This window comes from Nerophis ophidion, linkage group LG19, assembly GCF_033978795.1.
Source record: "Nerophis ophidion isolate RoL-2023_Sa linkage group LG19, RoL_Noph_v1.0, whole genome shotgun sequence".
NCBI lineage: Eukaryota > Metazoa > Chordata > Actinopteri > Syngnathiformes > Syngnathidae > Nerophis > Nerophis ophidion.
Genome location: NC_084629.1, coordinates 36,965,500 through 37,037,588, shown reverse-complemented (window position 1 = coordinate 37,037,588; position 72,089 = coordinate 36,965,500).

Below are 72,089 nucleotides of genomic sequence, written 5' to 3'. Positions count from 1 at the left end.
AGTTCAAGTACCTCAGAGTCTTTTTCACGAGTGAGGGAAGAGTGGATCGTGAGATCGACAGGCGGATCGGTGCGGCGTCTTCAGTAATGCGGACGCTGTATCGATCCGTTGTGGTGAAGAAGGAGCTGAGCCGGAGGGAAAAGCTCTCAGTTTATTGGTCAATCTACATTCCCATCCTCACCTATGGTCATGAGCTTTGGGTTATGACCGAAAGGACAAGATCACGGGTACAAGCGGCTGGAATGAGTTTCCTCCACCGGGCGGCGGTTCTCTCCCTTAGAGATAGGGTAAGAAGCTTTGCCATACGCGGGGAACTCAAAGTAAAGCCGCTGCTCCTCCACATGGAGAGGAGCCAGATGAGGTGGTTTTTGCATCTGGTCAGGATGCCACCTGAACGCCTCCCTAGAGAGGTGTTTAGGGCAAGTCCAAACGGTAGGAGGCCACGGAGAAGACCCAGGACACGATGGGTAGACTGTGTCTCCCGGCTGGCCTGGGAACGCCTCGGGATCCCCCGGGTAGAGCTGGATGAAGTGGCTGGTGAGAGGAAAGTCTGGGCTTCCCTGCTTAGGCTGCTGCCCCCCACGACCCGACCTCGGATAAGCAGAAGAAGATTGATGGATGGATGGCACTTCAACAGCGTCTGCTCCCCGTCATCTTTTGTTATAGCGGTGTAGCGTGCCAACAACCATGCCGGAAACGGATTCACCAAAGTTTCTTGGGTGAATAATTTAAACTCACTACACAGGTATGTTTTAGCACTTTCATCGTAAACTTACCGACAGATATAAGTAAGAACTTTATACTACTTTATATTAGAAATGGCAACAGCGGAGGATGAATGTCCCATAACAAAAAGATAGAGAAAAATCAGAAGCTTGTCGACTACTTATCCACGGACTACCAAGGCGGACGCGGGCTATTTTTCAGGATTAATGCAGATCCCAAATACAGATCAGCAGGTACCAAAAGTTAAGAAAACACCAGATAATATGTCTTACACCATAATAAACAGTACGATCCATCAAGCGGTGTGGCTTCATAGCTTACCAAAGTCCTACTAAAACATGGCCACAAATACCCCTACAGGAGAGAGTTAGATCGGCTGGCGTCCTGGTGCAGCCTCAACAACCTGGAGCTGAACGCCCAGAAAACAGTGGAGATGATCATGGACTTCAAGAAAGTCAAAGCCCCACCATCCCCCCTTTCCCTGATTGACTCTCCCACCCCCGTCTCAATTGTGGACTCCACCCGTTTCTTGGGCACCACCATCACCCAGGACCTCAAGTGGGTGATGGTGAAGGCCCAGCAGAGGATGCCGATGAGTCCGCCTACAGGAGAGAGGTGGACCGGCTGGCGTTCTGGTGCAGTCTCAACAACCTGGAGCTGAATGCCCAGAAAACAGTGGAGATGATCATGGATTTCAGGAAAGTCAAAGCCCCACCATCCCCCCCTCACCCTGATTGACTCTCCCACCCCCGTCTCAACTGTGGACTCCATCCGTTTCTTGGGCACCAACATCACCCAGGACCTCAAGTGGGAGCCGACCATAGGCTCCCTCATCAAGAAGGCCCAGCAGAGGATGGCGATGAGTCCGCCTACAGGAGAGAGGTGGACTGGCTGGCGTCCTGGTGGAGTCTCAACAACCTGGAGCTGAACGCCCAGAAAACAGTGGAGATGATCATGGACTTCAGGAAAGTCAAAGCCCCACCATCCCCCCCTCACCCTGATTGACTCTCCCACCCCCGTCTCCATTGTGGACTCCATCCGTTTCTTGGGCACCTTCATCACCCAGGACCTTAAGTGGGAGCCGACCACTGGCTCTCTCATCAAGAAGGCCCAGCAGAGGATGGCGATGAGTCCGCCTACAGGAGAGAGGTGGACTGGCTGGCGTCCTGGTGCAGTCTCAACAACCTGGAGCTGAACGCCCAGAAAACAGTGGAGATGATCATGGACTTCAGGAAAGTCAAAGCCCCACCATCCCACCCTCACCCTGATTGACTCTCCCACCCCCGTCTCCATTGTGGACTCCATCCGTTTCTTGGGCACCACCATCACCCAGGACCTTAAGTGGGAGCCGACTATCAGCTCCCTCATGAAGAAGGCCCAGCAGAGGATGGCGATGAGTCCGCCTACAGGAGAGAGGTGGACTGGCTGGCGTCCTGGTGCAGTCTCAACAACCTGGAGCTGAACGCCCAGAAAACAGTGGAGATGATCATGGACTTCAGGAAAGTCAAAGCCCCACCATCCCACCCTCACCCTGATTGACTCTCCCACCCCCGTCTCAATTGTGGACTCCATCCGTTTCTTGGGCACCACCATCACCCAGGACCTTAAGTGGGAGCCGACCATCAGCTCCCTCATCAAGAAGGTCCAGCAAAGGATGTACTTCACTGCGGCAGCTGAGTAAACTTAAGGTGCCGACCGAGATGCTGGTGCAGTTCTCCACAGCCATCATCGAGTCCATCCTCACCTCCTCCATCACCGTGTGGTTCCCCGCCGCCACAGTCCGGGGCAAGCATGGACTGCAGCGCATGGTACATGCTGCTGAGACGGCGATTGGCTGCAAACTCCCACCCCTCCAGGACCTGTTCTCCTTCAGGACCAGGAGGCGTGTGGGTCGGATCACAGCCGACTATTCTCCCCTCTCAGGCAGGAGACTACGGTCCATCCAGACCCACACCTCCCGCCACCTGAACAGTTTCTTCCCCTCGGCCATGAGAAACATGAACAATAACAAGATCTGATAGCGATTGCACTAAGTACAATTCCTAGTTTGTGAACCCGTTCTCAAACAATGGCCATAAAAACTCTTCTGATTCTGATTCTTTTGAGCGCCATGTGTAATGTTCTATATTCTCGATGGAACATATAAAATGTTGGTGTTGTTTACTTGAGTCATACTGCAGTCTACACATATCTCTTATGTGTGACTGCCATCTACTGCTCACACTTATCATTACACCATGCACCAAAAAAAAATAGCTCGGAGGTCGGTAAGCACAACCAGAATTATTCCATACATTAGGCAATCCGGGTTATAAGGCGCATTGTCGGGTTTTGAGAAAATTCCGGGAAATACGGTACATGGACACTCTGCTGGCTTCCTGATGGACTGGACTCTCACATTATTAATGAACATAATTCAATCATGACACCCACTACCCGCCCCAAGGTTTCTTTTCTGCTACCAGGTAGGGCTTTTGGAGTTTTTCCCCTTGCCCAGATGTGGGTTCAGATCCGCAGGTGTTGTGTTTTTTTGCGAAGCCCTTTGAAGCACATTTGATCAAGGACTACATCGATTAATGTTCAGGTACCCGCACACGGAGTATACCAGGTGTGTGATCAAAAGGTCACAAAAAGTCAAGTTCCAGACCAAAGGACAATTTCCTTTGAAGTCCTCCCTCTGGAGTCTCCACTGGCCTTCTCTGCCACACTGAATCTGATCAAAGCATCCTCAGAAACCTTGGGGTTGTGTTCTATCAGTCAAAGTCTTTGGAAGGGTCACGGTCATCGACTGACCAAAAACGGTTTGTAATCACCTCAGAAATATTTCTCGAGCGAGAAATGTTGCTGTCAATATTTGGATCTAGAAATGATCATTCACACGTTCATTTAATCTAGTATTGACTATAGCAAGTCTCAGTCAATGCTAAAGAGACTTCAGACTAGTGTATATTTTGGCACCGGTACCAAAATGTGTTCAGATACTTTTCGGTACTTTTCGAAATAAAGGGGACCACAAAAATTTTTCGTTATTGTCTTTATTTGAACAAACAATCTTAGGGTACATGAAACATATGTTTATTATTGTCATTTAGTCCTTAAATGAAGTAGTGAACATACTAAACAACTTGTCTTTTAGTAGTAAGTACACAAACAAAGACTCCTAATTAGTCTGCAGTAACATATTGTGTCATTTATACACCTAATATTTTGTACACATTATGAGGGACAAACTGTAAAAAAAAATTTAAATTAATCCACTTGTTCATTTACTGTTAATATACACATTTAGGTATCGATCTGATACCAAGTAGTTGCAGGATCATACAATAAAATATAATACCCAATAAAACAATAATATGGTTAAAAAATACTGATGTAAAGGGTAGGTGTCGCGCTGTTTTCTGTTTTAACATGTTCTATCTACACTTCTGTTCAAATGTAATAATCCCTTATTCTTCTCTTCTTTGATATTTTACATTAGTTTTGGATGATACCTCAAACATTTAGGTATCGATCCGATACCTACTAGTTGCAGGATCATACAATAAAATATAATACCTAATAAAAAAAAAAAAATATGGTTAAAAAATACTGATATAAAGGGTAGGTGTTGCGCTGTTTTCTGTTTTAACATGTTCTATCTACACTTCTGTTCAAATGTAATAATGTGAATTGTGAATTATATTTATATAGCGCTTTTCTCTAGTGACTCAAAGCGCTTTACATAGTGAAACCCAATATCTAAGTTGCATTTAAACCAGTGTGGGTGGCACCGGGAGCAGGTGGGTAAAGTGTCTTGCCCAAGGACACAACGGCAGTGACTAGGATGGCGGAAGAGGGAATCGAACCTGCAACCCTCTAGTTACTGGCACGGTCACTCTACCAACCGAGCTATGCCGCCCCGTAGCATAATCACTTATTCCTCTCTTCTTTCATACTTTAAATTAGTTTTGGATGATACTTCACACATTTAGGTATCGATCCGATACCAAGTATTTGCAGGATCATACAATAAAATATAATACCTAATAAAACAATAATATGGTTAAAAAATACTGATGTAAAGGGTAGGTGTCGCGCTGTTTTCTGTTTTAACATGTTCTATCTACACTTCTGTTCAAATGTAATAATCCCTTATTCTTCTCTTCTTTGATATTTTACATTAGTTTTGGATGATACCTCAAACATTTAGGTATCGATCCGATACCTAGTAGTTGCAGGATCATACAATAAAATATAATACCTAATAAAACAATAATAATATGGTTAAAAAATACTGATGTAAAGGGTAGGTGTCGCGCTGTTTTCTGTTTTAACATGTTCTATCTATACTTCTGTTCAAATGTAATAATCCCTTATTCTTCTCTTCTTTGATACTTTACATTAGTTTTGGATGATACTTCACACATTCAGGTATCGATCCGATACCAAGTAGTTGCAGGATCATACAATAAAATATAATACCTAATAAAACAATAATATGGTTAAAAAATACTGATGTAAAGGGTAGGTGTCGTGCTGTTTTCTGTTTTAACATGTTCTATCTACACTTCTGTTCAAATGTAATAATCCCTTATTCTTCTCTTCTTTGATATTTTACATTAGTTTTGGATGATACCTCAAACATTTAGGTATCGATCCGATACTTAGTAGTTGCAGGATCATACAATAAAATATAATACCTAATAAAAAAATAATAATATGGTTAAAAAATACTGATATAAAGGGTAGGTGTTGCGCTCTTTTCTGTTTTAACATGTTCTATCTACACTTCTGTTCAAATGTAATAATGTGAATTGTGAATTATATTTATATAGCGCTTTTCTCTAGTGACTCAAAGCACTTTACATAGTGAAACCCAATATCTAAGTTGCATTTAAACCAGTGTGGGTGGCACTGGGAGCAGGTGGGTAAAGTGTCTTGCCCAAGGACACAACGGCAGTGACTAGGATGGCGGAAGAGGGAATCGAACCTGCAACCCTCTAGTTACTGGCACGGTCACTCTACCAACCGAGCTATGCCGCCCCATAGCATAATCACTTATTCCTCTCTTCTTTCATACTTTAAATCAGTTTTGGATGATACTTCACACATTTAGGTATCGATCTGATACCAAGTAGTTGCAGGATCATAAAATAAAATATAATACCTAATAAAACAATAATAATATGGTTAAAAAATACTGATGTAAAGGGTAGGTGTCGCGCTGTTTTGTGTTTTAACAATGTTTATCTACACTTCTGTTCAAATGTAATAATCACTTATTCTTCTCTTCTTTCATACTTTACATTAGTTTTGGATGATACTTCACACATTTAGGTATCGATCCAATACTAAGTAGTTGCAGGATCATACAATAAAATATAATACCTAATAAAACAATAATAATATGGTTAAAAAATACTGATGTAAAGGGTAGGTGTCGCGCTGTTTTCTGTTTTAACATGTTCTATCTATACTTCTGTTCAAATGTAATAATCCCCTATTCTTCACTTCTTTTATACTTTACATTAGTTTTGATTGATACTTCACACATTTACGTATCGATCCGATACCAAGTAGTTGCAGGATCATACAATAAAATATAATACCTAATAAAACAATAATATGGTTAAAAAATACCGATGTAAAGGGTAGGTGTCACGCTGTTTTCTGTTTTAACATGTTCTATCTATACTTCTGTTCAAATGTAATAATCCCTTATTCTTCACTTCTTTGATACTTTACATTAGTTTTGGATGATACTTCACACATTTAGGTATCGATCCGATACCAAGTAGTTGCAGGATCATACAATAAAATATAATACCCATTAAACAATAATATGGTTAAAAAATACTGATGTAAAGGGTAGGTGTCGCGCTGTTTTCTGTTTTAACATGTTCTATCTACACTTCTGTTCAAATGTAATAGTCACTTATTCTTCTCTTCTTTGATATTTTACATTAGTTTTGATTGATACTTCACACATTTAGGTATCGATCCGATACCAAGTAGTTGCAGGATCATACAATAAAATATAATACCTAATAAAACAATAATATGGTTAAAAAATACTGATGTAAAGGGTAGGTGTCGTGCTGTTTTCTGTTTTAACATGTTCTATCTACACTTCTGTTCAAATGTAATAATCCCTTATTCTTCTCTTCTTTGATATTTTACATTAGTTTTGGATGATACCTCAAACATTTAGGTATCGATCCGATACCTAGTAGTTGCAGGATCATACAATAAAATATAATACCTAATAAAAAAATAATAATATGGTTAAAAAATACTGATATAAAGGGTAGGTGTTGCGCTCTTTTCTGTTTTAACATGTTCTATCTACACTTCTGTTCAAATGTAATAATGTGAATTGTGAATTATATTTATATAGCGCTTTTCTCTAGTGACTCAAAGCACTTTACATAGTGAAACCCAAAATCTAAGTTGCATTTAAACCAGTGTGGGTGGCATTGGGAGCAGGTGGGTAAAGTGTCTTGCCCAAGGACACAACGGCAGTGACTAGGATGGCGGAAGAGGGAATCGAACCTGCAACCCTCTAGTTACTGGCACGGTCACTCTACCAACCGAGCTATGCCGCCCCATAGCATAATCACTTATTCCTCTCTTCTTTCATACTTTAAATCAGTTTTGGATGATACTTCACACATTTAGGTATCGATCTGATACCAAGTAGTTGCAGGATCATACAATAAAATATAATACCTAATAAAACAATAATAATATGGTTAAAAAATACTGATGTAAAGGGTAGGTGTCGCGCTGTTTTGTGTTTTAACATGTTCTATCTACACTTCTGTTCAAATGTAATAATCACTTATTCTTCTCTTCTTTCATACTTTACATTAGTTTTGGATTATACTTCACACATTTAGGTATCGATCCAATACTAAGTAGTTGCAGGATCATACAATAAAATATAATACCCATTAAACAATAATATGGTTAAAAAATACTGATGTAAAGGGTAGGTGTCGCGGTGTTTTCTGTTTTAACATGTTCTATCTACACTTCTGTTCAAATGTAATAATCCCCTATTCTTCACTTCTTTTATACTTTACATTAGTTTTAATTGATACTTCACACATTTACGTATCGATCCGATACCAAGTAGTTGCAGGATCATACAATAAAATATAATACCTAATAAAACAATAATATGGTTAAAAAATACCGATGTAAAGGGTAGGTGTCACGCTGTTTTCTGTTTTAACATGTTCTATCTATACTTCTGTTCAAATGTAATAATCCCTTATTCTTCACTTCTTTGATACTTTACATTAGTTTTGGATGATATTATGAAGGCGAACAGAAGCTGTAGGAGCACTTGCATTCAGAGGAGGGGAGCTATGCGCCGATTTTTGGATATAGCGAAACAGATTAGCATGCTAATGTAAGCGAGTAAACGTTAACATGCTAAAAAAGGAGAAATGCTAGCACATTTTGTAAGATGGTCGACAGTAACATCCGGCTGTAGTCCGCCAATGTTGTTTTAGTTGTCAAGTAACATGTAATACAAGGATGTGACCGACTTTATGCCACTGGTTTTCAAACACTACAGTCTGCTGTGTCTTGGGAGATTATGTAGTTTGGGTTAAAAATATTTTTTTGCAAAACCAGTAATCATAAAGGTGTCAGCCGGAAGCTAATTGCTTTTATGGTTTTCGGAAACAGCGGGAGGCATAGTGCAGGTAAAATTGGGTCTAATGCTTAAACCAAAAGTAAACAAAAAGTGAGAGCCCCAAGAAAAGGCATCGAAGCTTAGGGAAGGCCTTGCAGAACTAAAATAAAACTGAACTGGTTACAAAGTAAAGAAAAACAGAATGCTGGACGACAGCAAAGACTTACTGTGGAGCGAAGACGGCGTCCACAGTGTACATCCCAACATGACATGACGATCAAAAATGTCTACACAAAGAAGGATACACAAAGCAGATGCGGGGAAATATCGCTCAAAGGAAGACATGAAACTGCTACAGGAAAACACCAAAAAAAGAGAAAAAAAACAAGACAAGAAGTAAAAGACTACACACAGGAAAACAGCAAAAAAAGTGAAAATGAGTCAGGGTGTGACGTGACAGGTGGTGACATTACACCTACTTTGAGACAAGAGCTGTATTGATGCATGCTTGCTTATGCTTTAAAGTCATATCCAACAATTGTGAGGACCAGATTATTCTGTCAATATCCACTTACATCTTTTAAAGACCTCTGCTGCTGCTGCTGTGACTCCGCATTTTTTCAATGAAAAAAAATGTGCCTTGGCTCAAAAAAAGGTTGAAAAACACTGCTTTACACGACGTACCCAACACAACACCACACTACACAACGCGGCATACTTTACGCAACACTTTACACAACATGACGTACTTTATGCGACATACCTTACGCAACACTTTACACAACGTGACGTACTTTATGCAACATACTTTACGCAACACTTTACGCAACGTGACGTACTTTAGGCAACATGACATACTTTACGCAACGCATTTTACGCATCGCAATTTACGCGACACACTTTACACCACGTACATTACGTTATGTACTTTACGCAACGTACTTTACGCAACATGACATATTTTACACAACACACTTTATGCAACGTACTTTACGCAACATGACATATTTTACGCAACGCACTTTATGCAACGTACTTTACGCAACATGACATATTTTACGCAACGCACTTTATGCAACGTACTTTACGCAACATGACATATTTTACACAACACACTTTATGCAACGTACTTTACGCAACATGACATATTTTACGCAACGCACTTTATGCAACGTACTTTACGCAACGCACTTTACGCAACGTGACGCAACATACTTTACACACAGTGACATACTTTACGCAATGTACTTTACGCGACACACATTACGCAACATACTTTACGCAACATGACATACTTTACGCAACATGACATACTTTAGGCAACACACTTTATGCAACGCACTTTACGCAACGTGACATACTTCACGCAACATACTTTACGCAACGCACTTTACGCAACGTGACGCAACATACTTTACACAGTGACATACTTTACGCAACGTACTTCAAGCGACACACATTACACAACGTACTTTACGCAACATGACATACTTTAGGCAACGCACTTAATGCAACGCACTTTACGCAACGCACTTTACGCAACGTACTTTACGCAACACACTTTACGCAACGTGACATACTTTACGCAACGTACTTTACGCAACGCACTTTACGCAACGTGACGCAACATACTTTACGCACAGTGACATACTTTGCGCAACGTACTTCACGCGACATACTTTACGCAACGTACTTTACGCAACATGACATACTTTGCGCAACATGACATACTTTAGGCAACGCACTTTATGCTACGCACTTTACGCATCGCGACATACTTTACGCAACATACTTTACGCAACGCACTTTACGCAACGTGACGCAACATACTTTACGCACAGTGACATACTTTACGCAACGTACTTCACACGACACACATTACGCAACGTACTTTACGCAACATGACACACTTTACGCAATGTACTTTACGCGACACACATTACGCGACGTACTTTACACATTGTGACATACTTTACGCAACGCAGCATGAGTTACTTTAGGCAAGGCACTGTACGCGACGCACTTTACACAACGTACATTACGTTACGTACTTTACGCAACACGACATACTTTACGCAACGTATGGTGACGTACTTCACTTTTACGCGGGGTAATTTACGCAACGCAACGTGACATACTTTACGTAAAGTACTTTACGCAACGTGACATAATTTTATGCAACATGGCGTACTTTTACTTCACCTGTTTTGTGCAGCGCTTTGAGATTTTATCTGTGAAAAGCTTAATCAATAAAATGGACTCACTTACCTTCACGCCGTCTTGTTAGTACTCCTGTCCCGAAGTCGCCGCCATCTCCACGCCATCTAGATCTTGGGCACCAGCCTCCTTGGGGACCAGCTCCAACTGGCCTGACCTCGCAGCCCTCAACATCAGAGAATACAACCAACATCAACATCCAGGAAGTAATAAACTCAATAAAACTGTTTAGCTCCACCCACCAGAGGAGTTGGACAGTCTGATCACTTCCATCTGAATAAGTTTGCCCACCCTTACCAAAACAATCCTAGGCACTAAACTCCCCAGTGAGACCAGCACAGTGAAAGACGCTCTGAAATCCCTTCCCCGGTCTTTGAAGACACCTAAGATGTTTGGAAGGAGCGACTTCCAGGCTTATGGACAAAACACGCACCCATGGACTACTACTACTACTACTACTACTACTAGGCATTCACACCCCCCCACACCCCAAACCCAAAGTCTTGAGTTCATATGTGCCGTAAATGTGGATTTGTTGCTCGAGGGTTTTTTGTAGTCTCAAACTGAAACCCTAGCACCACCCCACCAGGAACTGAGATTAGGACTTCTCCTCCCACGTTGACCATGTTTTTTCCTTTTTTACGGAGCGCCGCCAGTCTTCCTGTTCAACGTACGCCCGCTACGTACTATACTGCCGCTAAAAAGTACCAGTCCCCGTACCCTCTTTTTTTAAAATGAGCAGGACATCGCATTGTCACGTCATGATTGCTGGTTTTACGAGCGGAGGAGCATGTTCGGCAGCGCACGATCACAGTACTTGCTCGGTTGCTCCAAAACTTGTATGTACCTTTCAGCATTAATGGGCCTTTAACACTTTGCGGATGGTTCTTTTCCTCTTTGGTCCACGTCCACAGTTCCAAAAAAAAAAAACAATTGTGGACTCGTCACACCACAGAACACTTTTACACTTTGCGTCAGTCCATCTTAGATGAGCTCGGGCCAAGCCAAGCCGGCGGTGTTTCTGGGTGTTGTTGATACATAGCTGTGGCTATGCATGGTAGAGTTTTAACTCACACTTACAGATGTAGCGACCGACTGTAGTTACTCACATTGGTTTTCTGAAGGGTTCCTGAGCACATGTGGTGATATCCTTTACACACTCATGTCACTTTGTGATGCAGTACCGCCTGAGGGATCCAAGGTCTGTAATATCGCAAACATGCAGTGATTTCTCCAGATTCTCTGAACCTTTTGATGATATTACGGAGCGTAGTTGGTGAGTCCCTAAATTCCTTACAATACCTCGTTGAGAAATGTTGTTCTAAAACTGTATTAGTTGACTAAGTGGTGACCCTCGCCCCGTCCTTGTTTGTGTACGACGGAAGCTGCTTTTATACCCAATCATGGCACTCACCTGTCCCCAATTAGCCCGTTCACCTGTGGGATGTTCCAAATAAGTGTTTGATGAGCAATTCCTCGACTTTCTCAGTCTTATTTGCCACTTGTTCCAGCTTTTTTAAAACATGTTGCAGGCGACATGCTTCACTACACGCCGTAGCTCACCGCTAACGACGCTGTTCCTGAATGTAAACAAACGCCCTGGGTGGATCTACACCTGACATCCACTGTGATGATACCAAGTACAAGAGCATATCTGGTCGATACTACGATGACTGCATTGATATTTTGTATCGTCACATTAATTTTTTATTTTTCAAAATTTTTTTTAAGGTCAATTGAGCGTTGCTTCGGCACGACCTTGAAGGATGCAGAGAACGATTTATTACTTACAAGGCGGCGGGGAACCCAAAAGAGCAGACGACGTATCGGTCTGGAAAAGGAAGAGCAAGAACGATCCAGCGCTGAAGGAGGGACCCAGGTGGAACTAAACAGAACTAATTAAAGGAGGAACAGGTGTGCTGACATGACATGGAACGGAAAGTAAAAAAAAGTGCTGCAAAAACACAGGGACTAAACAGGAAGCACTGTCAAAACAAGAGCACCAGGACAGGAAGTGGGTCCAAACACAGGAAAACCCAAACATAACCAAACTGTCAGTAGCACTTTTGACAACTATGTTTATAAAGTCATGAAATATGTCCCTGAGGACATATTAACTACTTGGTATCGGATCGACACCTAAATGTGTGGTATCATCCAAAACTAATGTCAAGTATCAAAGAAGAGAAGAATAAGTGATAATTATATTTGAACAGAAGTGTAGATAGAACATTTAAAAACAGAAACCAACGTGTCACCTACCCTTTACATCGAAAATTTTCAACCATATTATTGGTTTATTAGGCAATATATTTTATTGTATGATCCTGCAACTACATGGTATCAGATCGATACCTATTTGTGTAGTATCCTCCAAAACTAATTTAAGTATCAAAAAACAGAAGAATAAGTGATTAATATATTTGAACAGAAGTGTAGATAGAACATTTAAAAACAGAAACCAACGTGTCACCTACCCTTTACATCGATATTTTTCAACCATATTATTGGTTTATTAGGCATTATATTTTATTGTATGATCCTGCAACTACTTGGTATCAGATCGATACCTAATTGTGTAGTATCCTCCAAAACTAATTTAAGTATCAAAGAACAGAAAAATAAGTGATTATTACATTTGAACAAAAGTGTAGATAGAACATTTAAAAACAAAAACCAGCGTGTCACCTACCCTTCACATCGAAAATTTTCAACCATATTGTTGGTTTATTAGGCATTATATTTTATTGTATGATCCCACAACTACTTGGTATCGGATCGACACCTAAATGTGTGGTATCATCCAAAACTAATGTCAAGTATCAAAGAAGAGAAGAATAAGTGATTATTATATTTGAACAGAAGTGTAGATAGAACATTTAAAAACAGAAACCAGCGTGTCACCTACCATTTACATCGAAATTTTTCAACCATATTGTTGGTTTATTAGGCATTATATTTTACTGTATGATCCTGCAACTACTTGTTATCGGATCGACACCTATATGCGTGGTATCATCCAAAACTAATATAAAGTATCAAAGAAGAGAAGAATAAGTGATTATTACATTTGAACAGAAGTGTAGATAGAACATTTAAAATCAGAACCCAGCGTGTCACCTACCCTTTACATCAAATTTTTTCAAGCATATTATTGGTTTATTAGGCATTATATTTTGTTGTAGGATCCTGCAACTACTTGGTATCGGATCGACACCTAAATGTGTGGTATCCTCCAAAACTAATGTCAAGTATCAAAGAAGAGAAGAATAAGTGATTATTATATTTGAACAGAAGTGTAGATAGAACATGTTGAGACATAAATATTGACAGTAAATAAACAAGTGGATTATTAATCAATTTTTTACAGTTTGTCCTTTACAATATCGACAAAATAATAGGTGTATAAATTACACAATATGTTACTGCATACGTCAGCAGACTAATTAGGAGACTTTGTTTATTTATAGCCCTGTGATGAGATGGCAACTTGTCCAGGGTGTACCCCGCCTTCCGCCCGATTGTAGCTGAGATAGGCGCCAGCACCCCCCCGTGACCCCAAAAAGGGAATAAGCGGTAGGAAATGGATGTATGTATGTTTATTTATATGGGGCGGTATAGCTGGGTTGGTAGAGCGGCCGTGCCAGCAACTTGAGGGTTCCGGGTTCGATCCCCGCTTCCGCCATTCGAGTCACTGCCGTTGTGTCCTTGGGCAAGACACTTTACCCACCTGCTCCCAGTGGCCACCCACACTGGTTTGAAAATGAAACTTAGATATTGGGTTTCATTATGTAAAAGTGCTTTGAGTCACTAGAGAAAAACGCTATATAAAAATAATTCACTTCACTTCTTACTACTTTAAGGACTAAATTACAATAATAAACATGTTTGATGTACCCTAAGATTTTTTGGGTCGAAATAAGGATAATAATGACATTTTTTGTGATACCCCTTTTTTTGTTGTATCGGGATACATTTTGGTTCTGGTACCAAAATATTGGTATGGGGACAACAATAATGTCTGCCATTGAACTGGAAACTGATTTTGTTTGTGTGTTTTTAAGAAACAAACGACAATAAAGTTCTGTTCTTAATAACTGAAGTGGACACAAGCAGGAAAGCGACTAATTAGTAAAGGAAGCGAAAACGAAAGTGAAAGTGAAAGTGAAAGCAAGACAGACGATAAGAACACCATGAAGTTGAGATAGTCCATCTATTTTCTACCGCTTATTCCCTTTTTTTTGGGGGGGGGGGGGGGGGGGGCGCGGGGTCGCGGGGGGCGCCGGGGCCTATCTCAGCTACAATCGGGCGGAAGGCGGGGTACAGCCTGGACAAGTCGCCACCTCATCGCAGAAGTTGAGATATTTGTCACCAAAAAATAAAAGCATGAAGGTGAGACAGTTCAAGTTCACCCTCCACAGGTGTCTGAAAAGCAGCAAGAAGACAGAGTTTCGATGATGACGACTCCCAAAAAATAGTCACTGCTTGTTCTCGCCAGGGAAGGATTATGTCTGGCTGATGTACGTCTTCTTGTCTCGCTCCGCCCACAGACCGGCTTTATTCCCGCCAGCCTTAAGACGCCGAAAGCAAAGAAAGGAAAAAATAAAATGAAACAATCAAAAGCAATAAATAAACTTAATCTTCTCAGATTATGTTTGCTATTTTGTTTTTTTACACTCCCTGCCTGCTTTAGTAGTGTTAGATGTAACACGTACATCCATCCATTTTCTACCGCTTATTCTCTTTTGGGGACGCGGGGGGCGCTGGCGCCTATCTCAGCTACTGTAAAGTCATGTATAGTGTAGTTCCAGACTGGGCCGGCTCACACACTTGGCGGGCAAACAAGCACTCAAACTATTGCAATGTTTCATTATGAATATTAACAAGTGTTAGTGATATTGTTATTATAAATATTATAAATATTACATTTTTCCCACTAACTTTAATATGTGAAGATGTCAAAAGCAGGGAAAAACACAAACAACACACAAAGAAAAGGGGGAGGGGCCTATCCTCAGGTGTATGTCTTTGGAGGTGGGACGGGCCTATCCTCAGGTGCATGTCTTTAGAGGTAGAAGGGGCCTGTCTTCAGGTACATGTCTTTGGAGGTGGGAATAGTCTATCTACAGGTGCATGTCTTTTTGAGGTGGGAGGGGCCTATCCACAAGTGCATGTTTTTGGAGGTGGGAGGGGACTTACCCCAGGTGTATGTCTTTGGAGGTGGGAGGGGCCTATCCCCATGTGTATGTCTTTGGAGGTGGGAGGGGACTTACCCCAGGTGTATGTCTTTGGAGGTGGGAGGGGCCTATCCCCAGGTGTATGTCTTTGGAGGTGGGAGGGGCCTATCCCTATGTGCATGTCTTTGGAGGTGGGAAGGGCCTACCCCCAGATGTATGTCTTTAGAGGTGGGAGGGGCCTATCCCTAGGTGCATGTCTTTGGAGGTGGGAGGGGCCTAACCCCAGGTGCATGTCTTTGGAGGTGGGAAGGGCCTATCCCCAAGTGCATGTCTTTGTGTGGGAGGGGCCTAACCCGAGGTGCATGTCTTTAAAGGTGGGAGGGGCCTATCCTCAGGTGCATGTCTTTAGAGGTAGGAGGGGCCTATCCCTAGTTGTATGTCTTTGGAGGTGGGAGGGTCCTATCTACAGGTGCATGTTTTTTTGAGGTGGGAGGGGCATTTCCCCAGGTGCTTGTCTTTGGAGGTGGGAGGGGCCTATCCTCAGGTGCATGTCTTTAGAGGTAGGAGGGGCCTATCCTCAGGTGCATGGCTTTAGAAGTAGGAGGGGCCTGTCCTCAGGTGCATGTCTTTGGAGGTGGGAGGCGCCTATCCCTAGATATATGTCATTAGAGGTGGGAGGGGCCTATCCCTAGGTGCATGTCTTTGGCGGTGGGAAGGGCTTATCCCCGGTGCATGTGTTTGGAGGTGGGAGGGGCCTATCCCCAAGTGCATGTCTTTGTGTGGGAGGGGCCTAACCCCAGGTGCATATCTTGAAATTGGGAGCGGCCTATCCCCAGGTGCATGTCTTTAGAGGTGCGAGGGGCCTATCCCTCGTTGCATGTCTTTGGAGGTGGGAGGGGCCTATCCCCAAGTGAATGTTTTTGTGTGGGAGGGGCCTAACCCCAGGTGCATGTTTTGAAAGTGGGAGCGGCCTATCCCCAGGTGCATGTGTTTGGAGGTGGGAGGGGCCTATGCCCAGTTATATGTTTTTGGAGGTGGGAGGGGCCTATCCCCAAGTGCATGACTTTGTGTGGGAGGGGCCTAACCCCAGGTGCATGTCTTTGGAGGTGGGAAGGGCCTATCCCCAGGTGCATGCTGGAGGGCGGTCAGGGGGAGAACATGCAAACTCCACACAGAAAGACCCGGCGCATGGGGATCGAACCCAGAACCTTCTTAATGTACATACATACATACATACTTTTTTATTATTCATTTAGTTTTTTTTTTTAACATTTCCAGAACAAACTACTGCTATTAATGCTACTTTCCATTCCTCATTTTGTTATCTTTATTAAACTCTCTAAAGCTCCTCCTCCCCTGACTACACACCATTGATAGAAAATGTGTTTGCTGTACTTTATTTACTCTCTGCCTTTCTTCTTTTTGGATCCCAGGTTCACTGGATTGATGTTCCTGCACTCATTTAAACTCGGCTACTTTTGTGTGTTTGATGCCTGCAGCCATTAGGGAAAAAAAAAACAAAAAAACACTTCAGCCGTAGCAATGAAATCAAAGAAGCTATTTTTTTTTATTTTCACGACAACACAACTTTAAACAAGCGGCCATAACGATGTCCGGTGGACATAAAGCAACGAGGTGGTGTGGAGCAGAAGAAACTTCCAGATGGTTACCAAACTTAGGTGCACGTGTCCCAAGACGACAAATATGGTTTGCTAGCACAGCAACGATATGGAGAAAAGACAAGACGGACATATTTGTAAGAATGGTGTGTGAATGCTCCAATGCTGAAGTTGAAGTGAAATGCTGAAAGAATGTAGTATGAATGTAAGAATAGTTTGAATCTCCAGGAAAAATTGGTCGAGAAATGTTGAAGTAGTACCTGTGTTTTAAATGAAAAATGGTTGTGGATGGGGGCGTGGCCTGCAGGCCTGCAGCGAGGCGGGATGTGCCATGACCGGCCTGCGGACCCGCAGGCTACGCCCCCTCCACATACCTTTACTGCCAGACGCAGCGGGAGAGGAATTCGGCTACGGCCATCTGCGCCCCAGGTCTGTGGATCACTATAAAATTTCGGGGTTGTAAACCTAGATAACAACGGGTGATACCAGCGTTGGCATCTTTCATGCGGTGGAGCCACTGGAGGGGTTTGCGGTCCGAGCAGAGACTGAATGAGCGCACCAGGAGGTAGTACTGGAGAGCCCCCCTCCACGGAGCTGTACCTCGGTCGGAGAGTTTCCGGCTGATGTAAAGGATGAGGCGGTCGACCTGCTGGGACAAAACCGCTCATGTGACACTCGTGATTTAGGGCTATATAAGTAAACTTTGATTGATTGATTGATTGATTGATTGATTGATTGATTGATTAATTGATTGATTGATTGATTTTGAGTGGGGAAAAAATGTCCTGGAAAAACCTGGAATCCTGGAAAATCTAGGAACTTTTGGAATTTGTCAAGGGAAAACCCGCGATTCCCGAATAGCCTGAACAGTTTGAAGTTGGAACGCTTTGAATCTGGGAAATAAGAAGAAGAAGAAGAAATTGATCAATTTTGGTGTAGAAAACCATAAGTTTTTAATGCATTCACACAATTTGTAGAAATTTTGGGAGCTACGAGGATCTCGTGTGTGTGTGAGAGAACTGCTGATAGGTTGTGAAGGTCTGCATCTTGACTGAAGGACAGATGGACTCCGGCAGATGGCAGATGATGTCAAACACATGTTGTCAACACGCAGTGAGCCACACCACCACCGCGCTGCCAAGCAATACACACTAATAATAGAAGCTGTGTGCTCCGGCTAATGTAGTCCAGTATTCACCACGTTACTTTCACTACTATCAAGTATTTAAATACTTTCATGTAGGTTAAAATTTGGAAAATAACATATACAAAGTTCAATGAACATGTTTGTGTGGACGTTTTCTTACACAATGACTAGGGAAGGTTGTTTGGATTGGGTCATATAAGTGAATGCTGTGTACACATCATGGTCACTGACCTGAGTTGCGCACCTCGTCCACAAGATGGCGACAATTAGACACCCGTCAGACCCCTGGGTATATATATTTAATGTAGAAATCACCTTGCACAGCCCTTATTCAAATTGAACCTGTGTCTGGGTTTTGGGCAGCCTTGGTCTAAAAAAAACCAGGACTGCTTTGTTTGTGGATCGTTTGTGTTGACTTTTGCATGGGGGGCTCCAGTCCGGGTGAGAGACTTGAGTACCAGTTTTTGTCCCCAAGTTCTACCACCAAGCACGTCAAGTTTATGTTAGATTCATGTTTACTAACAGAATGTTTTTAATGACCCGAAATAAAATAATCCAACAAAGTCATCATAAGAGGTCACATCCACCATGCTCGCTGTCAGAATAGTCGTATATAAGTTATCACACATCTTGTTTACTTGCAGTTCAGGTTGCCCTGCGTGAAGACCAGTGGCCCTGGTTACTATCCACTTGTGCTCACAAAGCTGTCCTTGTTGTCTTATCAAACAAAGGCGGACAGTTTGTAAATCTCCACTGTGTGTCTGGAATGCGCCTGGCCGTAGAAGTGTCTGTTTTTCAGATCTGGACAGCCACGGGAGGGGCCGTATCAGGACCCGAAGTCTCCGAGAAGAGAGGGGGCGAACCTGACATTGCTCCAAGCACATTTACTTTTAACTGTTTGTGTGTCATATGGGCCGGGCTGCATAATTTAACCCCTCCCCATAGAAGCAGCTTCAGCTATGTAATCAGAGAATGCCCAAATAAATGAGGAGGCGCTGTAACTTTTTCCTCACCCCACACTCTCCTCATGAGCTAAATTGAATCCTGTCTTTGTTTTATTCCTTGCTTCTTGTCCTGTTTAATAGAACGTTTGGTGTTTGAACCTGACCCTCGCTTTAGCCGTTAATTATTTATTTTCAGTCGCTTCCGTCCGTCCAGAAATACGCTCAGGAATGCAATCAAAGCTTGTAATTTCTCGCCCACCTCCATTGTGGCAGTCGACAATCGAACGTGTTGTCGGCATTATCGGTATTCAATTAAAAAAATGTTCCAATTGTCCTTCGAGTCCGCCCGGCAAATGTGTCCCTTCATCCTATTCATATCCCGAGATCCTTTGCAGGCTCAACTCTGAAAAAATATTTTTTAACATGGCGACGCTAGGTAAATGTATATTTATCTTTATCTATTCTTTTAAAATACAACTAAAAGCAGACATGTCAATATAGGATGTCAGCAGTTAAAATACGTTCCTAATGTCGAGGGACCTCCGTGCTCTTTGCCCCTCTCTTCACCCCGAGAGAGAGCCATATATCCGGCCATTGCAGACGGCTTGGTGCCTGGAGCTTTTTTCAACAAGGGAAGTAAAGCCTTACATCTTTTAAGGTACTTTTTTAGACCGCATTAAGTTGACTTAATGATGTTTTATTAATGCGTTTCTTACTGTGGAGGGGGGCGTGGCCTGAGGGCTTACAGTGGAACGGGTTGTGCCAGGGACCTCCGTGCTCTTTGCCCCTCTCTTCGCCCCAAGAGAGAGCCATATATCCGGCCATTGCAGACGGCTTGGTGCCTGGAGCTTTTTTCAACACGGAAAGTAAAGCCTTACATCTTTTAAGGTACTTTTTTAGACCGCAATAAGTTGACTTAATGATGTTTTATTAATGCGTTTCTTACTGTGGAGGGGGGCGTGGCCTGAGGGCTTACAGTGGAACGGGGTGTGCCAGGGACCTCCGTGCTCTTTGCCCCTCTCTCCGCCCCAAGAGAGAGACATATATCCGGCCATTGCAGACGGTTTGGTGCCTGGAGCTTTTTTCAACACGGAAAGTAAAGCCTTACATCTTTTAGGTACTTTTTTAGTCAGCATTAAGTTGACTTAATGATGTTTTATTAATGTGTTTATTACTGTGAAGGGGGGCGTGGCCTGCGGGCCTGCAGCGGAACGGGGTGTGCCAGGGACCTCCGCGCTCTTTGTCCCTCTCTTCACCCCAAGAGAGAGCCATATATCCAGCCATTGCAGACGGCTTGGTGCCTGGAGCTTTTTTCAACACGGAAAGTAATGCCTTACATCTTTTAAGGTACTTTTTTAAACCGCATTAAGTTGACTTAATGATGTATTATTATTGTGTTTATTACGGTGGTGGGGGGCGTGGCCTGCGGGCCTGCAGCAGAACGGGGTGTGCCAGGGACAACCGTGCTCTTTGCCCCTCTCTTCGCCCCAAGAGAGAGCCATATATCCAGCCATTGCAGACGGCTTGGTGCCTGGAGCTTTTTTCAATGCGGGAAGTAAAGCCTTACGTCTTTTAAGGTACTTTTTTAGACTGAAGTTGCAGGCCTGCAGCGGAACGGCGTGTGCCAGGACCGGCCTCGAAGTCAGCGACAGGTGCGTGGATGGCCCTGGTGGGCCTTGTTATCTAATCAAACTTTTTTTTTTATCTAATCGCTCTGTATAAGCAGCAGCCAGGACCCGCGAGGACGCACACACCCCCACGGCACCACCTCTCCCCTCGCTTGCTCTGTGGGGTGCCGGTGCTGGGCGCGTGGGGTTCTGTGAAAAAACAAAACAAAGGGAGAGTCACGTGCACAGTGCCGTGGGACCGGCGACACCTCCTCCTTCCGCTGCGCGCTCGGTCTGTGCGGAGTTGGGGCCAGTTGCGCCAGGTGGTCCTTGGCGAATGTCACTGCTGCTGCCAGGTCTCGGGGCCGGTGGTACCGGACCCAGGTCGCCGTCCGCGCAGGGATCACCTCCAGTAACTGCTCCGCGATCAGCAGATCCATCACCTGGTCGTCTCCCTCCTTCGGCTGCAGCCAGCGTGTCGCCGCCTCTCGGAGCCATTGACCCAGCACGAACGGGCGGTCCTCTGTCCCCAGGCACATCGTCCGGAACCGGCGCCGATGGTCCTTTAAGGCGCACCCGGTCCGCTCCAGCACCGCCCTCTTCAGGTCCGGGAAGCATCGACACGAGAGCCCGGGTTTCAGGATGTAATATGGGTTTATTTTCAGGGTTTGTCTCTCTGGGTTCGTGTCTGTGTCGCTCTCGCTCCAGCTCTCTCTGTCCTCCCGGCTGCTGCTTATACAGCGTGACAGGTGACTAGATAACAAGGCCCACCTGGGCCATCTATGCACCTGTCGCTGACTTTGGGGCCAGTCCTGGCACACCCCGTTCCGCTGCAGGCCCGCAGGCCTCGCCTCCCTCCACAATTACATATCTTCTAATAATAATAATAATAATAATAATAATAACACTAATAATAATAATGGATTAGATTTATATAGCGCTTTTTTAGACACTAAAAGAGCTTCACAGAGAAGTGAGAACCCATCTGTGACGGTCTCAAGCCGTTGTCTTGCTGGTTCCATGGACCACCAAGGAAGGACATGATTTTAAGCAGGTTTGACTTTCTTTATTTTTCAACACAACTTTGTCTGCGGTCGGGTCGCTCTTCCGCTGCGTCTCCCGTCTCCCTCTGCTCCTTGCGGACTTTCGCATCTTTTGACCACTGGTGCAACTTGAATCCGTCGATTGGTATGTGTTTGTTTGGCATTAAATGTGGGTGGAGGGAAAGGCTGGATACAAATATAGCTACAAATGAGGCATGACGATGCAATATGTACATACAGCTAGCCTAAATAGCATGTTAGCATCGATTAACATGCCGTGACCATTGATATGTCTGATTAGCACACTCCACGTAACTTGAATCCGTCCCTGATCGTGTTGTTACACCCTCCATTCGAAATAAAGTGAAAGTGAATAGTGAAGTATTCTAAACGTGTGCATGGGTGGAGCGATATTAGTCTTTGTGCATGGTTGCACGGTATTTGATTTTGATTAAATTATTTTGATCTCGCGTTTATTTATTTTTTTATTTTTTTTGTTGCTGTGCAGAATAACAACAGAGCAAAAATAAATGACACAAAACACGTTTGGTACACAAAAAATAATATGAAAATACAAATATTATGCTATCCTAATATTTACTGTTGCTGACATGTTGATACAGTATGATTGAGTGGTGTTGCTGTAGTGATATATGCAGAATGTGGCTTGGTATCGTTTTGCTGAAATAAGCAGGGGCGTCCATGAAAACTTTCTAAAACTTGGATGGCAACATATGTTGCTCTAAAACCTGTATGGACCTTTCAGCATTAATGGTGCCTTCACAGATGTGTAAGTTACCCATGCCTTGGGCACTAATACACCCCCATACCATCACACATGCTGGCGTTTCCACTTTGCGCCTAGAACAATCCGGATGGTTCTTTTCCCTCTTAGTTCCGGAAGAAAACACGACGTCCACAGTTCCCAAAAACAATTGGAAAAATGTTCCACTTTGCATCAGTTCATCTTAGATGAGCTCGGGCCCAGCGAAGCGTTTCCGGGTGTTGTTGATAAAAGGGCTTTGGCTTTGACAGAATGGGAACGACAAAAATGAAAGTTTCAAAAGAACGCCACGAGACGACTCCGGGACAGGTTTTTCTTTGTGGAATAATTGTTTCAATTCAGCACATCTCACAGCTGCAACAAGTCCCGCTCGTGTCCTCATTAAGCCAGGGAGTGCAGCTGTCTGCCAATTGAGTTCCTGCCAGTCCTCAAGTTCTCCAACCTGTATCGCTTTCATTTATCAGTCCTGTCAGCCTTTGTTCTGCCTGACACTTCCTCCACCTGTATCGCATTAGCTCGTCTCCCTTATCTGTTTGCTCCTCTTGTTTTTTCAGCCAATCAACTCCCAGCGAGTCATTTTCTTTTCAGCTCTTCAGTGGTATCGTACACCTTCTCTTCATTGGAGCAAACACCTCTGTGTTTATCATGACTCTTATACGCGGATTTTCACATTAGCATGTAGTTTTACAATAGCATGTAGTTTATGATTAGCATGTAGTTTATTATTAGCACGTAGTTTAATATTAGCATGTAGTTTTATATTAGCCTGTCGTTTTATATTAGTATGTATTTTCATATTAGCATTTATTTTCATATTAGCATTTATTTTCATATTAGCATGTAGTTTTTATATAAGGATTTTATTTGCACATTAGCATATAGTTTAATATTAGCATGTAATTTCATACTAGCATGTAGTTTCATATTAGCGTGTATTTGATATTATCATGTAGTTTTATATTAGCATGTCGTTTTATATTAGTATGTATTTTCATATTAGCATGTATTTTCATATTAGCATGTAGTTTTTATATAAGAATTTTATTTGCACATTAGCATATAGTTTAATATTAGCATGTAATTTCATACTAGCATGTAGTTTCATATTAGCGTGTATTTGATATTATCATGTAGTTTTATATTAGCATGTCGTTTTATATTAGTATGTATTTTCATATTAGCATGTATTTTCATATTAGCATGTAGTTTTTATATTAGGGTTTTATTTGCACATTAGCATACAGTTTAATATTAGCATGTAGTTTCATACTAGCATGTAGTTTCATATTAGCGTGTATTTGATATTATCATGTAGTTTTATATTAGCATGTCGTTTTATATTAGTATGTATTTTCATATTAGCATTTATTTTCATATTAGCATGTAGTTTTTATATTAGGGTTTTATTTGCACATTAGCATATAGTTTAATATTAGCATGTAGTTTCATACTAGCATGTAGTTTCATATTAGCGTGTATTTGATATTATCATGTAGTTTTATATTAGCATGTCGTTTTATATTAGTATGTATTTTCATATTAGCATGTATTTTCATATTAGCATGTAGTTTTTATATTAGGGTTTTATTTGCACATTAGCATATAGTTTAATATTAGCATGTAGTTTCATACTAGCATGTAGTTTCATATTAGCGTGTATTTGATATTATCATGTAGTTTTATATTAGCATGTAGTTTTATATTAGTATGTATTTTCATATTAGCATGTAGTTTTTATATTAGGGTTTTATTTGCACATTAGCATATAGTTTAATATTAGCATGTAGTTTAAGTCTTTAATTTAAATAAGCAGGTAACTTTACAACTTAAATAATATCATTTATCTTCATAACTTCAATAATTTCATATAACTATCATTTAAATAAGTTGATATAACTCTATAATTAAAATGATCTTATTCAACTTCAACGTTGATATAAGTTCATATAACTTTGTCATTTAAATATTAGCATTTAAGTCTATCATTTAAATACATTCATATAATTAAATAATTTAAATAAGCTTATTTAACTTTATAATTTAAATATCATTATTTAACTCTATAAATGAGATACATTCATATAACTCTATAATTTAAATATTATTCTTTAACTCTATGATTTAAATATGTTCATGGGAATATACATTTTAAATAAGCTTATTTAACTTCATAATTTAAATAATATCATTTAACTTTATAATTTAAACAATTTTGTATAACTATATAATTGATATAAGCTGATTTAATTTTATAACTTAAGTATTATCATTTTAACTTTATAGTTTAAACACATTCCTATAACTCTATAATTTAAATATTGTCATTTATTTCTATAATTTAAATAAGTTTTACATAAATCTATATTTTAAATAAACTTTATAACTTAAATAATACATTTTACTTAAATAGCTTCATATAACTCCATCCTTTAAAGAAGATAATTTAACTCTATAATTTAAATAAACTCCTATAACGACAATTTAAGTATTATCACTTAACCCTATAATTTTAATAAGTTCATTTAACTCTTTCATTTAAATTAGCTTTGATTTTTCAAACTTAAATAATGTAATTTAGTTTTACAACTTATATAATAACTTGAAGAATTTAACACAAATATAATTTAAATAAGTTATTTTAACTCTTTAATTTAAATAAGCTTATGTCATCCGTGTAATTTAATTAAGTTCATATAACTCTATAGTTTAAATAAGCTTATCTAACTTTAACAATGATATAAGTTCATACAACTATTATTATTTAACTCCATAACTTCATTTAGTTCATCTGACTCTATCTTTTAAATATTATTTTTTAACTCTATGAGTTAAATATGTTCATAGAAATCTATATTTTAAATAAGCTTATTCAACTTCATCATTTAAATAATATAATTTAACTTTATAATTTAAACAGATTTGTAAGACTCAATAATTTAAATACACTAAAATAACTTAATAACTTAAGTAATATCATTTAACTCTATGGTTTAAATAAGGTCCTAAAAGTCTATAATTTAAATATTATCATTTAACTCTATAATTGAACAACGGTTCACGTAAATCTATATTTTAAATATGTTTTTTTAACTTTACATTTTAAATACTATATTTTACTCTACAATTTAAATAAGCTTATTTACCTTTACTATTTAAAGGCCTTCATTGAACTCTATAATTTAAATAAACTCCTTTAACTATAATTTAAATATTATCACTTAACCCTATAATTTAAATAAGCTCATTTAACTATTAAATTTACATAAGCTTGGAACTTTAGAATTTAAATACTATCATTTAACTTTAGAACTTGAAGAACTTCATACATCTATTATTTAAATAAGTTCATTTAACTCTTTAATTTAATTAAACCCCCATAACTATAATTTAAATACTATCACTTAACCCAATAATTTTAATAAGTTCATTTAACTCTTAAATTTAAATAAGTCCATGTAAATCTATAATTTAAATAAGCTTGGAACTTTAGAACTTAAATAGTATGATTTAACTTTCCAACTTAAATAATATCATTTAACTTTATTACATGAAAAACATCATACAACTATCTTTTAAATAAGTTCATTTAACGTTTTAATTTAAATAAGTCCATGTAAATCTATAAATTCTCTAACTCGACCCTTTAAAATTTATAAATTCATTTAACTCTTTAATTTAAATAAGCTTAGAACTTTAATAATCTAAATAACATAATTTCACTTTACAACTTAAATATTATTATTTGACTTTATAACTTGAACATAATACAACCATCCTTTAAATAAGTTCATTTAACTCTATGATTTAAATAAGCTTGGAACTATAGAACTTAAATGATGTCATTCAAATTTATAACTTAAATAATATCATTTAACTTTATAACTTGAAAAACATCATACAACTATCCTTTAAATAAGTTCATTTAACGTTTTAATTTAAATAAGTCCATGTAAATCTATACATTCTATAACTTGACCCTTTAAATTTAATACGTTCATTTAACTCTTTAATTTAAATAAGCTTAGAACTTTAACATCCTGAATACAATAATTTTACTTTACAACTTAAATATTATTATGTAATTTTATAACTTGAAGAACATCACACAACTACTTTAAATAAGTTCTTTTAACTCTATGTTTTAAATAAGTTTGGGACTTTAGAACTTAAATAATGTCCTTTAAATATACAACTTAAATAATATAATTTAACTTTATATTATGAAGAACTTCATATAACTATCATTAAAATAAGTTAAATTAACTCTTTAACTTAAATAAGCTTATTCAATTGTATAATTTAAATATTATTATGTAACTCTATAAATGAGATAAGTTCATATAACTCTATCATTTAAATAAGTCTATTTAAGTTTATTATTTAAAGAAGTCCAGATAACTCTATAATTTAAATAAGCTCCTTTAACTATCATTTACATAATATCACTTAACCCTATAATTTTATTAAGTTCATTTAAGTCTTTAATTTCAATAATTCATGTACATATTTTATTTAAATAAGCTTGGACATTTAGAACCTAACTAATATAATTTAACTTTACAACTTGAAGAACTTAATATAACTATCATTAAAATAAGTTAATTTAACTCTGTAATTTAAATAAGCTCATTTTATCACTATCATTTTATCTATAATAATAACTCCTTAATTTGCATTAGCTCAATGCACTTTTTAATTTTAATCAGTTCATATAACCTTTTAATATAAATAAGCTCATCCATCCATCCATCCATTTACTACCGCTTGTCCCTTTCGGGGTCGCTGGATCATATCTCAGCTAACTCTATAATTAAAATAGGCTTATTTAACTCTTTAAGTGAAATAAGGAGAGAAGCGAATCCAAGGATATATATATATATATATATATATATATATATATATATATATATATATATATATATATATATATATATATATATATATATTAATAGGTGTTTTATGTGTTTGGCAGGCAGCACCAGAGTGCAATCTGCAGTTTTATGCTGTATATGAATATTCATATGAGATGAAGTGCATTAAAAGCGTTTGTGAAGCGCGCCAGATCTTAAGCATCGATGTGAGGCGTTAAATCTCCGGCGCGCGCAGCAGGTTTACCAGTGAATGCAATCCTCACGAGGCGAGCTGTGTGAATACAAAATGTGACCTCATTAAGTTTAAACAACCCGGCTGCTGCTAATAAAGGCGACAGGTGATTAGATAACAAGGCCCACCTGGGCCATCCACTCACCTGTCGCTGTCTTCAAGGCCGGTCCTTGCACACCCCGATTCACGCCCCCTTCCATAGGTACTATGCTCGTTTTTTTAAATTTAATTGTTTAACGGGCATGACGGTGCATCGCCACGTTGTGACATTGCCGGTGTTACGAGCGGGTGAGTGTGTTCGGCAGCGCGCACGCACTGTTGGTAGCAATGTTTCATTGTAATGTAACTGTCAAATATAATAAAATAAAAAAATCTCAAAAGACACCATTTTTTGCTTTTGTTGTTTTACTACTTTTTGGATTGTTTTGTTTCATGTTGCTGTGTTTTTCTCACTTGCTCTGTTGATTGCTAATCTGACTGTTACTGGGTCGGGTTTGGTTTTGGAATCAGGATTTTATTATTATGGTATTTGCGGGGGGAGGGGTCTGCGGGCCTGCCGCAGAGCGGGGTGTGTAAGGATCGACCTCGAAGCACAGCTGGCAGGTGATTGGATTACCCAGCTGGGTTGTCCAAGCATATCACCTGTCATGCGTATCAGCAGCAGCCGGGACAAGACACAGTATTTGGAGTTGGGAGTTTGAGCCAGAGAACCCGCACATTCGCCCGAGACTATGCCGCGAGAGGGAGAGCAGCTGAAAGTCGCTAAAAAGAGTGCTGACCTGGCGCGTGCGCACAATGAAAATATTATGGCACCTGACTACCGGACTCTCAAGAATGTCTGTCGAGATCAGGGGAACCCACAACAGGGCAACTTTTATAGTATTCAATCAATGTTTATTTATATAGCCCTAAATCACAAGTATCTCAAAGGGCTGCACAAGCCACAACGACATCCTCGGTTCAGGGCCCACATAAGGGCAAGGAAAAACTCACAACCCAGTGGTACAACGATGAGAATGACTATGACAAAACCTTGGAGAGGACCGCAAATGTGGGTAATCGCCCTCTAGGGGAAGACCGGATGCAATGGACGTCGAGGGGGTCTGACATAATATTGTGAAAGTCCAGTCTATAGTGGATCTAACATAATAGTGAGAGTCTAGTCCATAGTGGATCTAACATAATAGTGAGAGTCCAGTCCATAGTGGATCTAACATAATAGTGAGAGTCCAGTCCATAGTGGATCTAACATAATAGTGAGAGTCCAGTCCATAGTGGATCCAACATAATAGTGCGAGTCCAGTCCATAGTGGATCCAACATAATAGTGAGAGTCCAGTCCATAGTGGATCTAACATAATAGTGAGAGTCCAGTCCATAGTGGATCTAACATAATAGTGAGAGTCCAATCCATAGTGGATCCAACATAATAGTGAGAGTCCACTCCATAGTGGATCTAACATAATAGTGAGAGTCCAGTCCATAGTGGATCTAACATAATAGTGAGAGTCCGGTCCATAGTGGATCTAGCATAATATTGTTAAAGTCCAGTCCATAGTGGATTTAACATAATAGTGTGAGAGTCCAATCCATAGTGGATCTAACATAATAGTGAGAGTCCAGTCCATAGTGGATCCAACATAATAGTGAGAGTCCAGTCCATAGTGGATCTAACATAATAGTAAGAGTCCAGTCCATAGTGGATCTAGCATAATATTGTTAGAGTCCAGTCCATAGAGGGTCTAATATAATAGTGAAAATCCAGTCCATAGTGGATATAACATAATAGTGTGAGAGTCCAGTCCATAGTGGATCTAACATAATAGTGAGAGTCCAGTCCATAGTTGATCTAACATAATAGTGAGAGTCCAGTTCATAGTGGGGCCAGCAAGAGACCACCCCGAGCGGAGACGGGTCAGCATCGCAGGGATGTCCCCAACCGATGCACAGGCGAGCCGTCCACCCTGGTTCCTGACTCTGGACAGCCTTATTGTGTATTTTTTTGTTGGACTGATTTAAAAAAAAAAAAAACATGAAATTGAAAGAACAAATACTGTCAAAGTTAGTAGTTGACAAACCCCAAGATGCAGAGATGGAGGCAGGCATGGAGTGAGTTAACATGGTTTTGATATAAATCACTAAGACAAAAACCAACAAAGGGTAAAAACAAAAAGCGCACACGTGGGCGGATAACAAACAAAAAGGTCTAGCGTGGAAGATAACAGGTATCTAGCAGGAAAACAGAAGTCTTACTTGTAATAAGTAAACACACTTGGAAGCAGGGAACAAAAGACAATAAGCTACAAACCACTATCGAATATAGCTTACCGCAACGCTGCATAGACAAGACAGGTAGCAACGACATCAACAAGACAATAATCCAGCACTGACTGTAGGAACAAAGCAGGTAAAAATACGAATCGGGCTGATTGACACCAGGTGTGGCCAGGTGCCAATCAGCCACAGTTTAGGCGAAACTAACAGGAACTAAAGACAGGAAATATTAAACACACACACAGAGGAAAAACTAAAACACAAACAAACTTGTCATTGGCTAGCCCGACAAATACGATTAGTGACACAAATGAAGTGCTGTATTAATAAATGTACATTCCAGGCCTTTGTGGGCCACATAAAGACCTTTTGGCGGGCCAGATTTGGCCCCGGGACCTTGAGTTTGACACCCTTGGTGTAGCGGAAAAAAGACCATATCTTTTTTTAACCAATTTCCGAACTCTAAATGGGTGAATTTTGGCAAATTAAACGCCTTTCTATTATTTGCTCTCAGAGCGATGACGTCAGAACGTGACGCCACCTGGGTAGTCAACGCCATTTTCTCCACCACATTTCACACACAAGTCAAATCAGCTCTGTTATTTTCCGGTTTTTCGACTGTTTTCCGGTACCTTGGAGACATCATTTCTCGTCGGTGTGTTGTCGGAGGGTGCAACAACACGATCAGGGACGGATTCAAGTTGATTTACGTAGAAAGTGCAGCGATTAGCACGGCATGCTAATCGATGCTAACATACTATTTAGGCTAGCTGTATGTACATATTGCATCGTTATGCCTCATTTGTAGCTATATTTGCATCCAGCCTTTCCCTCCATCCACATTTAATGCCAAACAAACACTTACCAATCGACGGGTTTAAGTTGCTCCAGTGTCAAGAGATGCGAAAGTCCCTCGTTTGGTCCGCACATTTTACCGCCGATGCTACGACAGACATGGCACAGGGATGAATGGATACCCTGCGACACTCAAAGCAGATTCATTTCCAACGATAAAGTCAACGAAATCACAAAGGTGAGTTTTGTTGATGTTATTGACTTATTTGACATATTTGGTCGCGGCATGACTGCCAGCTAATCGGTGCTAACATGCTATTAAGGCTAGCTGTATGAACATCCATCCATTTTCTACCGCTTATTCCCTTTTGGGGTCGCGGGGGGAGCTGGCGCCTATCTCAGCAACAATCGGGCGGAAGGTGGGGTACACCCTGGACAAGTCGCCACTCATCGCAGGGCCAACACAGATAGACAGACAACATTCACACTCACATTCACACACCAGGGCCAATTTAGTGTTGCCAATCAACCTATCCCCAGGTGCATGTCTTTGGAAGAGGGAGGAAGCCGGAGTACCCGGAGGGAACCCACGCATTCACGGGGAGAACATGCAAACTCCACACAGAAAGATCCCAAGCCTGGATTTGAACCCAGGACTGCAGGACCTTCGTATTGTGAGGCAGACGCACTAACCCCTCTGCCACCGTGAAGCCCTGTATGAACATTTGTAGCTGTATTTGTGTCCAGCGTTTCCAAAATTTAATGCCAAACAAACACTTACCAATTGACGGATTTAAGTTGCTCCAGTGTCAAGTCCCGTCTGCACATTTTACCGGCAATGCTAAGGCAGACATGGCCGAATAGCGTCAATAGCTATTCGCTCAATAGCTTCAGTTTCTTCTTCAATTTGGTTTTCGCTAGCTGCCTCCATACTCCAACCATCCGTTTCAATACATGCGAAGCCGCTGAAATCCGAGTCTGAATCCGAGCTAATGTTGCTATATTTTGCTGTGCTATCCGCCATGTTTGTTTGTATTGGCATCACCGGATTACGTCACAGGAAAAAGGACAGTGGCTTGGTAAAATTTTTAAACAAACTTCGAAAAATAAAATTAGCCACCGGGAACTGATTTTTATTGGTTTTAACCCTTCTGGAATTGTGATAATGTTCCCCTTTAGGATATGTATAAAATAACAAAATAAATGTGTACCCAAACTGAAGGTTTGATGGCAGATGTTCCACGAAGAAGCCCACATCCCATCACGCTGCTGAGACAAAGCCGCTGATTTGGTTCTTGGCCCATCTTCCCGAGCAACAAACGGCGGCAAACAAAGCCTCGGAGGAAGAAGTGAAGAGGGGCATCATCGCCGCAGCTGGTGGGAGAAAAATACCCGCCTCTCTCCTCCAATTGTCTGGCATGCAGATGAGGTCTGGCTCCGGCTGCACTGGAACAAGGTGGAAGTCAGCGGAGAGCAGGAAGGGAGAAGGCCACTCCAGGATGAAGGCCCGAGGCACGCTGGCAGGGTGACGCCACTTCCTTGCCACAATTAGCGGGAGCACGGGTGGTGGCATCAACTTCCTCCTGCCAACCTCCAAATAAGTGTAAGCCTAGCCGGGGGTCAGCAACCGAGCCCCATGCGACTCTTTTGTGCCGCCCTAGTGGCTCCCTGGAGCATTTCTAAAAAAGGGTTGAAAATGGAAAAGGATGGGGGAGGCCTAAAAGCATGGTGAGGGTTTGCTGGGAACGTCTGGCAGAGACTCCTGTCAGAGAGAGTTTCAGTTCCCACCTCCGGAAGAACTTCGAACATGTCCCGAGAGAGGCGCTGGACATTGAGACCGAGTGGACCAATGTCCGTACCTCTATTGTCGGGGCGGTCAATTGGAGCTGTGGCTGAAAGGTGGTTGGTGCCTGTCGTGGCGGTAATCCTAAAACCCTCCACCAGCGGTGAGTGATGCCGTTAAGCGGAAGAAAGAGTCCTATCGGGTTCTTTTGTCTCGTAGGACTCCGGAGGCAGTGGACAGGTACTGACAGGCCAAGTGGTGTGCGGCTTTAGCGGTCGTGGAGGCAAAAACTCGGGACATGGGAGGAGTTCGGGGAAGTCATGGAAAACAACTTTCAGACGGCTTCGAATCGATTCTGGACCACCATCCGCCGCCTCAGGAAGGGGAAGCAGTGCAATGTCAATACCGTGTATGGTGAGGATGGTGCTCTGCTCACCTCGACTGCAGATATTGTGTATCGGTGGAGGAAATACTTCAAAGACCTCCTCAAACCTACCAACACGTCTTCCTATGAGTAAGCAATGCCTGGGGGATCTGTGGTGGGCTCTCCTATTTCTGCGGCTGAGGTTGCTGAGGTAGTTGAAAAGCTCCTCGGTGGCAAGGCCCCGGTGGTAGATGTGATCCGCCCGGAGTTCCGTAAGGCTCTGGATGCTTTGAGGGTGTCTTGGTTGACAAGACTCTGCAACATCGCGTGGACTTCGGGGGCGGTACCTCTGGATTGGCAGACCGGGGTGGTAGTTCCTCTCTTTAAGAAGGGGAACCGGAGGGTGTGTTCCAACTATCGTGGGATCACACTCCTCAGCCTTCCCGGTAAAGTTTATTCAGGTGTACTGGAGCGGAAGCTACGCCGGATAGTCAAACCTCGGATTCAGGAGGAACAGTGTGGTTTTCTTCCTGGTCGTGGAACTGTGGACCAGCTCCATACTCTCGGCAGGGTCCTTTAGGATGCATGGGAGTTTGCCCAACCAGTTTACATGTGCTTTGTGGACTTTGAGAAGGCTTTCAACTGTGTACCCCGGGAAGTCCTGTGGGGAGTGCTCAGAGAGTATGGGGTATCGGACTGTCTGATTGTGGCAGTTCGTTCCCTGTATGATCAGTGTCAGAGCTTGGTCCGCATTGCCGGCAGTAAGTTGGACCGATTTCCGGTGAGGGTTGGACTCCGCCAAGGCTGTCCTTTGTCACCGATTCTGTTCATAACTTTTTTGGACAGAATTTCTAGGTGCAGTCAGGGCGTTGAGGGTATCTGGTTTGGTGGCTGCAGGATTAGGTCTCTGATTTTTGCAGATGATGTGGTCCTGATGGTTTCATCTGGCAATGATCTTCAGCTCTCACTGAATCGGTTCGCAGTCGCGTGTGAAGCAACTGGGACGGAAAACATCACCTCAAAGTCTGAGTCCATGGTTCTCGCCCGGAAAAGGGTGGAGTGCCATCTTAGGGTTGGAGAGGAGACCCTGACCCAAGTGGAGGAGTTCAAGTACCTCAGAGTCTTGTTCAATAGTGAAGGAAGAGTGGATGATGAGATCGACAGGCGGATCGGTGCGTCGTCTTCAGTAATGCGGACACTGCATCGATCCGTTGTGGTGAAGAAGGAGCTGAGCCGGAAGGCAACGCTCTCAATTTACCGGTCGATCTACGTTCCCATCCTCACCTATGGTCATGAGCTTTGGGTTATGACCGAAAGGACAAGATCACAGGTACAAGTGGCCAAAAGGAGTTTCCTCCGCCGGGTGGCGGGACACTTCCTCAGAGATAGGGTGAGAAGCTCTGCCATCCGGGCGGAGCTAAAGATGCTGCTTCTCCACATGGAGAGGAGCCAGACGGGCATCTGGTCAGGCTGCCACCCAAACGCCTCCCTAGGGAAATGTTTAGGGCACATCCGACCGGTAGGAGGCCACGGGGAAGACCCAGGACACATTGGGAAGACTATGTCTTCCGGCTATCCTGGGAACACCTCAAGATCCCCATAGAAGAGCTGGACGAAGTGGCTGGGGGGAGGAAAGCCTGGGCTTCCCTGCTTAGGCTGCTGCCCCTGCGACCCGACCTCAGATAAGCGGAAGAAGATGAACGGATGGATGGATGTTTTGTCCTACTATTTTTGATGGTTCTTGAACGCACCATAGTGTGTGGTGTGACGCAACAGTTTTTTTTTTTTTTTTTACATTCAAACTGTTTAACTCCTTCTTCGTCTCATTTTGTCCACCAAAAGTTTTATGCTGAATGCACAAAGGGGCCCTTTGTTGATGTTATTGACTTGTGTGGAGTGCTAATCAGGCATATTTGGTCAGTGCATGACTGCAAGCTAATCCATGCTAACATGCTATTTAGCTAGCTGTATACCTCGTTCGTAGCTTTATTTGAGCTAATTTTTGACATATTGTCTGTATGTAATATTGGCTGCATTTCTGATAGTTGTTTGTGTGCCACGTTGCTCCAGACCACAGCAAACCTGACCCAGCTTGCAAAGATTATAATAAATCCATTAGAAGAAGACAGCCTGCCGTTTACTTTAACTCGGACACACACATCTATACCTTTGGCCATCCTAAGACACTCATTTCCAGGAGTTGTCTCAGCTTCTGAGTAGCCTCTGATTTACTAATTATGGTTTCTAATGTTGTAAAAATCTGTCAAATAAATATTAAACATATGCCCACATATGTGGGCAAAATTACACATTGCCCACATATGTGGTCCTCTCCAAGGTTCTCATAGTCATCATTGTCACCGACGTCCCACTGGGTGTGAGTTTTCCTTTCCCTTATGTGGGCCTACCGAGGATGTCGTAGTGGTTTGTGTTGTGGTCTGTGCAGCCCTTTGAGACACTAGTGATTTAGGGCTATATAAATAACCATTGATTGATTGATTGAACTTGGGCGTTGCGATTTGAATGTGTTGTTCATAGATTGGTCTCTCCAAAGCTTTGGAATAAAATGTCAAAATACCTATTCTGTCTGGGATTCATTTAAAATCAGCTCATGTGTCATCAAAAGAACTTGGGGGCTGACCAGCAGCTTAAATTCCCTCTGAGGAACATCTGGTCCAAACGCAACAAGACCTTCGGCAGAACATAGCCAATCTCCCTGAGTAAGCATCACGTCTGGCACCCCTGTGATCGTGTCTCGCCTCACGACCTCCTCCCGGATCTGTGTTTGCCTCCCTCGATCCTCGACCCCTGCTTTGACACGGACATGGTTGCCTCTCTCCAGCCCCCGACTGCTTGCCTCCCCACTGACTGCCTCTTTGCCTTCTCCCTTGGATTCGGCGAAAGATTCATACAGACAACAAGATCAGAAATAAAACAACTTATGTAAAGGTCTTGACCGTTTTTTGGGACAGAGCCTGTTCTAGCAACCGCGAGAACTCATTCATGGTTGCCAGTCGGTGGTGTGACATAATTACATGATCTAATTTACTGATTATTTACTGACTAATTTAATTAAGTGGAAGTAGGACTATTAATTACAGAACAAGCTGTACACTCCACCTCGACAAAGCAGCTGGTGATGTCGATAAGGAGATTGTTTTTGTACTCACAGAAAACTACATTAGCATATTCATATTCCTTGGTCGTCATCCACTGGTGTCGGTTGCCAGGTGTTTTGCTCCACTCACTCGAAAAACAGGAAGATCTGGCGCTTTGACCTTCACAATATTTTGCCAGCTGTTTGCTAATTACACCTGTTTGCCATTTGAATGGATTGTTCACGTTCGAGTATTTATTTGAGTACTCGGATTACAAAGGACTATTCTCCAGAGAGTGTGTTTTAGTTTTTTCCCTGTCTGTTTAGTATTTCCTGTCCTTAGTTCCTGTCAGCACTCCTATTTCGGTTCAGCTTCCTGTTTGTCTCCCTGAGTGCTTTGTTTCCCCTCAGCTGCGGCTGATTGGCACCTGGCCACACCCGGTGTCAGTCAGTGCCCTCCTATTTGTACCTGCTTTGTCTCCCAGTCAGTGCTGGATTATTGGATTGTCGATGTCACTTCTTGTCGTATCTTTGCAGCGTAGCCGTAAGCTATATTTTGTTGGATGTTTGTTGCTTACTGTTTTTTATTCCTTTATACCAGTTTGTTCTTTCATTTTACAAGTACGACTTATGTTTCCTGCTCGATTCTTGCTTGCTTCCATGCTGAGTTCCTTTTTGTTTTCTAGCTCCCATGCTAGCTCCCTTAGTTTGTTATCCGCCTCGTGCGCGCTTTGTGTTAGTACCCTTTTGTTTGTTCTTGTTCTATTATTTAAATTAAATCATGTTTTCTTATTCAATGCCTACAAACTCTCGTGGTGGATAGGAATGTTTTGGTGGCGCACTTACTAACATCGATCATAAAATAAACACATTTGGAGAGCAACATTTGACTGAAAAAGACAAAGCAACATCATTCAGTGATCAACCAACATCACAGCAGTCTTAACTCCAGTCCCAGATTTAGTCCATGACTAGTTACTAGAGCAGGGGTCACCAAACTTTTTGAAAGCAAGAGCTACTTCTTGGGTACTGATTAATGCAAAGGGCTACCAGTTTGATACACACTTAAATAAATTGCCAGAAATAGCCAATTTGCTCAATATATATATATATATATATATATATATATATATATATATATATATATATATATATATATATATATATATATATACACATTTTTTTTTCCTTTTGCGGAAGGTTTTTTGTAGACTATAATTGATAGCTGTGGTCTTACACAAATAATAAATGAACCGACGCATCGCAGCGGTAATACGATAGACCTAGTGCTTGTCAGAGGTATCACCGTCTCCAAAGTTATGATACTCCCGTATACTAAAGTAATGTCCGATCATTACCTTATAAAATTCGAAGTTCAGACTCATGTTCGGCAAGCTAATAATAATAATAACTGCTATAGCAGCCGCAACATTAATGCTGCCACAACGACGACTCTTGCGGACCTACTGCCCTCGGTAATGGCACCGTTCCCAAAGTATGTGGGCTCTATTGATAACCTCACTAACAACTTTAACAACGCCCTGCGCGAAACCATTGATAGTATAGCACCGCTGAAGTTAAAAAAGGCTCCAAAAAGGCGTACGCCATGGTTTACTGAAGAAACTAGAGCTCAGAAATTATTATGTAGAAAGCTGGAACGCAAATGGCGCACGACTAAACTTGAGGTGCACCATCAAGCATGGAGTGATAGTTTAATAACTTATAAACGCATGCTTACCTTAGCTAAAACTAATTATTACTCAAATCTCATCCGCATTAATAAAAACGATCCAAAATTTTTGTTTAGTACAGTAGCATCGCTAACCCAACAAGGGACTCCTTCCAGTAGCTCCACCCATTCGGCAGATGACTTTATGAAGTTCTTTAATAAGAAAATTGAACTTATTAGAAAGGAGATTAAAGACAATGCGTCCCAGCTACAACGGGGTTATAGTAACACAGATACGATTGTATATACGGCGGATACTGCAAATATCCAAAATAGTTTCTCTCGTTTTGATGAAATAACATTAGAAGGATTGTTACAACGTGTAAATGGAATAAAACAAACAACATGTTTACTTGACCCACTTCCTGGGAAACTTATCAAGGAGCTTTTTGTATTATTAGGTCCATCAGTGCTAAATATTATAAACTTATCACTTTCCTCGGGCACTGTTCCCGTTGCATTCAAAAAAGCGGTTATTCATCCTCTCCTTAAAAGACCTAACCTCGATCCAGACCTCATGGTAAACTACCGACCGGTGTCTCACCTTCCCTTTATTTCGAAAATCCTCGAAAAAATTGTTGCAGAGCAGCTAAATGAGCACTTAGCGTTTAACAATCTATGTGAAACCTTTCAATCCGGTTTCAGGGCAAATCACTCTACTGAGACAGCCCTCGCAAAACTGACTAATAATCTATTGCTAACGATGGACTCTGATGCGTCATCTATGTTGCTGCTCCTCGATCTTAGCGCTGCTTTCGATACCGTCGATCATAATATTTTATTAGAGCGTATCAAAATACGAATTGGTATTTCAGACTCAGCCCTGTCATGGTTTAACTCTTATCTTACTGATAGGATGCAGTGCGTCTCCTATAACAGTGTGACCTCGGACTATGTTAAGGTAACGTGTGGAGTTCCCCAGGGTTCGGTCCTTGGCCCTGTACTCTTCAGCATCTACATGCTGCCGCTAGGTGACGTCATACGCAAATACGGTATTAGCTTTCACTGTTATGCTGATGACACCCAACTTTACATGCCCCTAAAGCTGACCAACACGCCGGACTGTAGTCAGTTGGAAGCGTGTCTTAATGAAATTAAACAATGGATGTCCGCTAACTTTTTGCAACTTAATGCCAAAAAAACGGAAATGCTGATTATCGGTCCTGCTAGACACCGACCTCTATTTAATAATACAACTTTAACATTTGACAACCAAATAATAAAACAAGGTGACTCTGTAAAAAATCTGGGTATTATCTTCGACCCAACTCTCTCCTTTGAGTCACACATTAAAAGCGTTACTAAAACGGCCTTCTTTCATCTCCGTAATATCGCTAAAATTCGCTCCATTTTGTCCACTAAAGACGCCGAGATCATTATCCATGCGTTTGTTACGTCTCGTCTCGATTACTGTAACGTATTATTTTCGGGTCTCCCAATGTCTAGCATTAAAAGATTACAGTTGGTACAAAATGCGGCTGCTAGACTTTTGACAAGAACAAGAAAGTTTGATCATATTACGCCTGTACTGGCTCACCTGCACTGGCTTCCTGTGCACTTAAGATGTGACTTTAAGGTTTTACTACTTACGTATAAAATACTACACGGTCTAGCTCCAGCTTATCTTGCCGATTGTATTGTACCGTATGTCCCGGAAAGAAATCTGCGTTCAAAAGACTCCGGCTTATTAGTGATTCCTAGAGCTCAAAAAAAGTCTGCGGGCTATAGAGCGTTTTCCGTTCGGGCTCCAGTACTCTGGAATGCCCTCCCGGTAACAGTTCGAGATGCTACCTCAGTAGAAGCATTTAAGTCTCATCTTAAAACTCATCTGTATACTCTAGCCTTTAAATAGACCTCCTTTTTAGACCAGTTGATCTGCCGCTTCTTTTCTTTCTCCTATGTCCCCCCCTCCCTTGTGGAGGGGGTCCGGTCCGATGACCATGGATGAAGTACTGACTGTCCAGAGTCGAGACCCAGGATGGACCGCTCGTCGGGACCCAGGATGGACCGCTCGCCTGTATCGGTTGGGGACATCTCTACGCTGCTGATCCGCTTGAGATGGTTTCCTGTGGACGGGACTCTCACTGCTGTCTTGGAGCCACTATGGATTGAACTTTCACAGTATCATGTTAGACCCGCTCGACATCCATTGCTTTCGGTCCCCTAGAGGGGGGGGGTTGCCCACATCTGAGGTCCTCTCCAAGGTTTCTCATAGTCAGCATTGTCGCTGGCGTCCCACTGAATGTGAATTCTCCCTGCCCACTGGGTGTGAGTTTTCCTTGCCCTTTTGTGGGTTCTTCCGAGGATGTTGTAGTCGTAATGATTTGTGCAGTCCTTTGAGACATTTGTGATTTGGGGCTATATAAATAAACATTGATTGATCATTGATTGATGATGAAAAAAAAACACTTAATTGAACGGTTTAAAAAAGGAGAAAACAGGAAAAAAATGAAAATTAAAATTCGAAACAGAGTTTATCTTCAATTTCGACTCTTTAAAATTCAAAATTCTACCGAAAAAAAAAGAAGAGAAAAACTTGCTAATTCGAATCTTTTTGAAAATAAAAAAAAATAATTTATGGAACATCATTAGTTAATTTTCCTGATTAAGATTAATTTTAGAATTTTGATGAAATGTTTTAAATAGGTTAAAATTCAATCTGCACTTTGTTAGAATATATAACAAATTGGACCAAGCTATATTTCTAACAAAGAAAACTCATTAATTCATATAGAATTTCTAGACCAAAAATTTTTAAAGAAATTCAAAAGACTTTGAAATAAGATTTAAATTTCATTCTAAAGATTTTATAGATTTGCCAGAATAACATTTTTGAATTTTAAGTTTGAAGAAATATTTCACAAATATTTTTCGGCGAAAAAACAGAAGCTAAAATGAAGAATTAAATTAAAATGTATTTATTATTCTTTACAATAATAAAAATAAATGTACTTGAACATTGATTTAAATTGTCAGAAAAGAAGAGGAAGGAATTTAAAAGTTATGTGTTTAAAAATCTTAAAATAATTTTTAAGGTTGTGTATTTTCTCTAAAATTGCCTTTCTGAAAGTTATAAGAAGCAAAGTAAAAAAAAAGTGATTTTATTTAAACAAGTGAAGACCAAGTCTTTAAAATATTTTCTTGGATTTTCAAATTCTATTTGAGTTTTGTCTCTCTTAGAATTAAAAATGTCGAGCAAAGCCAGACCAGCTTGCTAGTAAATAAATACAATTTAAAAAATAGAGGCAGCTCACTGGTAAGTGCTGCTATTTGAGCTATTTTTAGAACCGGCCAGCGGGCGACTCATCTGGTCCTTAAGGGCGACCTGGTGCCCGCGGGCACCGCGTTGGTGACCCCTGCTCTAGAGTATGTTCATTTAAATATAAACAGAGTAGGATAAAACTAGGATGAGCTACAAGGAATAGGTTATAGATTGAATAGAATTATACCTTTTTGCCATTTGGTGGTGTTCATATCACACATGCATGCATACAACATGATACATCACACATGCATGCATACAACATGATACATCACACATGCATGCATACAACATGATACATCACACATGCATGCATACAACATGATACATCACACATGCATGCGTACAACATGACACATCACACATGCATGCATACAACATGACACAATAAACATGCATGCATACAACATGATACATCACATATGCATGCATACAACATGACACATCACACAAGCATGCATACAACATGATTTATCACACATGCATGCATACAACATGATACATCACACATGCATGCATACAACATGATACATCACACATGCATGCATACAACATGATACATCACACATGCATGCATACAACATGACACATCACACATGCATGCGTACAACATGACACATCACACATGCATGCATACAACATGACACAATAAACATGCATGCATACAACATGATACATCACATATGCATGCATACAACATGACACATCAAACATGCATGCATACAACACGATACATCACACATGCATGCATACAACATGACACATCAAACATGCATGCATACAACATGATACATCACACATGCATGCATACAACATGACACATCAAACAAGCATGCATACAACATGATTTATCACACATGCATGCATACAACATGACACAATAAACATGCATGCATACAACATGATACATCACATATGCATGCATACAACATGATACATCACACATGCATGCATACAACATGACACATCACACATGCATCCATACAACATGATACATCACACATGCATGCATACAACATGATACATCACACATGCATGCATACAACATGATACATCACACATGCATGCATACAACAAGACACATCACACATGCATGCATACAACATGACACAATAAACATGCATGCATACAACATGATACATCACACATGCATGCATACAACATGATACATCACACATGCATGCATACAACATGACACATCACACATGCATGCATACAACATGACACATCACACACGCATGCATACAACATGACACATCACATACGCATGCATACAACATGATACATCACACATGCATGCATACAACATGGTACATCACACATGCATGCATACAACATGATACATCACACATGCATGCATACAACATGATACATCACACATGCATGCATACAACATGACACATCAAACATGCATGCATACATGACACATCACACATGCATGCATACATGACACATCACACATGCATGCATACAACATGACACATCAAACATGCATGCATACAACATGATACATCAAACATGCATGCATACATGACACATCACACATGCACGCATACAACATGACACATCACACGTCTATGCGTACAACATGACGCATCACACATGCATGCTTACAACATGACACACCACACATGCATGCGTACAACATGATTCATCACACATGCATGCATACATGACACATCACACATGCACGCATACAACATGACACATCACACGTCTATGCGTACAACATGACGCATCACACATGCATGCATACAACATGACACATCAAACATGCACGCATACAACATGACACACCACACATACATGCGTACAACATGATTCATCACACATGCATGCGTACAACATGATTCATCACACATGCATGCATACAACATGACACATCACACATGCATGCATGTGACATGCATACAATATTCCCCAAGTTCTCCTGTGATCGCCTGTTGTTCCCCTCTGGGTTCTGGACTGCCTCCCTTCATCGTCGACCTCCGCTTGGACACGGACCTCTGACGCCTCTCCCTTTCTCCCTGACTATCTGCGCCTGTTCACGGACTGCCCTCCCGCCTTGTTCCTTCTCCTCGTTCAACATTTGGTAACACACTACAGCTAATCACACGCATAGCCTCACGCATACACTTCGGAATTAGTCACACTCCATACTCTTGTTTAAAATATATATATATTTAGTAGTGTGTATTATCATCATCATCGGCGGTCACTCGAACGAGTATGACGATCCTCCTGGTAGGAGTGTATCCCTTTAGGGAGGATGCCTGTGCATGACTTAGTTTAAGGTGGGGAGACTGGTGCATAGAGAGTCACCACACAATCCTTGACAGAATCGGGTCACGGTCCAGTGGCATGGAGTCCAAGTCGACTGGGGACCCTTTTCTGCTGCAGCCTTCTACCATCGTTGTGGTAGTTCTTAAATCTATCGTCTTCCGCCTGCTCCGCCGTTGAGGTCTTCGCCGTATCCCTGGCTAGGGGGCAGTCAGGTACTAGGCCTTTGCCAAGGACCACCTGGGGTAATAGTAGTAAAGGAGTTAACCTCCTAGTGCCCCAAAACCCCATAGAGGAGCCTCCACTGCCGGATGAATTATTATGTATATTTAGCATAAAAACAAAAGAACATAGATAAATGGATGAAAATACATAAAAATACCAAGCTCACATGCTCAGTCACTATTGTGTTCAGCGACACTATTGCTCTCGGTTAAAGAGTGTTCTCAAATCTGTTTGTCCGGCCGTTTATTGTCCTGTATCTCCTGCTGGAGGGCAGCAGTTCTAAATGTTTATGTCCAGGGTGAGATGGGTCCCTTATGATGTTTTGGGCCTTTTTGAGGCACCTGGCACTGTCCAATTCATCCAGGGAGGGGAGAGAGCAGCCAGTGATTTTCATGGCAGTTTTTATGACCCTCTGAAGTGCATTTCTCTCCGCCGCCGTGCAGCTGGCATACCACGCACACATGCAGTTTGTCAGCACACTCTCGATTGAGCAGCGATTTATAACATTATTATATATATTTATTTACAATACAACATAGAGCAACTTCGCCCCCTTGTGGTACTGTGCCGTCACTACTCCCTCTGAAACGTAACAGTTTTAGTGTTATAACTTCACCTTTATTTTTTGTTTTTTAGACCAAAATGCATCCATTCTCCCATGTCTGTCTACACACTGTGTCTGCTTGTTAGTACTCGGTGTGTGTGCACTGCCGAACATGCTCGAATGTTTGTAAAGACAGCAATGTCACAACGTGACAACCCGCCATTAAAAAATAAAATGGAAAAAATGGGGAACCGGTACTTTTCAAACAGAGTATAGTACCGTTTTTGATTCATTGGTACCGTGATACTATCCTAGTCCTGGGCATGACGTTAAAGTACATCGGGCAGTGGAAGCTCCTCTATGGGGTCTTGGGGCACTGGGAGGTTAACCCCTTTAGTACTGTTGCCCAAGGTGGCCCTTGGCAAAGGCATAGTACCTGACTGCCTCCGAGCCAGGGATAACGTGAAAACCTCAACGGCGGAGCAGGCGGGAGACAGTAGATATAAGAACTACCACAACAGTTGCGATGGAGGAAGAAGGCTGCAGCAGAAAAGGGTACCCAGTCGTCTTGGACTCCATGCCACTGGACCCTGACCCGATTCTGTCAAGGATCGTGTGGCGACTGTCTGTGCACCAGTCTCCCCACGTAAAACAAAGTCACGCACAGGCATCCCCCATAAAGGGATACACCCCTACCAGGAGGATAGTCATACTCGTTCGAGTGACCGCCAATGATGATATAATAAAACATAGAGTAACATCGCCCCCTTGTAGTACTGTGCAGTCACTACTCCCCCTTTACTATTGTCACCCCAGGTGGCCCTTTGCAAAGGCCTAGTACCTGACTGCCCCCGACCCAGGGATACGGTGAAGACCTTAACGGTGGAGCAGGCGGAGGACAGTAGATATAACAACTACCACAACAGCTGCGATGGAGAAAAAAGGCTGCAGCAGAAAAGGGTATCCAGTCGTCTTGGACTTAATGCCACTGGACCCTGACCTGATTCTGTCACGGATCGTGTGGTGAACGTCTGTGCACCAGTCTCTCCACGTAAAACAAAGTCACGCACAGGCATCCTCCATAAAGGGACACACCCCTACCAGGAGGATCGTCATACTCGTTTGAGTGACCGCCAATGATGATATAATAAAAAAGAGTAACAACGCCCCCTTGTAGTACTGTGCCGTCACTACTCCCCCTGAAACGTAACCGTTTCAGTGTTATAACTTCACTTTTATAGTCAGTTTTTAGACCAAAATGCGTCCATTTTCCCATTTCTGTCTACATACTGTGTCTGCTTGTTAGCACTCAGTGTGTGCGCGCTGCCGAACATGCTCCTCCGCTCGTAAAGCAAGCAAAAAGTAACGGAAAAATTTAAAAAATGGGTAACCGGTACTTTTCAGAGTATAGTACCGTTTTGGATTCATTAGTACCATGATACTATACTAGTACCGGTATACGGGTTCCGTTATTCATCAGACCTTTGATTGCCGACAAGATGTTTTATTTTTTTGCTTGTGTCTGCCAATTCCAAAGCGTCTGATGATCCCAGCTCATTTCTCTGCGGCGCACATTGTAATTTCCCTCTGTAGTTAACGCTAGGAGGGAGGTCGGTCTACAGATAATTCCCCGGCAATTAGTCCCTGCTGCTGAATAGACACGGACAAGGATGAGGTTGCGGAAACAAGGCCTCATCTCCTGCTCTTTCTTCCATCCTCCGAGCTCTCTTTTTGACAAACCATCTGGGGGAATGCATAATCCGAATGTGGTTGTCCTCCATTGCCACCCTGTTTCCATATGAGTTGGGAAATTGTGTTAGAGGTAAATATAAACAGAATACAATGATTTGCAAATAATTTTCAACCCATTTTCAGTTGAATATGCTACAAAAACAACATATTTGATGTTCAAACTGATAAACATTTATTTTGTGTGCAAATAATCATAAACTTTATAATTTGATGCCAGCAACACGTGACAAAGAAGTTGGGAAAGGTGGCCAAAAATACTGATAAAGTTAAGGAATCCTTCCCAAAAACTGCCCGGTCTTTCACAAGAAAGGATGGGGCGAGGTACACCCCTTTGTCCACAACTGCGTGAGCAAATAGTCAAACAGTTTAAGAACAACGTTTCTCAAAGTGCATTTGCAAGAAATTTAGGGATTTCAACATCTACGCTCCATAAAATCACCAAAAGGTTCAGGGAATCCGGAGAAATCATTCCACGTAAGCGGCATGGCCGGAAACCAACATTGAATGACCGTGACCTTTGACCCCTTCAGACAGCACTGTATCAAAAACCGACATCAACCTCTAAAGGATATCACCACATGGGCTCAGGAACACTTCAGAAAACCACAGTCGCTAAATACAGTTTGCCGCTACATCTGTTAGTGCAAGTTGAAGCTCTACTGGGCGGCATAGCTCGGTTGCTTGAGTGGCCGTGCCAGGGACTTGAGGGTTGCAGGTTCGATTCCCGCTTGTGCCATCCTAATTACTGCCGTTGTGTCCTTGGGCAAGACACTTTACCCGCCTGCTCCCAGTGCCGCCCACACTGGTTTAAATGTAACTTAGATATTGGGTTTCACTAAGTAAAGCGCTTTGAGTCACTTGAGAAAAGCGCTATATAAATACAATTCACTGACATACTATCCATCTTCTTCCGCTTATCCGAGGTCAGGTCGCGGGGGCAACAGCCGAAGCAGGGAAGCCCAGACTTCCCTCTCCCCAGCCACTTCGTCTAGCTCTTCCTGGGGGATCCCGAGGCGTTCCCAGTTCCAGCCGGGAGACATAGTCTTCCTAACGTGTCCTAGGTCTTCCCCGGTTGGACGTGCCCTAAACACCTCCCTAGGGAAGCGTTCGGGTGGCATCCTGACCAGATGCCACCTCATCTGGCTCCTCTCCATGTGGAGGAGCAGCGGCTTTACTTTGAGTTCCTCCCGGATGGCAGAGATTCTCATCCTATCTCTAAAGGAGAGCCCCGCCACACGGCGGAGAAAAATCATTTTGGCCGCTTTTACCCGTGATCTTATCCTTTCGGTCATGAACCAAAACCCATGACCATAGGTGAGGATGGGAACGTAGATCGACCGGTAAATTGAGAGCTTTGCCTTCCGGCTCAGCTCAGCTCCTTCTTCACCACAACGGATCATTACAACATCCTCATTACTCAAGACACCGCACTGCTCCGCCGGTCGATCTCACGATCCACTCTATGCAAAGCGAAAGCCATTTATCAACAACATCCAGAAACGCCACCGGCTTCTCTGGGCCCGATATCATCTAAGATGGACAGATGCAAAGTGGAAAAGTGTTCTGCGGTCTGACGAGTCCACATTACAAATTATTTTTGGAAATATTCGACATCGTGTCATCCGGACCAAAGGGGAAGCGAACCATCCAGACTGGCATCGACTCAAAGTTCAAAAGCCAGCATCTGTGATGGTATGGGGGTGCATTAGTGCCCAAGGCATGGGTAACTTACAAATCTGTGAAGGCACCATTAATGCTGAATGGTCCATACAGGTTTTGGAACAGCATATGCTGCTATCTAAGCGCCGTCTTTTTCATGGACGCCCCTGCTTATTTCAGCAAGACAATGCCAAGCCACATTCAGCACGTGTTACAACAGTGTGGCTTGGTAAAAAAGAGTGCTGGTACTTTCCTGGCCCGCCTGCAGTCCAGACCTGTCTCCCATGGAAAATGTGTGGTGCATTATGAAGCGTAAAATACAACAGCGGAGACCCCGGACTGTTGAACGACTGAAGCTCTACATCATGGGTGTCAAACTCTGGCCCGCGGGCCAAATTTGGCCCGCCGTGTAATTTAATTTGGCCCTTGAGGCAATTTGAAATTAACATTATAGCTGGCCCGCCGGTATTAACACCACATTCACCGCTAATACTCATACTTGCCAACCCTCCCGATTTTCCGGGACTCCCAAATTTCAGTGCCCCTCCCGAAAATCCCCAAGGGCAACCATTCTTCCGAATTTCTCCCGATTTCCACCCGGACGACAATATTGGGGGCGTGCCTTAACGGCATTGCCTTTAGCGTCCTCTACAACCTGTCGTCACGTCCGCTTTTCTTACATAGAAATAGCGTGCCAACCCAGTCACATAATATATGTGGCTTTTCCACACACACGCACACAAGTGAATGCAAGGCATACTTGTTCAACAGCCATACAGGTCACCCTGAGGGTGGCCGTATAAACAACTTTAACACTGTTACAAATATGCACCACACTTTGAACCCACACCAAACAAGAATAACAAACACATTTCGGGAGAACATCCGCACCGTAACACAACATAAACACAACAGAACAAATGCCCAGAAAGCCCTTGCAGCACTAACTCTTCCGGGACACTACAATACGCCAAGCAATAATTGACATTTTACTCATGCACTTTCTCTTGCTAATGTTTGATTCATTCATTATTGTTATTTTATTTGCAAATGTATTATTAGCCGGTGGAAAAAGTGTATTTTGATATTTGTGCAAATAGAAAAGAGGCATTCACATTTTATTTAAATTTTATTTGCTATGACATTGATATTTTTAAATTACTTTTTAAAACTCGATTTTACATGTCACTATAAAGTTATATAAGCCTTGCTTGTTCAATATTCAATGCAAAACTTGTTCGGATCCTCATCCATCCATCCATTTTCTACCGCTTATTCCCTTTCGGGGTCGCTGGCACCTATCTCAGCTACAATCGGGCGGAAGGCGGGGTACACCCTGGACAAGTCGCCACCTCATCGCAGGGCCAACACAGATAGACAGACAACATTCACACTCACATTCACACACTAGGGCCAATTTATGTTGCCAATCAACCTATCCCCAGGTGCATGTCTTTGGAAGTGGGAGGAAGCCGGAGTACCCGGAGGGAACCCACGCATTCACGGGGAGAACATGCAAACTCCACACAGAAAGATCCCGAGCCTGGATTTGAACCCAGGACTGCAGGACCTTCGTATTGTGAGGCAGACGCACTAACCCCTCTGCCACCGTGAAGCCTAACATATATACATATATACATACAACTTTACCACCGCGCTTGACTTTCTTGTGGCATGTTTTGCACTCCACCTCTTCATCTTTTCCGTTTTGTAGGATAAAATAATCCCACACAGCTGACATTTTGACCGTAACTTTTAATTCACACGGCCGTCCGAACGGTTAGAACGCAGACCTGTGGATGTTTTGAAGGTGTTCTGGAAAATGCGGAACGGAGTTTAGGGAGCAGCAGAAGAGTGGAATGTATTATTTAAATTGGTGTGATGGAAAACATGGACTAGAGTTTTTTTTAAAAACTGGCTCTGGATCGGCATTTTCCCATGCCTTGCCGATACGCATTTTTTGGCAAATATCGGTGTTCGATCTGATCCAAATATCGGATCGGGACAACCCTAGACTGTAGCGCTACATAAAACAACAATGGAAAAGAATTCCACTTTCAAAGCTTCAACAATTAGTTTCCATCCATCCATCCATTTTCTACCGCTTATTCCCTTTTGGGGTCGCGGTGGGCGCTGGCGCCTATCTCAGCTACAATCGGGCGGAAGGCGGGGTACACCCTTGACAAGTCGCCACCTCATCGCAGGGCCAACACAGATAGACTGACAACATTCACACTCACATTCACACACTAGGGCCAATTTAGTGTTGCCAATCAACCTATCCCCAGGTGCATGTCTTTGGAGGTGGGAGGAAGCCGGAGTACCCAGAGGGAACCCACGCATTCACGGGGAGAACATGCAAACTCCACACAGAAAGATCCCGAGCCTGGATTTGAACCCAGGACTGCAGGACCTTCGTATTGTGAGGCAGACGCACTAACCCCTCTGCCACCGTGAAGCCCAACATATATACATATATACATACAACTTTACCACCGCGCTTGACTTTCTTGTGGCATGTTTTGCACTCCACCTCTTCATCTTTTCCGTTTTGTAGGATAAAATAATCCCACACAGCTGACATTTTTACCGTAACTTTTAATTCACACGGCCGTCTGAACGGTTAGAACGCAGACCTGTGGATGTTTTGAAGATGTTCTGGAAAATGCGGAACGGAGTTTAGGGAGCAGCAGAAGAGTGGAATGTATTATTTAAATCGGTGTGATGGAAAACACGGACTAGAGTTATTTTTTAAAAACTGGCTCTGGATCGGCATTTTCCCATGCCTTGCCGATACGCATTTTTTGGCAAATATCGGCGTTCGATCCGATCCAAATATCGGATCGGGACAACCCTAGGCTGTAGCGCTACATAAAACAACAATGGAAAAGAATTCCACTTTCAAAGCTTCAACAATTAGTTGCATTCCATCCATCCGTTTTCTACCGCTTATTCCCTTTTGGGGGCGCGGTGGGCGCTGGCGCCTATCTCAGCTACAATCGGGCGGAAGGCGGGGTACACCCTTGACAAGTCGCCACCTCATCGCAGGGCCAACACAGATAGACAGACAACATTCACACTCACATTCACACACTAGGGCACATTCAGTGTTGCCAATCAACCTATCCCCAGGTGCATGTCTTTGGAAGTGGGAGGAAGCCGGAGTACCCGGAGGGAACCCACGCATTCACGGGGAGAACATGCAAACTCCACACAGAAAGATCCCGAGCCTGGATTTGAACCCAGGACTGCAGGACCTTCGTATTGTGAGGCAGACGCACTAACCCCTCTGCCACCGTGAAGCCTAACATATATACATGTATACATACAACTTTACCACTGCGCTTGACTGTCTTGTGGCATGTTTTGCACTCCACCTCTTCATCTTTTCCGTTTTGTAAGATAAAATAATCCCACACAGCTGACATTTTTACCGTAACTTTTAATTCACACGGCCGTCCGAACGGTTAGAACGCAGACCTGTGGATGTTTTGAAGGTGTTCTGGAAAATGCGGAACGGAGTTTAGGGAGCAGCAGAAGAGTGGAATGTGATGGAAAACACGGACTAGAGTTTTTTTTTAAAACTGGCTCTGGATCGGCATTTTCCCATGCCTTGCCGGTACGCATTTTTTGGCAAATATCGGCGTTCGATCCGATCCAAATATCGGATCGGGACAACCCTAGACTGTAGCGCTACATAAAACAACAATGGAAAAGAATTCCACTTTCAAAGCTTCAACAATTAGTTTCCTCAGTTCCCAAACATTTATTGAGTGTTGTTAAAAGAAAAGGTGATGTAATACAGTGGTGAACATGCCCTTTCCCAACTACTTTGGCACGTGTTGCAGCCATGAAATTCTAAGTTAATTATTATTTGCAAAAAATATATAAAGTTTATGAGTTTGAACATCAAATATGTTGTCTTTGTAGCATATTCAACTGAATATGGGTTGAAAAGGATTTGCAAATCATTGTATTCTGTTTATATTTACATCTAACACAATTTCCCAACTCATATGGAAACGGGGTTTGTAGGACCATGGACCGCGCGGCAAATAAACAAGATGTTGTGAAAGGTGATTTTCCAATGAAAAAGTATTCAATAAGGCCGGTTCGATTGCTGCATGAATCACCACAAAGACGCTAAGCGAAGAGCGAATAAAGATGCTTTACACCTTTCACAGTCGCCCACGGCCCGCACGCTTTGTTCCGAGAGAGATGGGTGGGAACTCATAAAGTTTGTGTACTTATGGGCCACATACTGTAAGTACACTCTTTTGTGTGTGCTTGTTGCCTAGTTACCACCCACACATTCCTGCAGTTGTATTTTTACACATAGTGAGAGGGCTTGAATGGTACTCGGTACGTGGCAGGAATCCAGAAACATGGAGTACCTGATGCGCCAAAACACCTGTGTCAAACTCAAGGCCCGGGGGACGGGTCTGGACCGCCAGGTTATTTTAAGCCTGTAAATTATATGCGTTAGGGTTGTGTGGTATATCATGCAGAACGCCCTCAAGAAGTTCCCTTTCTCGGTCTCATGCGTCGTCCAACTCCAACCCCGTGTCTCTGTCCGGCTGCTGCTAATAAAGGCGACAGGTGATTTGATAACAAGTCCCAGCTGGGCAATCTACTCACCTGCCTCTGGCTTTGAGGACGGGCCTTACAAACCCCAGGCCCGTAGGCTGCGCCCCAATTCTAACCCTTGATGCTGAGGTGATGGGTCCCATGTTTATAGTCTTTGGTATGACTCTGTCGGAACGTGGATTGTTTCCCCGGGGTGCAATCGGACCAGACCAGCCATGACTTGAATGTAAAAAAAAACTAATCTTTGTGGGTTCTTCCAAGGATGTCGTAGTTGTATTGGTTTGTACAGTCCTTTGAGACATTTGTGATTTAGGACTATATAAATAAATATTGATTGATTACAATACGGTAGAAACAAAAGGCGCTCACGGCGGAGGAACAACAGGAACTAATGGAGTTTTAAACAAACAGAACATAACTAAACAATATCCAGACCAGAGAACATGACAGACTCGGCCGTTGTTTGAACTCACAACCTACCGATCTCAGGGCGGGCACTGATGCGGTGTATAGCACCGTGATGCTAATGAATCGTTTTCGGTACTATACCGCCCCTTTTCTAAAAAGTACCGGTCACCCACCCGTTGGGTCATGCAGAACTTTTTCAAGAAGTTCCCTCTCTCGGCCTTATGCATCTGTTCACCAGCAACTCCAACCCCAACCCCCGTGTCTCTGACCGGCTGCTGCTAATAAAGGCGACAGGTGATTAGATAACAAGGCCCAGCTGGGCGATCTACTCACCTGCCGCCGGCTTTGAGGACGGGCCTTACAAACCCCAGGCCCGTAGGCCACGCCCCCTTCCACGCCCCAATTCTAACCCTTGATGCTGAGGGGATGGATCCCATGTTTATAGTCTTTGGTATGACTCTGTCGGAACGTGGATTGTTTCCTCGGGGTGCAATCGGACCAGACCAGCCATGGCTTGAATGTAAAAAAAAACTATTTAATCTTTACCATACGGTAGAAACAAAAGGCGCTCACGGCGGAGGAACAACACTTGGCGCAGGTAATAAAACTAACACATGGGCAGAAACTATGGACATGAAACAAAACTTACTTGGCAGAGCTTGAATCAATGGCATGAACAGCAAAAACAGGTGCATGAGGACAGGTGAAACTAATCGATTGTCTTAGTGACCAAACAAGGGAGCGTGGAAACAGGAACTAATGGAGTTTTAAACAAACAGAACATAACTGAACAAACTCCGGACCAGAGACCATGCCAGACTCGGACGGGGTTTGAACTCACAACCTACCGATCTCAGGGCCGGCACTCTAACCACTAGGCCACTGATACGGTGTATAGTACCGTGATGCTAATGAATCGTGTTCGGTACTATACCGCCCCTTTTCTAAAAAGTACCGGTCACCCACCCGTCGTGTCATGCAGAACACTCTCAAGAAGTTCCCTCTCTCGGCCTTATGCATCTGTTCACCAGCAACTCCAACCCTAAACCCCCCGTGTCTCTGACCGGCTGCTGCTAATAGAGGTGACAGGTGATTAGATAACAAGGCCCAGCTGGGCAATCTACTCACCTGCCGCCGGCTTTGAGGACGGGCCTTACAAACCCCAGGCCCGTAGGCCACGCCCCCTTCCACGCCCCAATTCTAACCCTTGATGCTGAGGTGATGGGTCCCATGTTTATAGTCTTTGGTATGACTCTGTCGGAACGTGGATTGTTTCCCCGGGGTGCAATCGGACCAGACCAGCCATGGCTTGAATGTAAAAAAAAACTATTTAATCTTTGTGGGTTCTTCCGAGGATGTCGTAGTTGTAATGGTTTATACAATCCTTCGAGACATTTGTGATTTAGGGCTATATAAATAAACATTGATTGATTGATTGATTGATTGATTACAATACGGTAGAAACAAAAGGCGCTCACGGCGGAGGAACAACACTTGGCGCAGGTAATAAAACTAACACATGGGCAGAAACTATGGACATGAAACAAAACTTACTTGGCAGAGCTTGAATCAATGGCATGAACAGCAAAAACGGACTGTCATGATTAAAACAGGTGCATGAGGACAGGTGAAACTAATCAGTTGTCTTAGTGACCAAACAAGGGAGCGTGGAAACAGGAACTAATGGAGTTTTAAACAAACAGAACATAACTGAACAAACTCCAGACCAGAGAACATGACAGACTCGGCCGGGGTTTGAACTCACAAACTACCGATCTCAGGGCGGGCACTCTTACCACTAGGCCACTGATGCGGTGTATAGTACCGTGATGCTAATGAATCGTGTTCGGTACTATACCGCCCCTTTTCTAAAAAGTACCGGTCACCCACCCGTCGTGTCATGCAGAACACTCTCAAGAAGTTCCCTCTCTCGGCCTTATGGATCTGTTGACCAGCAACTCCAGCCCCAACCCCCCGTGTCTCTGACCGGCTGCTGCTAATAAAGGCGACAGGTGATTTGATAACAAGTCCCAGCTGGGCGATATACTCACCTGCCGCCGGCTTCAAGGACGGGCCTTACAAACCCCGCTGTGCGGCAGGCCCGCAGACCACGCCCCCTCCATAGGCCAATTCCAACCCTTAATGCTGAGTTAATGGGTCCCATGTTTATAGTCTTTGGTATGACTCGGCCAAGGTTTGAACTCACAACCTACCGATCTCAGGGCGGACACTCTAACCGCTAGGCCACTGAGTAAGTCTATAGTACCGCGATGCAAATTAATCATATTCGTTACTATACCGCCTCTCCTCTAAAAAGTACGAGTCACCCACCCGGTGTGTCATGCAGAACACTCTCAAGAAGTTCCCTCTCTCGGCCTTATGCATCTGTTGACCAGCAACTCCAACCCCAACCCCCCGTGTCCCTGACCGGCTGCTGCTAATAAAGGCGACAGGTGATTAGATAACAAGGCCTGGGCAGTCTACTCACCTATCGCTGGCTTCAAGGATGGGCCTTACAAACACCACTATGCAGCAGGCCCGCAGGCCACGCCCCCTCCACAGGCCAATTACAACCCTTAATGGTGAGGTAATGGATCCCATGTTTATAGTCTTTGGTATGACTCGGCCAAGGTTTGAACTCACAACCTACCGATCTCGGGTTGGACACTCTTACCGCCAGGCCACTGAGTAAGTCTATAGTACCGCGATGCAAATTAATCGTATTCGTTACTATCCCGCCTCTCCTCTAAAAAGTACCGGTCACCCACCCGTTGTGTCATGCAGAACACTCTCAAGAAGTTCCCTCTCTCGGTCTCATGCATCTGCTCACCAGCAACTCCAACCCCAACCCCTGTGTCTCTGCCTGGCTGCTGCTAATAAAGGCAACAGGTGATTAGATAACAAGGCCCAGCTGGACAATCTACTCACCTGCTGCTGGATACGAGGCCGGTCCCCACACACCCCGCTCCGCGGCTGGCCTGCAGGCCACGCCCCCCTCCACGCCCCACTTCCAACCCTTAATGTTGAAGTAATGGGTCCCATGTTTATAGTCTTTGGTATGACTCGGCCGGGGTTTGAACTCACAACCTACCGATCTCAGGTCGGACACTCTCACCACTAAGCCACTGAGTAGGTGTATAGTACCGCGATGCTAATTAATCGTATTTGGTACGGTACCGCCCCTCCTCTACCAACTACCGATCCGCCCCCCATCGTGTCATGCAGAATGCCCTCTCGGTCTCATGCGTCTGCTCACCAGCGACTCCAACTCCAACCCTGTATCTCTGGCCGGCTGCTGCTAATAAAGGTGACAGGTGATTAGATAACAAGCCCCAGTTTCTCCATTCCATTCCATTTATTCCAATTTTGTATATACTGTAAAAAATAAAAAATAAAAATAAAAACACTGTAAAATTCTGGTGACTAAGCTGTCAGTTTATAAAGTAAAATGTTTATATTTTTTGCAGCTTATGTAAAAAAATATATTGTTAATTAATTATATACCTATTTGTTAGCTGTCGTCCATGTGGGTCGTAGCTGTACTTAGTTGTAATTTTCTTGTCCACCACTTGGGGCAGTATTGACAATATCAAACAAGCAGAAGAAGTCTGGAGCTAAAATCATAGAGAAGTTTCTCAAGCGCAAAAAATATGACTAAAGTGGAGAAGCTGTACTTTTATTTGCACTATATATTTATTAACAGTTTAGTTAAACATATATATATTTTTTTATTTATTATTATTGCTTTTGTCAGAGTTATTATTATTATTTTTTATGCAACTGAGATAGAATTCGGTACCCCCCGCGACTCCGAAAGGGACAAGTAGTAGAAAATAGATGGATGGATGGATGGATTACTTTATATTTTAGGGTCAAATTCAGCCGACTGAGTTTTTTACCGTAAAATCAACTTTGGTACAATTTTTTTTACATATACAGTAAGCCACTAAAACAAACAACAACAAAAAAAATTCAAACAACAAGATTTTACAGTAAAACAAAAAAAGTAAATTGAATTGTACCAGTAAAAACAGTGGTATTGTTTTTCCATTCCTTTCCATGTATTCTATTTTTGTATACGCTGTAAAAAAAAAAAAAACTGCTTTTACTGTAAAATTCTGGTGACTGGGCTGTCCGTTTATAAAGTTTTTTTTTTTTTTTGCAGCTTTTGTAAAAAAATATATCGTTAATGAATCATACACCTATTTGTTAGCTGTGGTCTATGTGGGTCGCAGCCGTACTTAGTTGTAATTCTCTTGTCCACCCTTTGGGGCAGTAATGACAACATCAAACAAACAGAAGAAGTCTGGAGCTAAAATCATAGAGAAATTTCTCAAGCGCAAAAAATATGACTAAAGTGGAGAAGCTGTATTTTTATCTGCACTTTATATTTATTGATAGTTTGGTTAAAAAAAACTTTTTTTTATTATTATTACTTAAGTCAGAGTAATTATTATCACTCATTATTACTTTAAGTAAAGTTTATATCAGCCTGACCTAAGCCTTGATAATAATTTTTGCGATTAACGCATGCTTTCATATCACTTGACAAGGTTTGTCCTGTTCAAAAGTAAGTAGGTTAGATATTACTAGATTAGGCAATTGACTAACTTGCGTGTAAATGCTTAAATTCTGAAGTTGAACTGAAATCCTGGAATTTTTAGTTTTTTAAATGTTGAAGTAGAGCACACGATTCCCAATGGCTGAATATTTTTGAAGTTGGAACTATTAGAATCAGATGAAAAATTTGGGAGTTGCATAACTTTATAGTATGTCCCATTGATAGAAATGTGAATTAGGAAAAAAAATGTTTAAATGGTAAAAAAAAAAAAAAAACTTGAAAGGTCTGAATAAGTTGAAATGGTTGGTATTGGAATTTTTCATATCAGTTGAGAAATGTTGAAGTAGTGAGATGTTGAATTGAAAAATGGTATTATGAAATTCCTGGAATTTTGGGAAAACCGGGATTTTTTCCAGTTCAAAGAACTATTTTGTTTTTTGTCCTGATTAAGAGGAATTTTTGGACGGTGGAACATTTTAAATGCGTTGAAAAATGTGAAAGGAGTAGTCACTAGAACAGTGGTTCTCAAACTTTTTTTGTCATCCCCCACTTTGGACAAGGGGGAGTTTTCAAGCCCCACCTGCCCCTGTTGCCACAACAGAACGCTGATGCCAAGCTTAACATTTTCAAATTTATTGAAGGGTTCGGTCCTTGGCCCTGTACTCTTCAGCATCTAAATGCTGCCACTAGGTGACGTCATACGCAAATACGGTATTAGCTTTCACTGTTATGCTGATGACACCCAACTCTACATGCCCCTAAAGCTGACCAACACGCCGGATTGTAGTCAGTTGGAAGCGTGTCTTAATGAAATTAAACAATGGATGTCCGCTAACTTTTTGCAACGTAACGCCAAACAAACGGAAATGCTGATTATCGGTCCTGCTAGACACCGACATCTATTTAATAATACAACTTTAACATTTGACAACCAAATAATAAAACAAGGTGACTCGGTAAAAAATCTGGGTATTATTTTCGACCCAACTCTCTCCTTTGAGGCACACATTAAAAGCGTTACTAAAACAGCCTTCTTTCATCTCCGTAATATCGCTAAAATTCGCTCCATTTTGTCCACTAAAGACGCCGAGATCATTATCCATGCGTTTGTTACGTCTCGTCTCGATTACTGTAACGTATTATTTTCGGGTCTCCCCAATACAATCGGCAAGCCTATCTTGCCGATTGTATTGTACCATATGTCCTGGCAAGAAATCTGCGTTCAAAAGACTCCGGCTTATTAGTGATTCCTAGAGCCCCAAAAAAGTCTGCGGGCTATAGAGCGTTTTCCGTTCGGGCTCCAGTACTCTGGAATGCCCTCCCGGTAAAAGTTCGAGATGCTACCTCAGTAGAAGCATTTAAGTCTCACCTTAAAACTCATCTGTATACACTAGCTTTTAAATAGACCTCCTTTTTAGACCAGTTGATCTGCCGCTTCTTTTCTTTCTCCTATGTCCCCCTCCTCCCTTGTGGAGGGGGTCCGGTCCGATGACCATGGATGAAGTACTGGCTGTCCAGAGTCGAGACCCAGGATGGACCGCTCGTCGGGACCTATGATGGACCGCTCGCCTGTATCGATTGGGGACATCTCTACGCTGCTGATCCGCCTCCGCTTGGGATGGTCTCCTGTGGACGGGACTCTCGCTGCTGTCTTGGATCCGCTTTGAACTGAACTTTCGCGCTGTGTTGGAGCCACTATGGATTGAACTTTCACAGTATCATGTTGGACCCGCTCGACATCGATTGCTTTCGGTCCCCTAGAGGGGGGGGAGGGTTGCCCACATCTGAGGTCCTCTCCAAGGTTTCTCATAGTCAGCATTGTGACTGGCGTCCCACTGGATGTGAATTCTCCCTGCCCACTGGGTGTGAGTTTTCCTTGCCCTTTTGTGGGTTCTTCCGAGGATGTCGTAGTCGTAATGATTTGTGCAGTCCTTTGAGACATTTGTGATTTGGGGCTATATAAATAAACATTGATTGACATTGATTGATTTGTGGCGGCTCGCCACGAAAGAATTACGGCCGCCACAAATAAAAAATAAAAAAATTGTTCGGCTTTTGACTCGCTTGACCACTCATAAAAGCAATGGGACTCTGTCTGTGAATGTAGTTACATATTATGTAAATATGTAAATATGATATAAATAATTATATAAAGTGTTGTAATTATATTCCAACTCTGCGTTCTTCTTGGTCATTGCCTCCGCAAGGATAGAATAATACATTTTTTTTTAAGTGAAATTCCCTCCCGTTCCTCGTGCCCCACCTGTCATGTCTCTATTCCCCACAGGTGTGGCCCGCCCCACACTTTGAGAAACGCTGCACTAGAATAAAGGATGGAAATATGGCTTTGGAAAACCAGGAAATCTGTAAAAGGCTGGAATTTATTTTTTCTTTTTGTGAAACATTTCCAGCATAGTGAAATGTGTTGAAGGTTGAAAAATGTGGAAATGGTGGACATTTGAAAAATGGCCGGTTGATTTTGAACGGGAAAAATGTCCAGGAAAACCTAGAATTCTGGGAAACCCGGTAATTTTTGGAATTTGTCAAGGGAAAGCCAGCGATTCCCGAATAGGATTAGCAGTTTGAAGTTGGAACGTTTGGAATTGTCTAGCATTAAAAGATTAAAGTTGGTACAAAATGCGGCTGCTAGACTTTTGACAAGAACAAGAAACTTTGATCATATTACACCTGCACTGGCTCACCTGCACTGGCTTCCTGTGCACTTAAGATGTGACTTTAAGGTTTTACTACTTACGTATAAAATACTACACAGTCTAGCTCCAGCCTATCTTGCCGATTGTATTGTACCATATGTCCCGGCAAGAAATCTGCGTTCAAAGGACTCCGGCTTGTTAGTGATTCCCAAAGCCCAAAAAAAGTCTGCGGGCTATAGAGCGTTTTCCATTCGGACTCCAGTACTCTGGAATGCCCTCCCGGTAACAGTTCGAGATGCCACCTCAGTAGAAGCATTTAAGTCTCACCTTAAAACTCATTTGTATACTCTAGCCTTTAAATAGACTCCCTTTTTAGACCAGTTGATCTGCCGTTTCTTTTCTTTTTCTCCTATGTCCCACTCTCCCTTGTTGAGGGGGTCCGGTCCGATCCGGTGGCCATGTACTGCTCGCCTGTGTATCGGCTGGGGACATCTCTGCGCTGCTGATCCGCCTCCGCTTGGGATGGTTTCCTGCTGGCTCCGCTGTGAACGGGACTCTCGCTGCTATGTTGGATCCGCTTTGGACTGGACTCTCGCGACTGTGTTGGATCCATTATGGATTGAACTTTCACAGTATCATGTTAGACCCGCTCCACATCCATTGCTTTCCTCCTCTCCAAGGTTCTCATAGTCATCATTGTCACCGATGTCCCACTGGGTGTGAGTTTTCCTTGCCCTTATGTGGGCCTACCGAGGATGTCGTAGTGGTTTGTGCAGCCCTTTGAGACACTAGTGATTTAGGGCTATATAAGAAAACATTGATTGATTGATTGATTGATTGAATTAGGAGGTAAAAAATCTGAAGAAGAAGAGGAATAGAAAACCATATGTGTGAATGCATTGGAACATTCACACAATTGTTGTATATGATTAAAATCAAGACTAAGATGACTAATTACTCATTTAAAAACCTGCCATTTAAAGACTTAGCTTATTGTGTCTTGTCCTTTATTTTACACACTTGACAAGGTCACAATAGCACATCTCCATCTAAATCAGAATAGGACCACGGATCGGTCCGGATCGATCATTTTAATATCATTTTGGCAAAAAGTACAAAACATTCAACGGTCCTAAATACATGTGCAGGTAAAACGTCTCATCATCCATATAAGTGTTGCCGACTCGTCACAAAAAAATACCGACAAAGTGAGGGAATAACCTAAACAAGGGTGGGCATAAATTGTGGTTGTGTGTAAGTTTTGTTAGCCTGGACCCAAGGATCCAGTGAGTGGAGGTCAAAATGTGTTTGAAGACATAAACAAACATAGTGCAGCAGGGGAGTGAACAAAAAAGAGAAATCCGCTCGTAGTCACTTGGCACGGGTAAGTTGTAATAAACCGAACCACAAACAGTTAATTCTGTCCTTCAAGAAGAGCAGAAGCAAATAAAGTGTGGGCTGCCATTAATAACAGATGCCGAACGCCAGACCGACGACAGTTTTTGCCTCGATAAACAATTTCAGTAACAAAAACACTCCCCTGCGTTCATGGTCCCCGTATCAGCTGCTATTTGACACATATAGCTGCCCGGGTATATGCCTGTACATTATTCTTTCCTTTAGGACCACCAGAATCACCATGTCCTGTGCCCAGACTTGTTGGGTCGTGGGCACAGTTGGGTGTTCCAACAGGACCCCAAACACATGTCAAAAAAGGTAAAGGAAAGGCTAAATCAGGCTAGAATTCAGCTTTTAGAATGGCCTTCCCAAACTTCTGACTTAAACCTGTGGACAATGCTGAAGAAACAAGTCCATGTCAGAAAACTAACAAATTCGAGAGTACACACCCTGGTCCTCACATGGCATTTACGGAATAAGTGAAGAGTTACACTCTGGTCCCCACATGGCACATACGGAATAAGTGAGGAGTTACACCCTGGTCCCCACATGGCCCGAACGGAATAAGTGAAGAGTTACACCCTGATCCCCACATGGCACGTACGGAATAAGTGAAGAGTTACACCCTGGTCTGGACATGGCACGTACGGAATAAGCGAAGAGTTACACCCTGGTCCTCACATGGCCCGTACGGAATAAGTGAAGAGTTACACCTTTGTCCCCACATGCAACGTACGGAATAAGTGAAGAGTTACACCGTGGCCCCCACATGGCCCGAACGGAATAAGTGAAGAGTTAAACCCTGTCCCCACATGGTATGTACGGAATAAATCAAGAGTTACACCCTGGTCCCCACATGGCCCGTACGGAATAAGTGAAGAGTTACACCCTGGTCCCCACATGGCCCGTACGGAATAAGCGAAGAGTTACACCCTGGTCCTCACATGGCCCGTACGGAAAAAGTGAAGAGTTACACCCTGGTCCACACATGGCCCGTACGGAATAAGGGAAGAGTTACACCCTGTCCCCACATGGTATGTACGGAATAAATCAAGAGTTACACCCTGGTCCCCACATGGCCCGTACGGAATAAGTGAAGAGTTACACCCTGGTCTGGACATGGCACGTACGGAATAAGCGAAGAGTTACAACCTGGTCCTCACATGGCCCGTACGGAAAAAGTGAATAGTTACAGCCTGGTCCACACATGGCACGTACAAAATAAGTGAGGAGTCACATCCTGGTCCCCACATGCAACGTACGGAATAAGTGAAGGGTTACACCCTCGTCCCCACATGGCACATAGGGAATAAGTGAAGAGTTACACCCTGGTCCCCACATGGCCCGTACGGAATAAGTGAAGAGTTACACCCTGGTCCCCACATGGCATGTACGGAAAAAGTGAAGAGTTACACCCTGGTCCCCACATGAGATACGACTATAAATATATCACTCAATATGTAAAACTGACTATCCATCCATCCATTTCCTACCGCTTATTCCCTGTTTTCGTGTCGCGGGGGGCGCTATAAACATATCACTCAATATGTAGGACTGACTATACAACGATAATTATATCCTTCAATATGTAGAAAAACTGACTATACGACTTTAAATAAATCCTTCAATATGTAGAAGCTTGTGCAGTCCTCCCTCAGTCCAAAACCAAGAACAGGTAAGTTGTTCCATAACTCTTCACTTATTTTGTTTGTGCCATGTGGGGACCAGGGTGTGACTGCCCACTTATTCCGTTCGTGCAATGTGGGGACCAGGGTGTGACTCTTCACTTATTCCGTTCGTGCAATGTGGGGACCAGGGTGGGACTCTTCACTTATTCCGTTCGTGCCATGTGGGGACCAGGGTGTAACTCCTCACTTATTCCGTACGTGCCATGTGGGGACCAGGGTGTAACTATTCCCTTATTCCGTACGTGCAATGTGGGGACCAGAGTGTAACTCTTCACTTATTCCGTTCGTGCAATGTGGGGACCAGGGTGTGACTCTTCACTTATTCCGTTCGTGCCATGTGGGGACCAGGGTGTGACTCCTCACTTATTCCGCACGTGCCATGTGGGGACCAGGGTGTAACTATTCCCTTATTCCGTACGTGCCATGTGGGGACCAGGGTGTAACTATTGCCTTATTCCGTACGTGCAATGTGGGGACCAGGATGTAACTCTTCACTTATTCTGTTCGTGCAATGTGGGGACCAGGGTGTGACTCTTCACTTATTCCGTTCGTGCCATGTGGGGACCAGGGTGTAACTATTCCCTTATTCCGTACGTGCAATGTGGGGACCAGGGTGTAACTCTTCACTTATTCCGTTCGTGCAATGTGGGGACCAAGGTGTGACTCTTCACCTATTCCGTTCGTGCCATGTGGGGACCAGTGTGTAACTCCTCACTTATTCTGTACGTGCCATGTAGGGACAAATGTGTAACTCTTCACTTATTCCGTACGTGCCATTAGGGGACAGGGGTGTAACTCTTCACTTATTCCGTACGTGAAATATGGGGACCAGGGTGTAACTCTTCACTTATTCCGTACGTGTCATGTGGAGACAAGGGTGTAACTCTTCACTTATTCTGCATGTACCATGTGGAGACCAGGGTGTGACTCTTCACTTATTCCGTTCGTGCAATGTGGGGACCAGGGTGTGACTCTTCACTGATTCCGTTCGTGCCATGTGGGGACCAGGGTGTAACCCCTCACTTATTCCGTACGTGCCATGTGGGGACCAGGGTGTAACTATTCCCTTATTCCGTACGTGCAATGTAGGGACCAGGGTGTAACTCTTTACTTATTCCGTTCGTGCAATGTGGGGACCAGGGTGTGACTCTTCACTTATTCCGTTCGTGCCATGTGGGGACCAGGGTGTGACTCCTCACTTATTCCGTACGTGCCATGTGGGGACCAGGGTGTAACTATTCCCTTATTCCGTACGTGCCATGTGGGGACCAGGGTGTAACTATTCCCTTATTCCGTACGTGCAATGTGGGGACCAGGATGTAACTCTTCACTTATTCCGTTCGTGCAATGTGGGGACCAGGGTGTGACTCTTCACTTATTCTGTTCATGCCATGTGGGGACAAGGGTGTAACTCCTCACTTATTCCGTACGTGCCATGTGGGGACCAGGGTGTAACTATTCCCTTATTCCGTACGTGCAATGTGGGGACCAGGGTGTAACTCTTCACTTATTCCGTTCGTGCAATGTGGGGACCAGGGTGTGACTCTTCACTTATTCCATTGGTGCCATGTGGGGACCAGGGTGTAACTCCTCACTTATTCCGTACGTGCCATGTAGGGACAAAGGTGTAACTCTTCACTTATTCCGTACGTGCCATTAGGGGACAGGGGTGTAACACTTCACTTATTCCGTACGTGAAATATGGGGACCAGGGTGTAACTCTTCACTTATTCCGTACGTGTCATGTGGAGACAAGGGTGTAACTCTTCACTTATTCTGCATGTACCATGTGGAGACCAGGATGTGACTCTTCACTTATTCTGCATGTACCATGTGGAGACCAGGATGTGACTCTTCACTTATTCCGTTCGTGCAATGTGGGGACTAGGGTGTGACTCTTCACTTATTCCGTTCGTGCCATGTGGGGACCAGGTTGTAACTCCTCACTTATTCCGTACGTGCCATGTAGGGACAAAGGTGTAACTCTTCACTTATTCCGTACGTGCCATTGGGGGACAGGGGTGTAACTCTTCACTTATTCCGTACGTGAAATATGGGGACCAGGGTGTAACTCTTCACTTAGTCCGTACGTGTCATGTGGAGACAAGGGTGTAACTCTTCACTTATTCTGCATGTACCATGTGGACACCAGGGTGTGACTCTTCACTTATTCGGTACATGCCATGTGGGGACAAGTGTGTAACTCTTCACTTATTCTGTACGTGCCATGTGGGGACAAGGGTGTAACTCTTCACCTGTTCTGTATGTACCATGTGGGGACCAGGGTGTAACTCTTTACTTATTCTGTACGTGCCATGTGGGGACCAGGGTGTGACCCTTCACTTATTCCGTACGTGCCATGTTGGGACCAGGGTGTAACTCTTCACTTATTCCGTACGTGCCATGTGGGGACCAGGGTGTGACTCTTCACTTATTCCGTTCGTGCCATGTGGGGACCAGGGTGTAACTCTTCACTTATTACGTTCGTGCAATGTGGGGACCAGGGTGTTACTCTTCACTTATTCCGTACGTGCCATGTTGGGACCAGGGTGTAACTCTTCACTTATTACGTACGTGCGATATGGGGACCAGGGTGTAACTCTTCACTTATTCCGTTCGTGCAATGTGGGGACCAGGGTGTGACTCTTCACTTATTCCGTTCGTGCCATGTGGGGACCAGGGTGTAACTCCTCACTTATTCCGTACGTGCCATGTAGGGACAAAGGTGTAACTCTTCACTTATTCCGTACGTGCCATTAGGGGACAGGGTTGTAACTCTTCCCTTATTCCGTACGTGAAATATGGGGACCAGGGTGTAACTCTTCACTTAATAAGTACGTGCAATGTGGGGACCAGGGTGTAACTCTTCACTTATTCCATCCGTGCCATGTTGGGACCAGGGTGTAACTCTTCACTTATTCCGTACTTGTAATGTGGGGACAAGGGTGTAAATCTTCACTTATTCCGTACAGGCCATGTGGGGACCAGGGTGTAACTCTTCACTTATTCCGTATGTGCCATGTGGGGACCAGGGTGTAACTCTTCACATATTCCGTACGTGCCATGTGGGGACCAGGGTGTAACTCTTCACTTATTCCATACAGGCCATGTGGGGACCAAGGTGTAACTCTTCACTTATTCCGTACGAGCCATGTGGGGACCAGGGTGTGACTATTCACTTATTCCGTACAGGCCATGTGGGGACCAGGGTGTAACTCTTCACTTATTCCGTTCGTGCCATGTTGGGACCAGGGTGTAACTCTTCACTTATTCCGTACAGGCCATGTGGGGACCAAGGTGTAACTCTTCACTTATTCCGTACGGGCCATGTGGGGACCAGGGTGTGACTCTTCACTTATTCCGTATGTGCCATGTGGGAACCAGGGTGTGACTCTTCACTTATTCCGTTCGTGCAATGTGGGGACCAGGGTGTAACTCTTCACTTATTCCGTTCGTGCCATGTGGGGACCAGGGTGTAACTCTTCACTTATTCCGTACAGGCCATGTGGGGACCAGGGTGTGACTCTTCACTTATTCCGTTCGTGCAATGTGGGGACCAGGGTGTAACTCTTCACTTATTCCGTACGTGCCATGTGGGGACCAGGGCGTGACTCTTCATTTCCACACGGAAGTGTGAGAAAATGACTTCAGAAGTCCACAAAGTGAAAATGAAAACAAACCGAACAGTCCAGGTAGCGACTAAGAGTATAGACTAAACGTTCTGCACAGTGTTGCCATGACGATAGTGGAGATGATTGCCTTTGTGGAGAAAGGCAAATATAATCATCTTAAAGCATTACAGTGGAGTCCAAAGACGGACTATTATCTCTGCAGTGCACCTGATGGTGTGGATCTACCACACCCGGCCAGTCAGACGAGGACATGCCTCCAAATGTGAGGCTGTTCCTTTCATATGAGCAGGAGTAACATCACGTCTGAGCCACAGATGGCTTTCATTTATTAATGAGGCCTTACACAATCCTGTCCCAATTAGCCTAAGTGATTCATGTCATGTGACGCATTGATCAATCTGGCCACTGCTTCTGTCTCTTTGGCGGAGACAAGCGGACACGCTGCTGAATGTGGGACATCTGTTCCCTAATTATCACACTTTGGAAAAACCACCGATGAGAAGGCCGATAAATATTTCCAACGACCTCGTTTACTTGTCATGGATAAGGTGTGAAGAAGCACCGGAGGAACTTTTGAAGGGCGCAGGTGGGAAGGAACAAGATGTGTGTGTCTGTAGCTTTAATGCAAATGAGATGTATTTTGTCCACGCCCACCAAGAAGCAGTTGTGCACTGATTAACTTTTAAGGGAGTGTTAAGTCACCCTCGTTTAGGTCACCCGAGCCTTGATCAGCCTCGCATAGATCACCCTCGTTCAAGTCACCCACGTTTAGGTCACCCTCACTTAGGTCACCCTCATTTAGACCACCCTTTTTTAGGTCAACCCTGCTTCGATTACCCTCGCTTAGGTCACCCTCATTTAGGTCAGCCTCACTTAAATCACCCTAGCTTTGGTCACCCTCGTTTAGGTCACCCTCGCTCAGAACCCCCTTGTTTAGGTCACCCTCGCACAGGTCGTCCTCGCTTAGATAATTCTCATTTAGGTCACCCTCATTTAGGTCAGCCTCACTTAAATCACCCTAGCTTAGGTCACCCTCGTTTAGGTCACCCCTCGCTCAGAACCCCCTTGTTTAGGTCACCCTCGCACAAGTCGTCCTCGCTTAGATAATTCTCATTTAGGTTACCCTCGTTTAGGTCACCCTCGCTTCGATCACCCTTGTTTAATTCACCCTTGGTCAGGTCACCCTCGCTTATCAATCAATCAATCAATCAATCAATCAATCAATCAATCAATCAATGTTTATTTATATAGCCCTAAATCACAAATGTCTCAAAGGACTGTACAAACCACTACGACTACGACATCCTCGGAAGAACCCACATAAGGGCAAGGAGAACTAACACCCAGTGGGACGCCAGTGACAATGATGACTATGAGAACCTTGGAGAGGACCTCATATGTGGGCAACCCCCCACCCCCTCTAGGGGACGGAAAGCAATGGATGTCGATTGGGTCTAACATGATACTGTGAACAATCAAACCATAGTGGATCCAACACAGCCGCGAGAGTTAAGTTCAAAGCGGATCCAAGCTTATGCTACTCTTGTTTAGGTCACCTCCGCTTAGAATACTCTCGTTTAGTTCACCCTCGTTTAGGTGAGCCTTGCTTAGATCAACCTCGTTCAGGTCACACTTGCTTGGATTATTCTCGTTTAAGTCACCCTCCCTTGGATCCCCCTCGTTTAGGTCACCCTCGCTTAGATCACCATCGCCTAGATCACCCTCCTTTCGGCCACCCCTGCTTAGATTACCCTAGATTGGGTCACCCTCCCTTAGATCACCCTCCTTTAGGTCAGCCTCACTTAAATCACCCTTGCTTAGGTCACCCTCGTTTAGGTCAACCTCGCTTGGATCACCCTTGTTTAGGTCACCCTCGCACAGGTCATCCTCGCTTAGATTATTTTCATATAGGTCATCCTCGCTTGGCTCACCCTTGTTTAGGTTTCCCTCGCTTAGATCACCATTGTTTAGTTAACCCTCGTTTAGGTTGAGCCTTGCTTAGATCACCCTCGTTCAGGCCACCCTTGCTTAGATTATTCTCGTATAGGTCACCCTCGCTTAGATCACCCTTGTTTAGGTCACCCTCACTTAGGTCACCCTCATTTAGATCACCCTTTTTTTTAGGTCATCCCTGCGTCGATTACCCTCGTTTAGGTTGCCTTCGCATAGATCACCCATGTTTAGTTCACCCTCGTTTAAGTCACCCTCGCTTGGATCACACTTGTTTAGGTCACCCTCTTTCAGATCACCCTTGTTTAAGTCACCCTAGTTTAGGTCACCCTCGCTTAGATCACCATCGCCTAGATCACCCTCCTTTAGGTCACCCCTGCTTAAATTACCCTAGATTGGGTCACCCTCCCTTAGATCGCCCTCGTTTAGGTCAGCCTCACTTAAATCACCCTTGCTTAGGTCACCCTCGTTTAGGTCAACCTCGCTTGGATCACCCTTGTTTAGGTCACCCTCGCACAGGTCATCCTCGCTTACATTATTTTCATAAAGGTCATCCTCGCTTGGCTCACCCTTGTTTAGGTTTCCCTCGCTTGGATCACCCTTGTTTAGTTCACCCTCGTTTAGGGTGAGCCTTGCTTAGATCACCCTCGTTCAGGCCACCCTTGGTTAGATTATTCTCGTATAGGTCACCCTCGCTTAGATCACCCTTGTTTAGGTCACCCTCACTTAGGTCACCTTCATTTAGATCACCCTTTTTTTTAGGTCACCCCTGCGTTGATTACCCTCGTTTAGGTTACCTTCGCATAGATCACCCTTGTTTAGTTCACCCTCGTTTAAGTCACCCTTGCTTGGATCACACTTGTTTAGGTCACCCTCTTTCAGATCACCCTTGTTTAAGTCACCCTAGTTTAGGTCACCCTCGCTTAGATCACCATCGCCTAGATCACCCTCCTTTAGGTCACCCCTGCTTAAATTACCCTGGATTGGGTCACCCTCCCTTAGATCACCCTCGTTTAGGTCAGCCTCACTTAAATCACCCTTGCTTAGGTCACCCTCGTTTAGGTCAACCTCGCTTGGATCACCCTTGTTTAGGTCACCATCGCACAGGTCATCCTCGCTTAGATTATTTTCATATAGGTCATCCTCGCTTGGCTCACCCTTGTTTAGGTTTCCCTCGCTTAGATCACCCTTGTTTAGTTCACTGTTGTGGGACATGCGCATTCTGCGTCTCTCTCCGCTGCGAGTCCAACCAGAGGACCCGCCGACAGCGCACTCCAGACACGCCCCCGCATTCATCAAGCGGACCGCGCCCACTCTCCGCCGCAGCCGGCTGCAGGACACACCTGTGACTGACGATGAGCAGCATAAAAGACCAGTGGACACAGGGATCCGTGCGGGAACTTAGTTCCAAATGCGTACCGTAAGCAATCACCCTGCTTTATGCAAACCTGCTCTCCCTGTGCCCTGTACCTCTACGTGTTCTCAGTGTCTTCTCCCGTGTCCCCACAGAATCCTCCGTCGCCCGCAAGGTGAGCTGTGCTTCTCACTCTTTTCCCTGGATCTCCCTCTGGATTCTGACTGCCTCCTTTGTACCTCGACTCCTCGCTCGTTTGACCTGAACCCTCTGCCTGCCCCACGGACTTCCGCGTTCTCTTTTGTCAACACTTGGGTAAAACACACTTCAGTTAATTTACACACTTAGACTAACACCATACACTCTAGAGTTTTTGCCACGCTCCATTTACTTAGTATGTTTTCTGTTGATTGATTATTACATATATACATTTGTTAATATATATATATATATATTAATAAATCTTTGGACATACTGCCACCTGGTGTCCGTTTGCCGTCACGTCCTCCTTAGTAAACCATAACAGTAAGTTCCCGCCAGAAAAATTAAATAGTAGGACCTGACGGCACAGTATTTTTTTGTTGTTGTTGTTGTTTTCATAGCCCCCAGTGACTTTAGCTCTGTCCCAGTGACTTTTTGTTTGTTTTTTTTGGTTTTCTCAACTTTCCTCCTTCCTTTTTGCCCGTGTCACGATGTCTTTTTCCTCCACCATGGACAATTTTTATAGTCCTCAACACTCCGTCAAGGGACTGTTTAATTTCAATACGGGGAGGGATGAATTTGCCCGGCGCCTGGCCACCCACCTCCCACCCTTAGTGACAATTCCTCAGTCAGCTGGAGGCGTTTGGCATCCGCGTTCGGAAGGGGGGGATAGTGCTGGTGACTGTGCTGATGTGGTGGCGCATCTACACCCAGCCAGGCAAACCCCTGCCATACCTATACCATCTGTTTTTCATTTTTGTACTGGTGGCTGTGCTAATGTGGTAGCACAGCTGCAACCAGACAGACTTCCCCCTGCCCGAGATATCCCACCTATCTTCCGTTTTTCCCAGCCACAGCCACCAGTCCCCTGGCTAGCCTCCGAGCTAGTACCTGTCCCGAAGCTAGCGCCCGAGCTAGCGCCAGTCCCCGAGCTAGCCCCCGAGCTAGCGCCAGTCCCCGAGCTAGCGCCAGTCCCCGAGCTAGCCCCCGAGCTAGCGCCAGTCCCCGAGCTAGCCCCCGAGCTAGCGTCAGTCCCCGAGCCAGCCCCCGAGCTAGCGTCAGCCCCCGAGCTAGTGTCAGTCCCCGAGCCAGCCCCCGAGCTAGCGTCAGTCCCCGAGCCAGCCCCCGAGCTAGCGTCAGTTCCCGAGCCAGCCCCCGAGGTAGCGTCAGTTCCCGAGCCAGCCCCCGAGCTAGCCCCAGTCCCCGAGCTAGCCCCCGAGCCAGCGGCAGTCCCCGAGCTAGCCCCCGAGCTAGCACCAGCCCCTTGGCAAGCCCCTGAGCTAGCACCTGTCCCCAGGCTAGCCTGTGAGCTAGCACCCATACCTAGGCTGGCCCTGAACCCCGCCCCTCAGCCAGTAGCACTGGCTTCAGCTCCTCAGCCATCTCCTCGTGTCCGGCGGGCTGCAGCACGGCGCCGCCCACCTCCTTGTGTCCGGCGGTCCTCACTACAGTGCCGTCCACCTCCTCGTGTCCGGCGGCCCGCACCAGGGAACCATTCGCGCCCGCCTTACCGACGGCCAAGACGTCGACCGTTCTTTGGTCGTCCACTTCGCCGGCCGCAGCGGCGGTCCACCCGACGCCGCCACCAGACTTGTCCCCGATGGCTTCTGAGACACTTGGGCTGGCGACCCACCACCAGTTCACCCCTCCACCCTCCCTTGATTTTTGTTCCTGCTTTTGGGGGTGTTCAGATTCTAGGACATCTGGAATCTGTCCATAGGGGGGGGGATACTGTTGTGGGACATGCGCATTCTGCGTCTCTCTCCGCTGCGAGTCCAACCAGAGGACCCGCCGACAGCGCACTCCAGACACGCCCCCGCATTCATCAAGCGGACCGCGCCCACTCTCCGCCGCAGCCGGCTGCAGGACACACCTGTGACTGACGATGAGCAGCATAAA